At 35.7% G+C, this 60948-nt stretch overlaps 1 long non-coding RNA gene across 1 annotated transcript; it reads left to right on the forward strand.

Moving 5' to 3' along the window:
• The first annotated feature begins 38126 nt into the window (after positions 1 to 38126).
• On the forward strand, positions 38127 to 60557 carry LOC118144434 (uncharacterized). The gene is made up of 3 exons (XR_004729248.3): positions 38127 to 38249; positions 40754 to 40885; positions 57826 to 60557. It is a non-coding gene; the product is annotated as an uncharacterized LOC118144434 (long non-coding RNA).
• The last annotated feature ends 391 nt before the right edge of the window (positions 60558 to 60948 follow it).

A 60948-nucleotide genomic window follows, 5' to 3' on the forward strand; every position in this document is an offset into this window, starting at 1 on the left:
TACTCTAAAATTGACAGCATAATTGGAGGTAAATCACTCCTCAGCAAATGCAAAAGAACAGGAATCATAACAGTCTCTCAGACCACAGTGCAATCAACTTAGAACCCAGGATTAAGAAACTCACTCAAAACCTCACAACTACGTGCAAACGAAACAACCTGCTCCTGAATGACTGCTGGATAAATAATGAAATGGAGTCAGAAGTAAAGATGTTCTTCCAAACCAATGAGAATGAAGAAACAACATAACAGAATCTCTGGGACACATTTAAAGCAGCGTCTAGAGGGAAATTTATAGCACCAAATGCTCACATGAGCAGTGAGGAAAGATCTAAAATCAACAGTCTAACATCACAATGGAAATAAATAGAGAAACAAGATCAAACAAACTCAAAATCTAGCAGAAGACAGGAAATAACTAAGATCAGAGCAGAACTGAGGAGATAGAGACACAAAAAAACACTTCAAAAAATCAATAAATCCAGGAACTTGTTTTTTGAAGAGATCAACAAAATAGACAGACCACTAGCCAGATTAATAAAAAAGAAAAGGAAGAAGAATCAAACAGATGTAATAAAAAATGATAAAGGGGACATCACCACCAATCCTACAGAAATACAGACTACCATCAGAGATTACTACAAACACCTCTATACACATAAACCAGTAAATTGATAAATTCCTGGACACTTACACCCTCTCAAGACTAAACCAGGAAGATGTTGAATTCCTGAATAGACCAATGACAAGGTCTGAAGTTGAGGCAGCTATTAATAGCCTACCGACCAAAAAAAGTTCAGGATCAGACGGGTTCACAGCTGAATTCTACCAGAGGTACAAAGAGGAACTGGTATCATTCCTTTTGAAACTATTCCAAACAATATAAAAAGAGGGAATCCTCCCTATCTCATTTTATGAGACCAACATCATCCTGATACCAAAACCTGACAGAGGCACAACTAAAAAACAAAAATTTCAGGCCAATATCCATGATGAACACTCATGCAAAAATCTTCAATAAAATACTGGCAAACCAAATCCAACAGCACATCAAAAAGTTTATCCATCATGATCAACTTGGCTTCATCCCTGGGATGCAAGGCTGGTTCCACATACACAAATCTATAAATGTAATTCATCACATAAAGAGAACCAAAAACAAAAACAATAGATGCAGAGAAGGCCTTCGACAAAATTCAACAGGATTTTAAGCTAAAGACTCTCAATAGGTGGGTGATGAAAAATGAGAACACATGGACACAGAAAGGGGAGTACTAAACACTGGGGTCTATTGGGGGGAAAAGGGGAGGGCCAGTGGGAGGGGGAGGTGGGGAGGGATAGCCTGGGGAGAAATGCCAAATGTGGGTGAAGGGGAGAAAGGAAGCAAAGCACACTGCCATGTGTGTACCTACGCAACTGTCTTGCATGCTCTGCTCATGTACCCCAAAACCTAAAATCCAATAAAAAATTAAAAAAAAAACCTCTCAATAAACTAAGTATTGGTGGAACATATTTCAAAATCATAAAAGCTATTTATGGCAAACCCACAGCCAATATCATAATAAATGGGCAAAAACTGGAAGCATTGCCTTTAAAAACTGGCACAAGACAAGGATGCCCTCTCTCACCACTTCTATTCAACATAGTATTGGGAGTTCTGGCCAGGGTAATCAGGCAAGAAAAAGAAATAAAGGGTATTGGTTCGGAAAAGAGGAAGTCAAATTGCTTCTATTGGCAGTCAATATAATTCCATATTTAGAAGACCCCATCATATCAGCCCAAAATCTCCCTAAGCTAATAAGCAACTTCAGCAAAGTCTCAGGATGCAAAATCCATGTGCAAAAATCACAAAGATTCCTATACACCAATAATAGACAAACAGAGAGCCAAATTATGAGTGAAGTGCCATTCACATTTGCTACAAAGACAATAAAATATCTAGGAATACAACGAACAGGGGATGTGGCAGACTAATAATTCTTATAAATATAGGTATGAAATATTTAATTAGACAATAGTAAACCAAATCTGGGAACACATAAACAGGTAAAAGTAAGTATATACCAGGACCAAGTAAGATTTATGCCAGGAATGCAAGGTTGATTTAAAACCTGAACAAAGCCTTGAGAAATGTTATGTAAAGTGTCCAAGGCTAGGCATTATGGGAATTCCAGAATGAGAAGGAAAAGAAGTAAAATTTTTTTAAAAAAAATCTGTTTGAAGAAATAATTCATGAAATCTTCCCTGGTCTTTCTAGCGAGCTAGACATCCAGATACAGAAAACCTGGAGACGTCCCAGGAGACACAATGCAAGAAGAACCTCATCAGGCATGTAGTCACCAGAATATTAAAAGTCAACTTGAAGAAAATAAAAATTTAAAAGCAACAAGACAGAGGTGTCTAATCACCTATAAAGGAAATCTCATCAGATTTACAGTAAACTTCTCTTCAGAAACCTTACAAGCCAAAAGATGTTGGTGTCCTATTATCAGTCTTCTTTAAGGAAAAATATGCCAGCTTTGAATGTTGCATACTGCTCAACCAAGCTCAATAAATAAAAGAGATATGAAGTCTTTTGTAGACAAGAAAATGCTGATAAAAAAAAAATCCATCACCACTAGACCAGTCTTGTAAGAAATGCTCAAAGGAGTTCTAAACATGGAAACAAAAGGGCTATACATATACTCACAAAAACACATGAAAATATAAAACTCACAAGTCTTGAAGAGGAATTAAATAATTGAGACTACAATGCAATTAGGTGATAATAAACATTACTACAGGAACAAACCCTTACATACCAATGGTAACCTTAAACAAAAATTGAGTACATGTGCCATTTAAAAGATTTAGACTATTGAAATCTATTTAAAAAGCAAAAAACAAACAACAACAAAAAACCAAGATTGAGCCACATACTACACATGAGAAAATCATCTAAGTGGTAAAGATATTTGCAGTCTCAAAGTAAAGTAATGGTAAAACATAATCCATGAGGGCCAGGCATGGTGACCAATGTCTGTAATCCCAGCACTTTGTGGGGCTGGGATGTGCTGATCATGAGACCAAGAACTTAAGACCAGCCTGACCAACATTGTGAAATCCTGTCTCTACTAAAAACACAAAAATTAGCCAGGTGTGGTGGCATGTGCCTGAATCCCAGATACTCAGGAGACTGAGGCAGGAGGATCACTTGAACCCAGGAGACAGGTTGGAGTGAGTCAAGATCATGCCACTGCACTCCATTCTGGGTGACACAGTACCATATAAGTGAGCTTTTGGAAATCCAACTCTTGATCAAGAGTTTAGTGCCCCAGGAGAAGAGCAAGAAGGAGCAGAATAAACTCCATGTGAAATAGCCACAGTCTGTGTGTTTCAGGGGTGGACTCCACCCTAGTGACTAAGGATAGGGCCAAGTTTTCTTCCATGTGAAAGTAATAGGAGGTGACCAGAGGCCACATATGGAGCTCACTATATACTGGAATCCAAACAATAAGCAGAGAACCTTAGCTTTACTGTGCATCTATGCAGAATGATCCTTAATTTATGGAAACCCAGAGAGACTATCCAAGTGAAATAAACTCCTCTCCTCCTTGGTGTTGGGTGAAGTCCCCCTGCTTACTATACTGTCTTTATCTCACCTATTCCAGAAAGCATCTTGGGGATGGGTGTCCTGTTAGAATTCACATTACAAATATCTGGGGAGAATTTCTCCTGTGAGTTCAGGAGAGTGAAAGCTATTTTAAGAGGGAACCTGTACACCTTCCTTCCCCATGACATATTGCTCACGTGAAACAACACCATCTTTCTGGTGAAACAGAAGAAATCCCAACCACTATGCAGGAGCCAACCAAAGTTAATATTATCCAGCTAGCCTGGAGTCTCTTCAGCAGTCCCTTACAGCCAGTAAGAAAACCAGATGGCGTCTGGTAATGACAGTAAACTGCCAGGAACTAAATAATATGGTTCCTGAGATACATGCTTGCTATGCCTAACATCACCCCAATGATGGAGCAAGTAAATACGAAATATGGACACTTGCCATGCTCTGCTAGATTTCTTTAATTACTTCTCTGGCATCCCTTTGCATCCTGATTCATACAACCAGTTTGCTTTTACTTGGAATGGCCAATGGTGGGCATTTCAAGAGTTGTACTAGGGATCTACATAGCCCATTCTTTGTTATGGAATAATTAATAATTGGTAGAGATTTAATTTTATGTCCACTGTCATTTGCTGTTACACAGATTCATTACATTAATGAAATTATGTGAACTTCTGAAGACTTGTTATTGCTACAGCAATGCCTTGATGCCTTCTGCATGCTTCTTCAATCCAAAGGGTAGGCCAGCAGCCCACAAAAGATAGAAGGACCAGGACCAGCTGCAATGTTCCTAAAGGTTAGTTGGCTGTGTAAGACATGTCTTATATCAGAGGTGCAATTTTCCACGTCTAGAACAGTTTAGCAGTTACAAAGTTTCCTAGGTCTTTTTGGAATAGTAATTGGCTTTTATTCCATAGTTAGTGCAATGTTTGAGTCTCCTGGATAAACGAATAAAGAAGGTATTTAGGTAATGCTGGAATAAAGAACAAGAGGAAGCATTTGAGAAGACTAAACTATTAGAGGCTCAGGTACAACCTTAGGTTTCACCCTGGTCAAGAACTGACAGGACCAGCTGGGCCAACATTAGAAAGTCAAGCATGGGAAAGCAGGATTCTGGTTACAAATATGGAAGGGTATTGAAACCTGTTATTCCCCAAATGAACAACAGGTCATAGGGGTCTAGAAGGCCCTACAGCAAGTTCAATTCCTAACTGCTGCTTTGCCAGTAAAGGTGAGAACAGGTCTTCCTAAAGAGGACTGGAAAGAAGGGTTGTTTGCCGGGCTTGCCTCAGCTATTGCTCAGGCCTTCACTTTAAAAAACTGGCATGCGTATCTGCAATAATGTAGCAGCCTCTCCATGAGTCCCTTGGGAGAGGAACTACATGCTGTCTTAGAACCAGTACACTATGAGACTAGTGCGGTCTCTATTGTGGGGCCCCCAAAAAGCATGTCTCTCAGGATGCATGAAGGCATGGCTCTCATTCCTGAAAATATTGGGTACTCAGATAGGTTGGCTGAAGAAACCCTTCTGTATAAATGGGAGTAGCTGTACAACTGCAGACGGATACCATTTGCTTTGAGATTGGAAGGCAGCAAAAAGCCAATAAACAGAACTACAGGATGCCTGCTTAGTTTGTATCCATGAGCCATGGCCTATATTTCTCTGAATAGATAGTTGGGCAGTATTTAAAGGTATTTACAACTTGGTTTGCCGAGCGAGCCTGGGATGACTGGCATGTACTAACATACCCCTCTGTGGGGAGCTGCCATTTGGAAAGACATCTGGGAAAAGCTGTAAGGACCAACTGCAAGCCTAATTATGTAGCATGTTTTAGCACACAGGTCAGTTTAATCCCATGGTAACAGAGAATATGGCTCTATGTTACCCTGGCTCCCTCTCATCATCTAAGCTACACCAAAACACAGTGAGCATCCCAGTGCAAAAGTGGTCTGCAAGTTAGCTAAGGGAGTAGAATTGCACCTGTGCTATGCAGATGTAGCAGCAGCAGTAACGAACTGCTTAGTTTACTTCTGCCTGCACTCCTGTCTCAATCTACAGGCACCAGGCCACATACATAATAAGGCAGCTCACCCTCTATCAGACAACTTGGGACAAAAATATGCACTAAAGTGTGTAGACACAACCACAGGTTTATTGCAGGCCTTACATTGTAAAAGGGCAAACCAACAGCCACCATTAAGGGCTTGGATCAACTTCACATTATGTGTGAATATCTGATGCAGTGATAGCAATCAGAGCACACATTTCACTAGGCATGATGTCCATGTCGGGCACATGAAAAGAATATAAATTAGAGATTTTGCCTGCCACAGAATCCCCATGGATCAGGGCTAATTGAAAGGAAAAATAGTAATTTGAAAGCACAACTGCAAACAGTTCTAATTCCACAATCCTGCACTTGGAAAGGTGAAAGTTTTGCCGCAGGCTATTAGAAACCTTAACTGGGCTGGAACCATACCCATATCATGGAAATCTACCTGTTTTGCAGCCACCCAACACCATGCTTCTGTCTGCAAGTTCCCTCAACAAATCATCCAACACTAACAAGCTGGATTTGTGTGCCTCCTTTTTTTTTTATTTGGTTTCTTGGCTCCTTTGGCATTTGGGGATGCTTTGCCTACATCTTTCCATGGAAAACTATTTCAGATTAGAGATTACAACACATGGGTAGAGCACAGAAAAGAGAAAGATATATCAGAGTATAGGAATGACAGTATTACACTGCTCAGTCACCCCTCCCTCAAGCCCATACAGTGCTGAGAGGGATATCCTCTGTGTATGGAAAGGAGGTTTTGGTGAGCACTCAAGTTTTTCCCAGACCTCAGCAGTTTAACCCTAGTGAACCCCATGGCTAGGCTGTCCCAGGTTGATTCAGACTCCAAGCCAGCATCTACAGACCCAGTTTTCAGGCTTGCCTCAGTAGATCCTGTCACCAAACTGGCTCTTGCAAACCTAGGCTCTGGCCCTGCCCCAGTGACAGGCTGAACCCCATGAACACATTCTCCGAGCCCATCATAGTAGATTCTGGTTCCAAGCCTGCTGCAGAAGCACACTTGTCACCATGGCTCCAGGATCTAGGTCCACCTCTGTGACCACAGGCTTTAAGGTTTTCCCTCTTAACATAGGCTCTAAGCTGGTCCCTGTAGATCCAGGCTCTAGGACTGCCCCAGTACTCTCTATTAAATTTTTCAGTGCAGTCATTGTATTCTTTAGCTTTAGGATTTTTTAAAATGTGGTTTTAATTTCATTGTTAAATCTCTCATTTTGTTTGTGTATTGTTTGTGTATAGTTTAGTTGTCTACTTGTGTTCTCTTGTAGCACACTGAGCTTTTTAAAGATTATTTTGAATTCTTTGTTAGGCAACTTGTAGATCTCCATTTCTTTAGGGTTAGTTACTGAAGTTTTGATATTTTTCTTTGATGGTATCCTTTTCCCTTAAAGATGATTCTTTTGAATTCTTTGTTAGGCAACTTGTAGATCTCCATTTCTTTAGGCATGGTTTCTGAAGTTTGGTTATTTTCCCTTCTTAAATATAATTGTTTTGAATTCTTTGGCAACTTGTAGATCTTTATTTCTTTAGATGTGGTTTCTAGAGCTTTGATATTTTCCTTTGATGGAGTCATTTTCCTCTGATTCTTTGTGAGCCTTGTATTCTTCTACTGGTGTTCACACATTTGAGAACTCAGTCATTTCCTCTCATTTTTATAGATTGGCTTTGGTAGGGAAACAGCTCCACCTGCCAGCCTAGCACAGAATTCTGGGAGGGCCAGTTGGAGCATCTGTGATTTGGTCAGGCCTCCAAATTGAGGCAAAGCCAGCTGGCAGAGATTTGCAGTGATACAGAGCAGTGTGTTTAGGTGGCACCTGATGCTACTCCTCTGTGTTTGGGGAACCAGCAGGGTCACTGTAATTGAGGTGGGTGGGTAGATAGGGCTTTGTTTTCCAGCTAATCTTCTAGAGTGACTCTATGATAGTGTGAGGGTTCTCACAGGCTTCCTTAATTAGGCAGAAAAGCTCAGGGACCTCCATAGTGAAGCAAGACTTTTGCCAGGCTCTGCAGTTAGGCGGACAACAGGCTGCTGGGGGTCATTAAGGGCTTTCCACTGAAATTCATGTGTGCCAGTGACTGCAACACCTCTCTCCTATTACTTTTTCTTACTGTTTCAAGGTCATCTAGACATATCAGTTACTTCAGTGCTTTGTATGAGTTGAGACAGAAGTGAGGCTTTCAGGCTATGTTCTGAGATGCCAGGGAAATTGGGCATTCACCTTGGTCTCTCTGTACCTTATGGAAAAAATTACAAGTCAAGAGGATTCCTCTTGGTGCTGCACTTTGACAACTTAGAGGTGGGATTATACAGATGAAGTGAGAGTGTTCATCTAATTCTTTTTAGTGTGTTTTTTCTCCTTTTTTTCTCTATAGTTGTGCAGCAAACTTTCCCGATTTTTAGAATTCTCACATAGAGGCATCCTACTTCATGGATACTTGCTTAATCATTGTTTCTCTTGGAATAAACCAAATTTTGGTACCTCCTATTCTGCCATCTTGCTGACGTCTCCAGTTATATTTATTTTGTTTCTTTTGATTAATTCCTTGTTACTCCATAATTCTTTCTAATGTCAATGAAATTATTTTTGTCATTATGATTGAAAATGATTATTCTTAGTACAAAAAGTTATTTAATTTTGCATATTATATTTTATCTAGATACTTTTTAAATTTAGATTTTCATTTACTAAAATATTGTTACAATTTTAAATTGTCAAATATAATATATGCCACTAATCATGATTATTAATCTTTTTTCTCACTATTTATAATCACACATTTTTTCTATATTGCAAGATTAGCTATAATATTAAGAACAGTGTTGAGAATTAATTGTTTTTTAAGCACACTTTACAGTTTTCTATTTGAATGTAATTAAAATATATTATTTTTATTAGCTATAGTGTTTGCTTTGGTTTGGGGTATATTTATTTATAAAATATTTAGAATATTTTATATAACCTTATGTGGCATTTTAGTAACATAAAAATTGTGAAGCATATCTAAGTACTCATATATTTTCTACTTTAATTTGTTGCTAATTTTTTAATTTGACATGTTATCTAGCATTTTAAAAATAAATTCTATTTGTTCATATTATATATTATTATTATTATTATGTTAGTGACATAGTTTCAAACTGTCACCCAGGCTGGAGTGAGTACAGGCTAACTACAACCTCAAACTCCTGGGCTCATGTGATCCTACTGCCTCAGCCTCCCTAGTAGCTAGGACTACAAGTGTACAGCATCATATTTAGCTATATATTTTTTTCATTTTTTAGTAAAGACTAGGTGTTGCTATGTTGCCCAGGCTGGTCTTGAACTCCTGGCCCTCAGCCATTCCTCCCACTTTGATCTCCCAAAAGTAGTGAGATTACAGTGTTGAAGTATATTGCCAGAATATTTTGTAAATATTTAATGTAGGATATTGCCAACTATATTTATGTGAGGGTTTGGGTGATTTTATTGGCCTGTTACACACAAGTTGTTCAGATTTTCTTATGTTTATACTATGTTTATAAAATGAGTTACTCAATATGTATATTTTACTATGCACTGAAATATTTGAGTGATAATGTAATGCATAATTCACTCTTTAGAGTGTGTTTTTTTTATAAATATATGTTGGATTTGTTCCATTAATCTTATTTAATACTGGATCAAAGAACAAAATATTAGTATAAAGAAGGGAATATAGAGTAAAAAAATACAATCTTTTATGTATCCAGCTCTCAGCTAAAGAACAATAGCATTAGAAATAACCGAGAAGTTTTATTGAACTGGGATTCTCCTTCACCTTTCCTTTTTTGTTGCTGTTATAGAAGGTAACGAAAATCGATGAGTCCTTCAAATATATTTTTCTATGCCAACTGGCCCTTTGTCCTGTTAAGCTCCGTCAGTAAAGAGCACTGGAGAGACATCACAAGACTAACAGGCCCTTCTTAGCAGCTGGCTAAGCAGGTTCCTGCAGTGCAGACAGCCTCTCCAGGGCATAGCTCCTACAGTAGACACAACCAGCAGCATCCAGAAGCCAGAGGCTTCCCCAGGCTCATTACTCGGGTGATTTTATAGCAGAGAACCTATGATAAGGCTCATCCTCATTAATAAGTTTACCAGATGAGCTTTAGGGTAGATATTTAGCAGCTCTACAAGAATGGGACAACCTAACTCCTCTGCCATTTAGAGGGACATGGTTGTGTCCTGTCCACTTGGATCTGGCTTCAGTTTATGATGGGGCGTGTGTGTGTGTGCGTGTGTGTGTGCACGCGTGCACGCATATGTACACATATATGTGTGGAGGGATCTCCTTGCACTCTCAATTTCAGCCTGAGTGATACAGACTGCTCTTTATAGCTGCTATTCCTATAATGTTTAGGGTTTTATTTGCTTCTTCCTACCCATTATTTTCTTTCTTAAATCTCCCTTATGGTTAGTAAAGCTTTACATTTACCTTCACTGTTCAAATACTGTGTAAATTTTATTTCCTGACTGGATTCTAACAATATGTATAATAGCAATTCATTCAACTTTACCACTGTAGGAGTTCATACGACTATTTCATAATTTATTTATTCATTCTACTGTTGATGGACATTTAGGTTACAATTTTTTTCTATCTTAAACAATGCAGTTTGTATGTATTTTTGCTACAAATATAAGTATTTCTCTGAAGTATGGAAGTATTTCTGGGTTGTAACATGCAGGTTATCAAAAAGGCAAACTGTTTATCAATATGATGTGCACTTCCACTAGCAACATATGAATTTCTATTGCTTCATATTTTGCCAATAGATAGTATTGTCAAACATTTAAAAATTGTCAATTAAATTGCTGCAAAATATATTTTATTTATTTATTTATTTTTTGAGATGGAGTTTTGCTCTTTTGCCCAGGCCAAAGTGATGTGGCACAATCTCGGCTCACTACAACCTTTGCTCCACTGGGTTAAAGCGATTCTCCTGCCTCCACCTCCCTAGTAGCTTGGATTATAGGTACCTGCCACAAGGCTTGGCTAATTTTTGTATTTTTAGTCGTGACGGGGTTTTGCCATGTTGTCCAGGCTGGTCTTGAACTGCTGGCCTCAGGTGATCCACCCACCTTGGCTTCCCAAAGTGCTGGTATTACTGGTGCGAGCCACCACACCTGGCCTTCACTGAAATTTTAATTTCAATTTTCCTAATAAATGATGGCTATAGTTATTTGTGTTTTCTCTTATAGACAACCTATTTCTGTGTTTTACATTTTTTCCCATTGGTTTATTTGCTTGTTATTATTGAAAAAATTATTTTTATATTCTGGAATCAATTTCTTTTAAGGTAAATATGTAATTAATATCTTTTTAATCTGTGACTTTTACTTTCCTCATAGTAAATTTTAATTAACAAAAAGCTTAATTTAAAAAATACTATATTTTTGTTTTAATAATGTTAGAGAGATTTTTATGTTGTCTTTTAAATGTTTTATCTTTTGTGTTTTAAGCCACATAGACTTCTTTTCTCTATGTTGATTGCTTTTAGCTATTGGCATAAAATGGGAACAATATTTTATTTTATTTTCATCTTGACAATAATTGTCCCAGCACCAGATAGATACTGGTATTCTTTAATATTTCAAGTGGAAGTACAATGAAAGTCCTATCACAAATAAGGTTTTTGTAGATATGGATATGCTCCTGGTTTCTCTCCTTTGTTCTCTGATTAAATCTTTTGTTAACTTACATTAAAAAACTCTACTGAAATTTTGATTCAAATTATAATAATTCCATATAAACAAATCATTGTTTTTTATAGCATACTGGATATTTTCAAGTAAATTTTTTGCTGTGTACATCTTTCGTACGTGGAGACTTACAGTTATTTAAACTTTTTTATTCCTTGGTTTCACCAGTATCTTTTAAAGATTATTTATCATGAAGTTTTTCTCTCATAATTTGACTCTACTGTTAACATAGACAAGTTTTTTTTTAATCTCCCCAAGAGTCTTCTCTTAAAACATAGCTTTAGCCAAAATAATATCATGTCTATTTTTTACATGCTTGTCCTTGAGGACTTAAACAACATTCTCTTCATAAGTTAAAATAATGAAAACACTTACTGTACCCTATTTGCTCTAACACTCCTACTAGCAGAAGTGTAACAAAAGATCTCTTGGGGAATTTTAGAAAGTTAAAAAGCAGACATTGACGTGTTCTGTGAGGATTTGTTCTAAAATTCTTTTCACCAAAATTGGCCTGGGATCTCACTTGAGTATTCATTGCAGTCCCAGTGGGATAATTATTCTCTGTATAATTCTCCACTGACTGAGCTGATTTCATCCTTCGTATACCAGGTGAGAGGTGAATCTTACATTTGGAGAAAACTCATAATTAGAGAATATTAATTAGACAATTAAAATTAGATGCTGAAAAACATTAGGAAAAGAATCTGGAACTACTTTTAAAAAGTAAATTAAACTATTATATAAATTGTTTGGAGGAAATGTAATATCCTGAAAGACCATAGACTAATATAAAATTTAAATACAGTAAAGTAGACAGTAGACTTATAAATATAAATAAATACCAAAAAACACCCTTTCTTGTCCTAGGAAAATAAAAATCAAGAATTTCAAACACATACTGCACCTTTTTGCAAGTTAAATGTAATTTAATATCTATGTATCTATCTGTCTATCTATCATCTATGCTATAGATAGAGAACTATATTCAAATAATTTTAGTAGTTTTATTAAAGTATTACAATTTAAGCAATATATTACAATCACTCATGAGTAAAACTATATGCATTTTCCCTTAGGTTATGGAGAATTTAAATAGTCTATCAAAAGGTGAATGCTATATGGAGTGAACTATTTTCTTTTTATGTAATAGTGAGTGGCTAGAAGTAATACAGCATCAAAAATTGACATCCTCATTTGATATAGTTTGGGTGTGTTCCCACCCAAGTCTCATCTTGAATTATAGCTCCCATAATTACCACGTGTCATGGGAGGGCCTGGGCAGGAGGTAATTGAATCATGGGGGCAGGTCTTTCCTATGGTGTTCTCATGTTAGTGAATAAGTCTCACAAGATCTGATGGTTTTATAAAGGAGTGTTTTCCTGCACACGCTGTCTTTGCCTGTAAGACTTGACGTTGCTCCTCCTTCATCTTCCACCATGATTATGAGGCCACGCCCCAGCCATGCGGAACTGTGAGTTAATCAAACCTCTTTCCTTTATAAATTACCTAGTCTTAGATTTGTCTTTATTAGCAGCATGAGAATGAACTGATACATCATTTATTTTAAATAGTTATAAAAACATACTCTTTTTTACCCAAGACGTGTAAGAGTTCAATAACACTGTAAAGCCAATTACAGTAACAAAAATTATTATTGACCAAAATTTAAATACATTATTTTTCTAGTTTAAATATTGATGTACAAGAGCTGTATTACACAGTGCATCAAATTTATTTAAAAAAAGCAGGTACCCAACAAGTAATTTGGGGCCATCTGAAATACTTCCTTAATGAAAAATAGAACATTTAGTTATTAGTGGAATCAAAGTTGCTCTTTCTTTTAGTCCATTCATTTTGAGTGACCCCTCCCTGCCGCTCTGTAGGATTTTAATATTCTGCATTCTATTAGTTTTCTGATAATGAAAGCTTCATTTAAAACTTAGTCTGGAGATAGATAATCGTACCGTGGTTTATGTGAACTATTTAAATCATGTTGATTTGTATGTCCAGTATAAATTATTCCAAGACTTGAATGTACTATGTTACCTTACAATAAACTGGAAAAAGTGAAGATAAAGTGCAAAGGAGAAAAAATATTGTAAGAGAGAAGCTAATTTAGTTAATCTAATTGCATTGTAGCTTCAAAACATTAAAAAGTGTAATTCTAATCAGTTGCAGAGGTAAGTAAAACCATAGGAACAAAACCAGACTTATGTCAGTCTAGGGACTTAGGAAATATTACATGATGTTTACCTTGTGAAAGCATATATTAAACTAGGTGGATAGAAATTAAGGCTGTAATTTCATTAGAAAATTTCTTTAGCCACTTGTTATTTTAAACTTAATCTACAATCTCCAAAATATACTACAAGAGTATTCAAATTAATTTGACTTTATATAATACTAAAGCAGAATTTTTTTTACACAAGCTAATATGTAACTCAGTTTATTTCATTTGTTATTAGTATTATAAGGAAAGAAGTAATTGCACTTGGTATTACAGGCCAATTTCTTAATTTTTTTAACTTTACCAATTACCCTGAAAACAATAGCTATCTTTTTTGTGTGTCAACTTTGATATAAATGACGGTTAATATTTCAATAGCTTATTTGTAGATTTCATTGGGGATGTAACTGAAAGATATAACTATTAATATCAGGGGCAATAGGTTCCAGTTCTAATGGGTTTTTTTTACATGCATATTTATTTTTCTGGGTTTATGTGTTTTTATTTTGTTTACAAAAATACTTGAAAAAATGACTTTTTAGTTTTTCAATGCTGAAAACTTGGCCATCACAAATTTTCTCTGTAAAAAATACCCTAAAAACTGAATAAAGTTGATTATATTCAATAAAAACATTAATCATATTTTTTTTGAGATGGAGTCTCACTCTGTTGCACAGGCTGGAGTGCAGTGGCACAATCTTGGCTCACTGCAACCTCTGCCTCCATGTTCAAGCGATTCTCCTGCCTCAGTCTCCTGAGTAGCAGGAATTACTATCATGCACTACCAAACCTGGCTAATTTTTGTATTTTTAGTAAAGGCAGGGTTTCACCATGTTAGTCAGGCTGGTCTTGATCTCCTGACCTCATGATCCACTCGCCTAGGCCTCCCAAAGTGCTGGGATTACAGGCATGAGCCACTGTGCCTGGCCAGTGATTATAATTTTTATACACATTCCAGAAAACTATAATGTTCATATCACTTCCAGGAATGTTTTAGTTTTATAATTTGGTCAAAATTTTTGCCATAGAAAATATTACTAAATTAAAATGTTCTCTGAAATGAATGCTTGAAAATACAAACATCTTTATATAAATAGGGCAATAGTGGTGGTTCTTTAGCTTTCTGATGAGTAACTAGGATGTTGGTTAAACTACCTTCTATTTTTTAATTTTTTATTTTTTTTATTGCATTTTAGGTTTTGGGGTACATGTGAAGAACATGCAAGATTGCTGCATAGGTACACACATGGCAGCATAATTTGCTGCCTTCCTCCCCTTCACGTATATCTGGCATTTCTCCCCATGCTATATCTCCCCAACTCCCCACATGCTGTTGTCCCTCTCGCATTTCCCCCAACAGACCCCAGTGTGTGATGCTCCCCTCCCTGTGTCCATGTGTTCTCATTGTTCAACACCCACCTATAAGTGAGAACATGCGGTGTTTGCTTTTCTGTTCTTGGGTCAGTTTGCTGAGAGCGATGGTTTTCAGGTTCATCCATGTCCCTACAAAAAACACTACCTTCTATTTTTGTACATTAACTCTGTGTTTCCTTTTTAACTTTGTAGGGAGTCAGCCCCCACACACCACCTGTGGGTACCCTAAGTTCGGTGGCAACAAAGGAAAGAGAAAAAGACAGGTTAAGAATGTATAAAGTGGGACCGGGGGCCAGTGCAAAGCTGGAGGCTGCAAAGGCCCCAAGCGCTGATCTTCCACAGTATTTATTGGTTACAATCACTTTGATCTATAGGGTAGGTGGTGGAGTGATGGTGCAGAGAGGGTGACATGATGATGAGGTCAATCAGTGAGTCGGAACTGATGTGTCATTCTAAAGACTGACAACAGTGGTGGTTTCGAGAGTTTCAAAAAACAAGAACATATGGTTATCTTTAGCCTTTTTTTGATGTGCAGCTGGTGAAATGTGGGCCTCACAAGGAGCCTACAAGTCTGGTTACATTTTAGAGCTATGGAAGGGTTTTACATCCTTGAGAACAATGTTTATGGTAACAGAGCCCAGATCACCCTGCACCTGGAACATGAGGCATGGAGAAGTTTGTCTTCCCAGAGGCCTCCAGCAGTTTGCCAAGTTTGTTGTTCCCAGTTTACATGTTCCTTATAACCAATTTATGTAGGCACTCTCTAAGTCCTTTCTCCTTTGCTGCTTCCACCAACAAGCTTCTAATTAATGACAGTCCTACAAAAGTCATTACATATTATTCCATTCAACACACTCATCAGTCTAGTCATAAATCAATTAAATCACATGCAATGATTTAATAAAATTTTTATATAAAATTTGATTAAGTGGCATTTTCTGAGTTTGAGTAAACAAAATGTAGTTGAATTATTTTTTAGCACAACTTAAATATTAGTTATCTGGCTAGAACTTTCAGTTTCATATTGAATAAAAGTGGTGAAAGTGAACATTCTTATCTTATTTCCAATCTTAGAAGGGAGGCTTTTAATATTTCCCTGTTCCATATGACATTGACTGTGGGTTTGTAATATACATGACCTTTATCTTTTGAAGTATGTTTCTTATAAAACTATTTTGTTGATAGTTTTTATCATGAAAGGATGTTTAATTTTGTCAATGACTTTTAAAGTATTTGTGAATACGATTATAAGGTTTTGCCCTCAATTCCATTAATGTGATGTATCATGGTTATTAACGTGTGTATTTTGAACCATCTTTGCATTCCTGGAATAAATCTCACTTGGTCATGGTGGGTGATCTCTTCTATTGTCTGCATCTTTTTTGTTATTTTTGTTTTTCTCTTGTATGATTTGGCTATCAGAGTAATACTGGCCTGATAAAGTGAGTTGGAGGCATTTTATCCTCTTCAATTTTTTGAAATAGTTTCAGTATAAATGGTACTAGTTCTTTAAATGTTTGCCAGAATTCAGCAATGAAGACGTCAGTTTCTCAACCTTTTTTTTTTTTTAATGGAAGACCGGTTAATAACTGCTATGATCTTTTAACTCAATATTGGTCTGTTCAGGTTTTCTATCTATTCGTGGTTGAATCTTGGTATAAATCAAATTGGAGTTTTTTTGAGGCTTGTCTTGTGACCTAACTTATAGTCTATTCTGGAGAATGTTCTGTGTGTTGATGAGAACCATGTGCATTTTGCAGCAGTTGGGTGAAATGTTTTATAAATGTCAGTTAGGTCTATCTGATCTAGAGTATAGTTTAACTCTGATGTTTCTTGGTGGGTTTTCTGTCTAACTGATCTTTCCATTCATAAAAGTGGGACATTGAAGTTCTCTACTCATCTCTCTCTTTAGACTCATTGACGTGCTCCATACATTTGGTTGTTCCAGTGTTGAATGGATATATATTTGCAATTGGTATATTCTTGTGCCAGACTGACCTGTTTTCCATTATACAATAACCATATTTGCACATTTTTCTTAAGTTTTTGAGTTGAAATCTGTTTTATCTAATATCGATATAGCTACTCTTTCTCTATTTGTTTCCATTGCATCGAATTTCCTTTTTAATCCCTACACTTTAAGTCTATGTTTGTTGTTATAGGTAAAGTGAATTTTTGTTACATAGCATACTATGTTCTTTTAAAATAAACTTGACACATGTAAAACACAAGAATTCAGAAGGCTGAAGGTAACAACAGAAATAGGATGTATTAGGCAAACACCAATATATCGTGTCAAAGTGAAAGAAAATAAAGTTTATATTAAAAGACTTTACTAGAATTGAGCAGGGATATTTCATAATAATTTACTTGTAATTGACTGATTAAAAAAACCCTAGAATTATAGTGAGAAAGTTGAACATAACTTTATCAATAATTGATTGGTTAAGCAAACAAAAAAGAGTAAGCATAATTTTCATATTTAGAATACTAGAAGCCAAAACTACAGAGTTTATAAGTATAAACTATTTAAAAATAATCTATCATCATACATAAGTCAAATATCAATAAATTTTAAAGAAATCCTTTCTGACCACATAAAATGCAACCAGAAATAAGTTAAAAAAAAAAAACTAAAAAAGCCCATATGTTATTGGCAATTGTGAGGTACTTTGTCATATAAACCATTGATTAAAAAATACAAGTAATAATGAAAATTATTTTGAGCTGAATGATAGGAAATCTTGTGGGATGTGGCTAAAATGGGGTTTAAAGGGGAATATATAACCTAAAATATAAGAATTAGAAAAAATAAATATTAATGATAAGTTTCAAGAAGTTAAAGAATATGATATTATTCCAGAAATGTAAGATGAAAAATTAAAAACAAATATACGAAGTGAAGAGAAAATAGGCTTCCTGGGGGAAGTAATCTACGATTGACTCATAGATATTTTCCTTAATGCTAGTAAAGCAGAGCTTTGTTCATAGAAAATTCACAATGAGATCTTCCTAAGTTCATGAGATAAGTTGCCTTGTTGATATCTTTTCAACGATTAGAGACATTATATGTAATCCTTTAGATTTAAACACTGGACTTAATTCCTTCCATGCTAATAATTATCAGCTCTTCTTGGTTTTGGGAAAATAACAATTTTTATTTCTTAGTTTTCTCATTAAATAAAGAGACAATATCTATCTTTTATAGCTCTTAAGGATACGTCATGTGCTTAGCACAATACCTACAGTCCAATGAGCTCTTAAAAGACATTATTTTTACTTGTGTCTTTATGTAATTTAAAACACTTCCATGACATTTGAAAACTCTGCGATTTGACTGTATCTACTTTGGGGTAATACAAAGAGAAACTCTATGGAGCAACTTGTTATCTTCCAAATATAAATCTATTTTAAATTCCTAAGATTTTGCTAGTGCTGTTCTTTTTTCCTTAAATGTCTATAATACAATTGACTGTCATCTGCTGCTACACTATTAAGGCTCAAAAACTATCTTTTGTATGAACTATTTCTGGCCAGATTTTCTAGTTTTATAAATAGGTTTTCAATGTACATCTAATGAATGTAAAATTGATAAAATTCTGATTAAAAAATATAATAATAAATACAATCACTAAAACATTACCATTGGTTATTCTCTTTATATAACTGTATGTTCTTATGTTTCATATACTTTCTGCCTTTTGAAATTCAAATAAACATCTTGTTTAGCTACTGTTAAATATTAAGTTGACATCTTGATTGAGCTGTTCACAGTGACACCGCTATTTTTTCCTTAGAAATTAAAACAAATTCATAACCCATCAGTGTCTGGCAGAGGTTTAATTTGTTTCTCTAGCATTCATTAGCTCAATCTTTTCTAGGTTGAATTATATCTCCTGATTTAATTCCCACTAGGACGCAACTAAATACATAGTCAAATTAAGAAAATAAAACTGTTTCTTGCTTTAATTCATTTTCATGTCTTACAAATATATGTTATATTGAGGACTGTGCCTAATAGCCACCTTACCATGAATGTGGGGTCATATTTAATATTTACCATATAGTCTGTTAAGCAGCGGTTGTCCCTAACCATTTTGGCACCAGGCATTGTTTTCATGGAAGACAATTTTTCACATGTAGCTTAGGGGTGGTGGCTGCTGGGGATGATGGTTTTGGGATGAAAATTTTGCATCTCAGATCATTAGGGATTACTTAGATTCTCAAAAAGAGAGCACTACCTGTGACCCAGAGGTTGGGGACCCCTGCTCTAAAGAATAACCAGATTATTTAAGGAATTGAGAAATGCATTAAAAATTTGATTGATGGCTGGACATGGTGGCTCTCACCTGTAATCCCAGCATTTTGGGAGGCCTAGATGGGCAGATCACGAGGTCAGGAGTTCAAGACCAGACTGGCCAACATGGTGAAACTCCAACTCTATTAAAAAAAATTGATTGATGTTTTTATCTAATTAAAATATGTTATAATAATATATGTGACTATTATGACATTGAGAAAACATTAATGACATCTCATAAATGTACATGTTAAAATCCCTTTGCTTCACCATTGAAAAAATATTTAATTCAATAAAAATGAGAAAAAGGGATGGATCCGAGATGGCCAAATAGGAAGAGCTCTGGAATGCTGTCCTCAGCGAGAACAATGCAGAGGGTGAGTGATCAGTGTATTTCCAAATGAGTTATTACTGCCCATAGTCCAGGAGGTTCCTGGGCTGAAAAGTGCTATGATTTTCCACCAGAGCTGTTTCAGCTGACACAGTGGGTCTCTGCACAAAAGCTCACACAAATCTGGGTGGCCTTTTCAACTGGTGCTTACAACACCTGGAAGACAGAGCTGCCCATTCAACTGAAAAAAAGGGGGTTGAAACAGGAAGCCAGGTGATCTGACTTGGTGGGTCCCAACCCCACAAAGACCAGCAATCTGAAATGCTCTGGATTGAGAGTTTTGCAGCAAGCTCAGCTAGACCCTGAATGGTCCAGCTCTGTTTGGGGGAAGGACCTCTGCCATTACCGAGGCAGCCCACCATTACCAGGCAGTTTGCCATTACCGAGGCAGTCTGCCATTACAGAGGCAATCCACCATTACGGAGGCAGTCTGCCATTATAGAGGCAGTCTGCCATTACTGAGGAAAACCATCATTCCCAAGGTAGTTCTAACTATATTTCTATAAACAAAACTGCAAGGAAGTTCACACAGCTCTGCTGTGGCAGAGCCCATAGCAGCTCAGCAATGCCTCTGCTGGCAGACTGTGACTAGGCTACCTCCTTGCTGGGCAGGGCAGCTCTGAAAAAAGGCAGCAGCATGTCAGGAACTTATAAATAAAGTCCCACCTTCCCAGGACAGAGCACCTGGGAAAAAAGGAGGTTATGAGTTTTGCTGCAACAGATTTAAACATACCTGCACAGAAGCTTCGAATGGAACAATGAAGCTCACAGCTCAGCACTTGAGCTCCTATGAGGGACAGACTGTCTCCTCAAGGAGCTCCCTGACCCTCCTATATCCAAGGGACCCCTCATAAAAGAGAGCTCAGGCTGACCTCTGGTGGGTATCCTTCTGGGAAGAAGATAATTGAAGAAGAAACTGGCAGAAACTCTTACTGTTCCCCAGCCACAGCAGATAATCCCCAGGCAATCAGGGTCTGGAGTGGAACTCCAAGAGTCCTGCAGTAGAGGGGCCTGACTGTTAGAAAGAAAACTAGAAAACATAAAGGAATAACTTCATTAGCAATAAAAAAGATGTTCACTGAGACTCCACCTGAAAGTCACCAACTACAAGGACCATAGTTAGATAAAACCACTAAGATGGGAAGAAACCAGTGCAAAAAGGAGGAAAAGACCAAAGACCAGAAGAAAGGATATTAGAGATTGAAGATCAACTCAATGACATAAAACGAGAAGGCAAGATTAGAGAAAAAAAGAGTACAAAGTAATGAACAAATACTGCAAGAAATATGGGATTATGTGAAAAGACCTAATCTACGTTTGATAGATGTACCTGGTTGTGATGGAGAGAATAAATCTGAGCTGGAAAACACTCTTCAGGATATTATCAAGGAGAACTCTCCAACCTAGCAAGGCAGGCCAATATTCAAGTCAAGGAAATACAGAGAACAATACAAAGATATTCCTCAAAAAGATCAACCCTAAGGCACATAATCACCAGACTCATCAAGGTTGAAATGAAGGAAAAAATGCTAAGGGCAGCCAGAGAAAAACGTCGGTTGCTCACAAAGGAAAGCCCATCAAACACATAGTTGATCTCTAAGCAGAAACCCTACAAGCCAGAAGAGAGTGGGGGGCCAATATTCAACATCCTTAAAGAAAGGAATTTTCAACCAAAAATTTTATATCCAGTCAAGCTAAGCTTCATAAAAGAAGGAGAAATAAAACCATTTACAAACAAGCAATTGCTGAGAGATTTCATCACCCCCAGGCCTGCCTTACAAGAGCTCCTGAAAGTAGCACTAAACATAGAAAGGAAAACCTGTACCGGCCACTCCAAAAAGTACCAAATGGTAAAGACCATCGACAAAATGAAGAAAATGTGTCAAATAATGGGAAAAACAACCAGCTAGCACCAAAATGGCAGGATCAAACTCACACATAACAATATTAACCTTAAATGTAAATGGGCTAAATGCCCCAATCAAAAGACACAGACTGGCAAATTGGATAAAAAGTCAAAACCGATCAGTGTGCTCTATTCAGGAAACCCATCTCACATGTAAGGAGACACATAGGCTCAAAATAAAGGAATGGAGGAATTTCCAAAGCAAATGGAGAGCAAACAAAAGCAGGAGTTGCAATCCTAGTCCCTGATAAAATGGACTTTAAACCAATAAAGATCAAAAGAGACAAAGAAGGGCATTACATAATGGTAAAAGGATTAATGCAAAGAAAAGAGCTAACTAGCCTAAATATATTGTCACCCAATACAGGAGCACTTAGATATATAAAGCAAGTTCTTAATGACCTACAAAGAGACTTAGGCTCTCACATAATAATAGTGGGAGACTTTAACACTCCACTGTCATTATTAGACAGATCAATGAGACAGAAAACAAGGATATCTAGGACTTGAACTCAGATTAGACCACGCAAACCTAATAAACATCTACAGAACTCTCCACCCCAAATCCACAGAATATACATTCCACTCAGCACCACATCACACCCACTCTAAAATTGATCACATAATTGGAGGTATATCACTCCTCAGCAAATGCTAAAGAATGGAAATTGTAACAAACAATCTCTCAGACCACAGTGCAATCAAATTAGAACTCAGGACTAAGAAACTAACTCAGAACCACAAAAATTCATGGAAACTAAACAACTGGCTCTTGAATGTTGACTGGATAAACAATGAAATGAAGGCAGAAATAAAGATGTTCTTTGAAATCAATGAGAATGAAGACACAATGTACCAGAATCTCTGGGACACATTTAAAGCAGTGCCTAGAGGGAAATGTATAGCAATAAACGCCCACAAGAGAAGCCAGGAAGATCTAAAATTGACACCCTATCATCAAAATTGAAAGAGCTAAAGAAGCAAGATCAAGAAAACTCAAAAGCTAGATGAAGAGAAGAAATAACCAAGATCAGAGCAGAACTGAAGGAGATAGAGACACAAAAAACCCTTCAAAAGATCAATAAATCCAGGAGATGTTTTTTTGAAAAGATCATCAAATTAGACAGACCACTAGTCAGATTAATAAAAAAGAGAAGAGAAAATAATTGAATAGATGCAATACAAAATGATAAACAGGATATCATTACTGATTCCACAGAAATACAAACTACCATCAGAGATTACTACAGACAACTCTATGACAAAAACCAGTAAACCTGGAAGAAATGGATAAATTCCTGGACGCTTGCATCCTCCAAAGCCTAAAGCAGGAAGAAGCTGAAACCCTGAATAGACCAATAACAAGGTCTGAAGTTGAGGCAGCAATTAATAGCCTATCAAGCAAAAAAAAAAAAAAAAAGCCCAGGTCAGATGGGTTCATAGCCATATTCTACCAGACAATGCAAAGAGGAATTGGTACCACTCTTTCTGCAACTATTTCAAGCAATCTAAAAGAGAGAATCCTTCCCAATTCATTTTATGAGACCAAAATCATCTTGATTATCAAAACTCAGCAGAGACTCAACAAAAAAAAGAAAAGAAAAGAAAAAAACTTCAGGCCAATATCCAGGATGAACACAGATGCAAAAATCTTCAATAAAATACTGGGAAACCAATACCAATGGCAACAGCACATCAAAAAGCTTATTCATCACGACCAAGTAGGCTTCATCCCAGGGATGCAAGGCTGGTTCAACAAACACAAGTCTATAAATGTAATCCACCATATAAACAGAACCAAAGATAGAAACCATATGACTATCTCAATAGATGCAGAGAAGGCCTTCAACAAAATTCAGCAGCCCTTTAAGCTAAAAACTCTCAATAAAGTAGATATCCATTGGACATATCTCAAAATAAGAAAAGCTGTTTATGACAAACTCACAGCCAATATCATACTGAATGGACACAGACTGGAAGCATTCCCTTTGAAATCTGGCACTAGACAAGGATGCCCTCTCTCACCACTCCTATTCAATATAGTACTGGAAGTTCTAACCAGAGCAATCAGGCAAGAAAAAGAAATAAAGGGTATTCAATTAAGAAAGGAGGAAGTCAAATTGTCTCTGTTTGCAGATGACATGATTGCATATTTAGAAGAACCCATCATCTCAGCCCAAAATCTCCTTAAACTGATAAGCAACTTCAGGAAAATCTCAGGGTACAAAATCAATGTGCAAAAATCACAAGTATTCCTATACACCAATAACAGATTTAAAGAAAGCCAAAGCAAGAACGAACTGCCATTCACAATTGCTACAAAAAGAATAAAATACCTTGGAATACAACTAACAAGGAACGTAAGGGACCTCTTCAAGGAGAACTACAAACCACTGCTCAACGAAATAAGAGAGGACACAAACAGATGGAGAAACATTCCATGTTCATGGTTAGGAAGAATCAACATTGTGAAAATGGCCATACTGCCCAAAGTAATTTATAGATTCAATGCTATCCCCATCAAGCTACCTATGACCCTCATCACAGAACTGGAAAAAAAAAAAACCACCTTAAACTTCACATGGAACTAAAAAAGAGCCCACATAGCCAAGACAGTTATAAGCAAAAAGAACAAAGCTGGAGGTATCATGCTACCTGACTTCAAACTATACTATAAGGCTACAGTAATCAAAAAAGCATGGTACTCACACCAAACAGAGATATAGAGGAATGGAACAGAACAGAGGCTTTGGAGGCAATGCCACATGTCTACAACCATATGATTTTTGACAAACCTGACAAAAACAAGCAATGGGGAAAGGATTTTCTGTTTAATAAATGATGTTGGGAAAACTGGCTAGCCATATGCAGGAAGCTGAAACTGGACCCCTCCTTACACCTTGCACTAAAATTAACTCCAGAAGGATTAAAGACTTAAACATAAGACCTGACACCATAAAAATCCTAGAAGAAAACCTAGGCAAAACCATTCAGGACATAGGCATAGGCAAGGACTTCATATCTAAAACACCAAAAGCTTTGAAAACAAAAGCCTAAATAGACAAATGGGATCGAATTAAACTCCGGAGCTTCTTCCCAGCAAAAGAAACAATCATTAGAGTGAACCAGCAACCAACAAAATGGGGAAAAGAATTTTGCAATCTACCCATCTGACAAAGGGCTAATATCCAGAATCTACAAAGAACTAAAACAGATTTACAAAAAAAAAATAAACCTATTCAAAAGAGGGTGAAGGATATAAACAGACATTTTTCAAAAGAAGACACATATGAGGCCAACAAACATATGAAAAAACGCTCATCATCACTGGTCATTAGAGACACGCAAATCAAAACCACATTGAAATATCTCACACCAGTTAGAATGGCGATCATTAAAAAATATGGAGATGACAGATGCTGGAGAGGATGTGGAAAAGTAGCAACACTTTTACACTGTTGGTGGGAGTGTAAATTAGTTCAACCATTGTTGAAGACAGTGTGGCTATTCCTCAAGGACCTAGAAATAGAAATTCCATTTGACCCAGCAATCCCATTACCTTGTATATATCCAAAGTATTATAAATCATTCTATTATAAAGACACATGCACACATATGTTCATTTTGGCACTTTTTACAATAGCAAAGACCTGGAACCAACACAAATGACCATCGATGATAGACTGGACAAGGAAAATATGGCACATATACACCATGGAATAGTATGCAGCCATAAAAAATAGTTGTTTTCCTTTGTAGGGACATGGATGAATCTAGAAACCATCATTCTCAGCAAACTGACACAAGAAGAGAAAATCAAACACACATGTTCTAACTCATAGGTGGGTTTTGAACAATGAGAACACATGGACACAGGGAGGGAAGCATCACACACTGGGGTCTGTTGGGAGGAATATGGGTTGGACAGTGGTGGGTAGGGAGGTTGGGGAGGGATAATATGGGGAGAAATGCCAGATGTAGGTGATGGGGATGGAGGCAGCAAACCACATTGCCATGTATGTACCTATGCAACAATCCTGCATGTTCTGCACATGTACCCCAGAACCTAAAGTGCAAAATAATATATACACACACACACATATAAATGAGAAAAAGTTACGTTTATATTTTTAAGCTTTTAATAGTGAATTAAAAATTGTAACTTTCATTAGTGGCAAAATTTTAATATGGATTTTATTTCTCTTTACATTTCAATAGTAAATAGAAGATTAAGTAATTTCTACTTTATCAAATATTTGAAAGAAGTTAGGGAGAAAATAGGAGGAGCAAGGCTTCTCACAATAATGGCTATTCGACAGGGTTTCTTTTTCTTGTTCTCTAATTGGGAAGATTTTCATAAATCAGGTTTACATCATAAATGTTTTAACTCTATTGCCTTTTTACAGAAAAAAATTACTTGATCAAACAGGTTAAAATGGTGAATTTCTGTAAGTGAATATTATTGTGCATAAAGTTCTGTCTCCACAGGCTTATGTTTGCGTAGTCTCTGAGGTGTTTTCTTAACTAAATTGCAAACATTTTAAAGACAGGATGCATATTATAATACATTCTAAAAATATTAATAGAGCAATTTTTAGAGTAATTTTAGAATTACAGAAAAGTTGAGCAGATGGTACCAATAGTTCTGATATATATCTTCCCTGCTTAAATGTTCCTCTATTACTAACATCTCATATTAATGTGGTACGTTTTTCACAAGTGTAGCATTGGTACATTGCAAATAGCAAGTCTATTGCTTACATTAGGGTTCTCTTTTTAGGTTATTCTGTTCTATGAGTTTTTGCAAATGCCTAATGTCATGCTTCCATCACTATAGTATCATATAGAATAGTTTCGCCTCTGTAAAATTCCCTGTGCTTCATCTATTCATCCTTTCCTCTACCTCGCATTTCCTCAAACACCTGCCAACCTCTAATCATTTCATTTTTTTTAATGGTTTTGCATTTTCATAATGGCCAATTTATTTTAGAAACAAGCCTTATGTATATGATAATTTCTCCTATTGTGACTTTCAGCGATGTATGGCTTTGAAGTTATTCAATTTTTAAGAATACATTTTTTCTTAATAGTCTTTTACCATACTTTTAATTCTCATAGAATCAGTAATGATAGCTTCTCTCTATTTTATGATATGAATAATAACGTTTTTGTCTTTTTCTTTCTTGCTTAGCTCGACTAGAGGTTAATTAATTTTCTTGATCTATTCAAAAACCTAGCTTTGTAAATGGATTATTTCCCAATCAAAAAGCTTAGAGTGGCTGATGGAGTAAATACACAAACAAAGAAATAAACAAACAAAAAGCAAAAACCAAACAAACAAACAAATACCAATAAGAACAAGTAATTTGCTGTCTACAAAAGAAGTACTTAAGATTTAAGGACATAAACTGAAAGCATAGATATGGAGAAATATATTTTACTCAAATGGTACCCAAAAGAAAGCAGTTAGAAAAACTTATATCAAACAAAATAGACTTTGAGTTAAAAAAATCTACATTTAGCAATGAAGAAAGTCATTATATAATAACAAAAATGTTAATTCATGAATAAGATATAACAAATAGAAATATACAATCACTCGAAATAGACATAGAATGTACAGAACATCTATATAGAAAATCAATATGGAAACCGTAAGTTTTAGCAATGATGTAGATAAAATGGCCCTAACAGAAATATTTAGAAATTATCAGCCACAAGCAGAAGAATGTACTATTCTTCTGCACATGCATTATCTAGGATAGATCACACCCTGGTTCACAAAACAAATCTTAACAAATAATTGTAAAAGATTACAATTATTTCAAGTATCTTTTCAAACCACAATGAATGAAATGACAATTCAAAAGCAGCTGGAAATGGGACAATTCACCAGTACATGGAAACTAAATAACGCTTTCTTAAACAACTACGGGGTCAAAGAGGAAATCAAGAGGAAATTTTTAAAAAAATGTATAGAGAAAAATAGAAACAAAAATACAACACATCAATAGTTATTTAATATATTAGTAGCAACATTAAGAGAAAATTTTTTAGCAATAAATGCTTTCATTTAAATTTTAAAAATTCTCAAATAGACAATCTGAATTTACACTTCAAGAAGTTAGAAAAGAATAAGCCCAGAGGTAGCAGACAGAAGAAAATAATAAACATTAAGACACAAATAAATCAAATAGAATATAGACAAACAATAAAAAAATAAACAAAACTGAGTTGAATTTTTTTGAAGAAAACAAACAAACAAACAAAAAACAAAAACAAAAAGTGGAATTGACAAATCCTAGACTAAGGAAATAGAGGACTCAAATAACAAAATAATAAATAAATAAGAAGAAATTATGAAAATGCCTCCGATATAAAAATAAAAATAAAACACTTTTATGAACAACTCTATGCTAACAAATTGGATAATCCAGAAGAAATGAACAGATTCTTAGAAATATGTAACCTGTCATTGGCAAATAAGGATATTGGATTAGTAATCCAAACGTTCCCAACAAGTAAAAGCCCAAGATCAGTTGCCTTTATCTGGTGAGTTTCACCAAACATTAAAAAGGAATTAATAACAATCATTACTCAATTCTTCCAAAAAAGAAAAGAAAAGAGAGCATTTCCAAACCCATGTGGTGTGATCAGAACCACTCTGTTGCTAAGGATGGAAAAATACACCACCAAGAAAATCACTACAGAATAATACCTCTGGTAAACAATAATGCAAAAATACTTAATACAATACTAGAATGCTGAATTCAACAGGCATAAAAAAAGGCTATACACTATGATCAAGTGGAATTTATAGGTGAGAGGTGAGATATAAAGTTGGCTAAACACATGCAAATTAATAAAAGTTATTACCACATTAACAAAATCAAAGATTGGAAAACACATTTTCTTCTTAGCAGATGCATAAAAATCCTGAATAAATTAAACAATCATTAATTATTAAAACTTTCAACAAAAGAGATATAGAAGGAAATTATCTCAGGAGAGTAAAGGCCATTTATAAAAAGCTCAGAGACAACGTCATAATCAATGATGAAACACTGAAAGCTTTTCCTCCAAGATCCAGTACAAGAATGCTTACTCCGATCACTTCTATTTAAAACAGTACTGGAAGTCCTAGACAAATAAATTAGACAAGAAAATGAGACAAATGCATCCAAATTGAAAAGGAAGAAATGAAACTATATGTGTTTGCAGATAGCGTGATCCTGTATATAAATAATTCTGGAGATGTCGCTTAAAAAAATTAAAACTATTAGAATGCACAAACAAATTTATTAAATTACAGGATATAAAATTAACATACAAAATCAAGGGCATTGTTTTACAACAACAATGAACTATGCAAGAAGAAAATCAAGAAAAGATAATAAAAAAGATAAAATACTTCGAAATAAATTGAAACAGAGGTGAAAATTAGGTACATTTGTGACATGGTAATAGCCCCATAAACTGCTTACCTTGACCATACCTCGGCTTTCCGTTGAAACTGCTCTCTGTAACCCTGATGTGACGGGCAAGCAGTCCAAACACCGTTTTGGCCCCTGTGCTGTTTTAAGAAACTAAGACTTGTAATAAGTAACTAATGTCTGTAATTTTCCACCTTGCCCAGACAATGTGTAAACTAACACTTATCTTGACTTCTGTGAACCACTAAAATAACAATCAGAATGTTCAAAGCCCCTCGCCCTCACCCCCAGCCAGGAGGTGGTTTATGGGCATAAAAGGTCTTGGCACCCTCCTTTCAGGGTGGCAGGTTAGAGAGATGCAAGTCCTCCATGGCCACCGGCAATAAAGACCATATAATTTGGCCTAGTCTTTGTCTCAGTGGTGATTTTTCGCTCTCTCAGTTACAACACATGGTATAAAATAAAACATGAGAAAGAAATGAAGAAGACCAAAGCAATCTTCAAGATATCTCATGCTCATGAAGTGGAATAATTCATATTATATAATTATAACTATAAAAATATTTATAAAAAATACAATATATAAAAATTATTCCACTTCATGAGCATGAGATATTATATATCTTATATACAATATGTTGTATTATTAATATTATATATATCCCAAAGTGATCTAAAGATTCAACAAAATAACTAACAAAATTCTAATGAGGTTTTCCACAGGAAAAGAGAAAAAAATCCTAAAATTTGTATGAAACAGCAAGACTCTAAATAGCCAAAGCTATCTGGAGAAGGAAGAACAGAGCTGGAGACATCACACTTTCTGATTTTAAATTACATGATTTCCTTACATGTTTCTATTGATCTTCTGATTTCCCTTTCATTGATTTTTGCCGTATTATTCCTAATTTCTTTCTCCTTGCTTGAGTGTATTATTGCTCTTTCTCTTGTATCATAAAGTGGAAGCTTAGATAATTGATTTTAGGTCTTCCTTTTTTTCTTAGTACTTGCATTTAGTGATTTAAATTTTCCTTTAAAAGCTGCTTTTGCTGCATTCCACAAATTTTAATAAGTTGTATTTTAATTTTTTTAGCTCAAAATATTTTAAATGTATTTTGGGACTTCTTTGACTCATGTGTTATTTCAAAGTATGTTATTTAATCTCTATGAACTTAAAGTTTTTCAGCTATCTCTAATATGAGGATGTGTTCTGAGAAAAGTGTCATTAGGGGATTTCATCGTAGTGCAAACATCATAGAATGTACAAACTTAAATGGTATAAAGCCAAGTACACACCTAGGGTATATAACATAGCCTTTTGCTCCTAGGCTACAGATTTGTGCACATTGTTTGTATTCTGAATACTCTAGGCAACTGTAACACAATCACAGACATTTGTGTACCTAAACATATCGAAACATTGAAATGGTACAGTAAACACACTGTATTATAACATGTAGGGCCACATAGTATATGCAGATCATCATTGATGAAAACATCATTATCAGTGCATGACTCTTTATTCTTACTGATTGTTTTCCTGCTAATCATGTCCATTACTGATAGAGGTGTGTTTTATTTCCAACTTATAATAATCACTTATCTGTTTCTGTTTGCAGTTCTATCAGTTTTGGGTTCACATGTTTTGATGCTCTCTTGCTAGGTACATGCATTTTAATAATTGTTATGTCTTCTTGGAGAATAGATCTTTTTTTCATTATATAATGTCCTGCTGTGTTTCTGATAAGCTTCTTATTTTTTGTCTTCTTTTTCTGAAGTTGGTGTAGTTATTCTGGCTTTCTTTGGATTACCATGAACATCATCTACCTTTCTCCATTTTTCACGTTAAATCTATGTTTTTATTTTGTTTTTATATTAAAGTGAGTTTCACACAGACAACATATGGTTGGGTTTTGTTTTTTATTTACTCTGTCAGTCTATGTCTTTTAAATGGTGTATTTATACCATTTCTATTTAAAGTGGCTATTTATGAAGGTAGAGAAATATTTACTATGTTTGATATTGTTTTCTATTTGTTAATTTAGTTGTTCGCTTTCTCTTAAATCTTTTCTGTTATTTTTCCCTTCGTGGTTTTAATTCGCTATTTTACCTGATTCTATTTTCTCTCTTTTAGCATATCAATTTTATATATACTCTTTAAAATTTAGGGTGTGGGTAAGATTTGCAACACATATTTACAACTGATGAAATTCCATTTAAATAATACTAAACTGATTCCGTAATCACTCAAATACCTCACAACAGAATATTACTAATTCTCCTATCCCTTATGACATTGCTGTACTTAATTTCACTTATCTGTAAATTGTCATTACCAAATACAATGTTTATATTATTATATCAAACTATTGTCTGTTAGATCAATTAAAATGCAAAGATAAATATTTTCTTTCACTTGTATTCTTTCTGTAGATTCAGGTTTCTGCCTGAGATCATTTTTATTCTCAAAAGAACTTTTCTCTTTTCTTTAAGGAAGGTCTGTTGGTGTCAAGTTTCCATAGTTTTGCTTTGTAAAGTCTCTAGTTTCACCTATGAAGGATAATTTATTGACTGCAGAGTTCTAGGTAACAGAGATTCCTTTTCCCAACGCTTGAAATATTTCAGTCTATCTTCTTGTTTGCATGATTTCTGAAGAGAAGTCTTACATAATTATTTTCCTTCTTCCTCTGTAGGTAGGTTTTTTTCCCTCTTTCTTTTTTTTTTTTCAGTTTATATATGATATACCTAAGAAGTTTTAAAAAATGTATTCTGTATTGTATCACCTGAGCTTCCTGAATGTGTGGTTCGATTTCCTACACTAAATATGAAAATGCTCAGGCCATATTCTCTCTTCATTCTTTCTCCTTCTGTTGTTCCCATTATACTTACATTACACGTTTTGCAATTGGTACACAGTTTCAAATGATCTTAATTTTTTAAGCTCTTTTTTTCTTTGCATTTCAGTTTTTGCAGTTTCCGTTGACAAATTTTCTGTCACTGGTTCTTTCCTTTGCTGTATTCAGTGAATTTAAGAGCCATGAGAAGCATTTTTTTATTTTGTTGCCATGTTTTTGATTTCCAGTGCTTCTATTTGATTCTTACTTTTTATTCCCATGTCTTTGCTCTGTTTATCCATCTGTTCCTCAATGTTGATGACTTCTTTTCCTACTAGAGCTTTTCATATATCAATGATAGTTCAGTTTCTCTAATTCCAAAATTTCTACCATATTTGAGTTTGATTTGTTTCTTCATACTGTGCTTTTTCTGGACTTTGAGCAAGTTTTGCACTTTTTAAAATTAAAGTCAGACATGTGTCAGATAGTATCAACTGCATTAGACAGGCATTTGAGGTGAGATTTTATGTTTATCTGTCCAAAATTCGGCTGTTTCAAATGTTTGCTATTGCTATATATGTCACAGGCTTAAAATTCTTCTAGCATCCTTGTTTTGTCTTCTCTGTTTTCTCTAAGGTTCTCTAGAAGCTCCTTAAACACAATCTGTGTCTTGTAGCTCTCTCAGTTGTAACCCAGTGTCATTTTACTGATGCTCAATTTATGTGGTAATAAATTGGGAAGGAGATATGTTCTACAATCTTATGAGTTAATCGCCCTGTTTCTGGTGTATTAGAGGCCCTGGGCTGTAAGTTCCAAAAAAAATTCTTAGCCTTCTGATTTTTTTCTTCCCTATGAGAAAACAGAAGTCTACAGGGGTAGCATTGTCTAATTGTCCTTGCTGTATGTATACTAATGTTCTAGAAAAGTAGTTTCCCTGCAGGGCAGACCTTTGTTATGGAGAACACAATACTTTGGGCATATTTCAAAATAGTTGCTTTTCTCCTGGTGTATTACAGTTATTTTTCCCCTCCCTCTGCCTGAAAACCAACATTATTTTTTTCTGTGTGTTCTTCACTGTGAAAACTTGGTAGAGCCTCTGACGGTAAAACCCATGAGAGTTTCAGGTATTTACCTGTAGCAGCACTACAGACATTTTTTTAAAATTTTTTATTGCATTTTAGGTTTTGGGGTACATGTGCAGAACATGCAGGACAGTTGCATAGGTACACACATGGCAGTGTGTTTTGCTTCCTACAGACTTTTTAACTCTCCAACACTTCACACTCACCTCCAGCAATTTTTCAATGACCTCTAAATATTTCTACTAGTTTTGCTAGCAGAGATGTATCACAGAGATATTGTGGGTTGAGATCGAGTCCACCACAATAAAAGAAATATTTCAAAAACGTAGTCACACAAAATTTTCGGTTTCCCAGTGCATATAAGTTATGTTTATACTACTGTCTATTAAGTTTGCAATAACAATGTCTAAAACATAATGTATGTACTTTAGTTAAACAATACTTCATTGCTAAAAATGCTGAGAATCAACAGAGCCTCCAGCAAATCATAGTTTGTTTTTGGTAGTGGATAGTTTTGTTTTGATGTTGATGGTTGCTGATGAACAGAGTGGTGGTCGCTGAACATTTCGGTAGCTGTGAAAATTTCTTAAAATGAGACAAGGAAGTTTGCTGTGATGGTATCTCTTACTTTATTTCTCTGTGGCGTGCAACGCTGTTTGTAATCTTTCACCCACAGCAGGACTGCTTTCCAAATGGAAGTCGATCTTCTTCAATCCTGCCGCTACTTTATCAACTAAGTTTATGGACCATTCTAAATTATTTCTTGTCATTTCAACAATTTTCTTTTTTCTTTTGAGACGGAGTTTCGCTCTTGTTACCCAGGCTGGAGTGCAATGGCGCGATCTCAGCTCACCGCAACCTCCGCCTCCTGGGTCCAGACAATTCTCCTGCCTCAGCCTCCTGAGTAGCTGGGATTACAGGCACGCGCCACCATGCCCAGCTAATTTTTTGTATTTTTAGTAGAGACGGGGTTTCACCATGTTGACCAGGATGGTCTCGATCTCTTGACCTCGTGATCCACCCGCCTCGGCCTCCCAAAGTGCTGGGATTACAGGCGTGAGCCACCACCGCCGGCCCATTTCAACAATTTTCACAGCATCTTCATCAGGAGTAGATTCTGTCTCAATGAACCACTTGCTTTGTTCATCTGTAAGAAGCAATTGCTCATCCATTAAAATTTTCTTGTGTGATTTCAGCAATTTAGTGATATCTTCAGGCTCCAATTTTTATTCTAGTTCTCTTGCTATTTTTACTGCATCTGTAGTTCTTTAATCCACTGAAGAATTGCAGCCATCGGAGTCATTCCAAGAGGCTGGATTTAGCTTCTTCCAAACCCCTTTTAACGTTGTTGACATTTCTACTTTGTTTCATGAATCACGGATGCTCTTAATCCATCTAGACTGAGGCATCCTTTCCGGAAGGCATTACGTTTACTTTGCCTAGAACCATTAGAAGAATTGCTATTTATGACAGCTAAAGCCTTACAAACATATTTCTTAAATAATAAGACTTGAAAGTCAAAGTCATTTCTTGATCCATGGGCTACCAAATAGATGTTGTGTTAGCAGGTATAGAAACAACATAGATCTTCTCGTACATTTCCATCAGAGCACTTGAGTGATTATGTGCTTTGTTAATGAGCAGAAATATTTTGAAAGCAATATTTTTCTGAGCAATATGTCTCAATTATGAGCTTAAACATTCAATTAACCATGCTAAACATATATGCTCATATTCATGCTTTATTGTTTCATTTATTTATAGAGTACAAGCAAAAAAATTAGCATAATTTTTAAGGATCCTAGGAATTTTGGAATGGCAAAGGGTCATTGGTTTCAACTTAAAGTCACCAGCTACATTAGCCACTAACAAGAGAGTCAGCCTGATTTTTAAAGCCTTCTCTTCCTTAGCTGTAAAAGTCCTAGATTGCATCTTTTCCCAATATTATGCTACTTCCTTTACATGTAATACCTTTTATTTGGTATAGCCATCTTTATCAGTAGTCAGCTAGGTCTTCTGGATAACCTGCTGTGTCTTCTACATCAGCACTTGCAGCTTCACCTTGTACTTTTATGGTACAGAGATGGCTGTAAAGGACTTACTTACCTAGCTTTAGGCCTACAGTAAGGGAAAGGTCCCTGGAGAATCTCCCACTTGCCAGACAAGTGCTTACACCAGACGTTTTGTACATAAGGGAACTTGCACAGGAGGCGTGCCTAAAATTGCCCATAGTAAAACATTTTATTTCTTGTTATTTTAATATTTTAAGTTCTGGGGTACATGTGCAGAATGTGCAGGTTTGTTACATAGGTACACGTGGGCCATGGTGGTTTGCTGCATCTATCACCTCATCAGCTACATTAGGTATTTCCCCTATTGCTGTCCTTCCCCTAGCCCCCACCTCCTGCTATCCTTCCCCTATCTCCCAAGCCCCTCACAGGTCCCAGTGTGTGATGTTCCCCTTCCTGTGTCCATGTGTTCTCATTGTTTAACATCCACTTATGAGTGAGAACATGCGGTGTTTGGTTTTCTGTTCTTGTGTCAGTTTGCTAAGAATGATGGTTTCCAGCTTTACCCATGTCCCTGCAAAGGACATGAACTCATCCTTTTTTATGGCTCTATAGTAGCCCATGCTATATATGTGCCACATTTTCTTTATTCAGTCTATCATTGATGGGCATTTGGGTTGTGAACAGTGCCACATTAAATGTATGTGTTCATGTGTCTTCATAATAGAATGATTTATATTCCTTGAGATTTATTTCCTTTGCTATGTGTACATTAACAAACATTTTGGAGCAGCTCAGTCTAAGGGCCCACATGCGCCCTGGAAAGATGGGGTGGAGTCACCAGGTGCCTTAAGCCTTGGCATTCAACTGTGAAGGGGAAAACCAGAAACCTACTTTGAGGACCATCTCTTTGCTGAAAATTTACCTTTTTGCTTAATAAATTCTACTCCACTCACTCTCTTGTGTCCACATCCCTAATTTTTCCTGGCCATGAGACAAGAACTTAGACCTAGCTGAGCTTCTTTCTTTAAACCTAATGAACCTCCCTCGGATAGATCCCAACTTTCCTTCCGCAGATGCCTCACCTCTCTCAGGCTTTTATAATTAAAGAGAGTTGGAGCGTTTCTCTGGATTAGGCTTTGATTTATAGGAATGCTGTGGTTGGTTTGACCTTCTATCCAGGCCACTCAATCTTTTCTCCACCTCAGCAATAGGACTGTTTGCTTTCTTGTCATTCGTGTGCCCACTGGAATCTCACTTTTAATTTCCTTCAATAACTTTTCCTTTGCGTTTCCAACTTGGCTAGCCATCTGCCACAAGAGGCCTAGCTTTTGGCCAAAACTATCCGATTACACGTGTTTAGTTATTTTTAAATGGATAATTAAACTGTTACTAACGACAGTCACCTGTTGTGCCATCAGATACTAGTTCTTATTCTTTTTTTCTAACTATTTCTGTACCCATTAATATCCCCACTTCTCTCACGGCTCCCCTCAACTACCCTTGTCATCCTGGGGTAACCTTGTTTCTATTTCCATGAGTTCAATTGCTTTAATTTTTAGTTTCCACAAATAAATAAGTTGCATGCTAAGTTTATCTTTCTGTGCCTGGCTTATTTCACTAAACATAATGATCTCCAGCTCCATTCATGTTGTTGCAGATAACAGGACCTCATTCTTTTTTATAGCCAAATAGAACTTAATTGGGTATAGGTTCTACATTCTCTTGTTCATGAACATTCATTCGTTCATGGGCAGATAGGTTGCTTCCAAATCTTCACTATTGTGAATAGTGCTGCAATAACCATGTGAGTCCAGATATCTATTTGATATACTGATACCTGTTCTTTTGGGTATATACTCAGCAGTGGGATTCCTGAGTCACATAGTAGCTCTATTTTTCGTTTTTTGAGAACCTTCCAAACTGTTCTCCACAGTGGTTGTACTAATTGACATTTCCACCAGCAGTGTATGAGGATTCCCTTTCATCCTCATCCTCATTAACATTTCTTATTTCCTGTCTTTTGAATAAAAGTGAATTGACCTATTTTAATATTGTTGTGTCTCAGGGACTAGGGATGCCCAATGAGAAGCAGAGAGATGGAAATGGCCAATTGGTGGAGCAATCAGAACAAAATATTTATCAGTTATAGTATTTGTCTTATATTGGTGATTATAACTGAAATATTAACATCAAAAATCACTGATTCCAGGTCACCACAACAGATTTAATAATAGTGATGATAATGATAATAATAATAATAGTTCTAAATACTGTGAGAGTTACCAAAATGTGACAAAGAGACACCAAGTGAGCACATGTTGGAAAAATTGCATGAATAGACTTGCTTGACCCAGGCAGAATAGCCACAAGAGTTTAATTTGTAAAAACACAACGTCTGCAACACACAATAATGTAAAGTGCAATACAATGAGTTATGCCTGTAGTTACTGTCTCTAGGAGCTTCTGCTCTTGGTAATTTGTAATTCTGTTTTTTGCCTATCTGCAGTTTTTCAAAATTGGTTTGCCCAAACCTTGATGATTTGATGTATCTAAGAATTGCTTATGTTGAATTTCTTCAGCCTTTTTTCTTGTTGTAGGTTGAGAGTGATGGCTTCCAAGCTCTCTAGCTGTCAAAGAGGAAACTGGGCATTTTTATAACACAAAAGTAAATAACTACCCTTTCAAATTCTATAAAATATGGGGAGAATGATATTTCAATATCAAAAAATAGAAAAGTTAGAAATAGCATTATGCTAAAAGGTATATTCTTGTTTCAAGATGCTTATATAGCATGTTAGATACATGTTAAAAAACTAGGATAAATTCAACCAGTGAACAACATATCGACTTGAACCCAGAGTTTACAACTTTTCAAATATACGGCAGTAGGACATCAAAATAAGCACAGTGGTTTCAATTGCCTACATAGTCATTACCAATCGATAGCATGCTCAGCTTCTTAGACAGCAAAATTTGCTAAATTTTACGTTAGTCAGATAATACGTGCAATAGCCTGATCAGTGTTTCTTTTCTCAAAATTTACATGTTGAAATCTTCACTCTCAAGGTGATGGCATTAGGAAGTGAACTCTTTGGGAGGTGATTAGATGCTAAAAGTAGACCCATTAGTAATGGGATTAGCGCCTTTATTAAGAGGGCTGAGGAAACATGTTAACCTCATTCACCATCTGAGGACATAGGAAGACAGTGCAATCTAGGAGAAAGCAGGCTCTTACCAGACACCAAATCTGTCAGCACCTCAAACGGGAATTTTCCAGCCTCTAAAACTGTGAAATGTAAGTGTTGTTTATAGGCTATCTACTTTATGCTATTATTCTTATAGTAGCCCAAATGGACTAAGATGATATAGAAAACATTCATTTAAATTTAAGCATTTTATTCTGCAGTCACATTGAAAAACACCTTTACTGATCTGATAAGCATAAGAAATTCAATTGCCTTTTCTGAAGATGGCCATTATTAATCCACATATCATATTTCCATCAAAATAGATGCTATATATTATTTGTAATATAAAGAAAAGGATTGTGGTGTCAGTTAAGGAGGACTCGTCTGAATCTCAGTTTGGTTATTTACCTGTGAGGTCTTAGGCAAATCCCTTAACTTTTGGGATTTTCAGTTTCTGTACTGTAACATAATGTGTGTTGTACTAAAGAGGCTAGGTTAGACGACAGCTAAGTTTATTTCTAATGTCAGTAATTCATAATATTAACATCCTTTTATTTAAGCCTTTTAAATCAAGAAATTGAACATTTATGTCTGAGATTATCAGCTGGCAAAGTGCTAAGTGAACATGCACTGGAGCAAGGAAGCTTACGTTATTGTGTTGAGCACTTACTGAACAATTTAAGTTTAAGATTTAAATACAAATAATATGTTATCAACAGTGACTAAATATCTATTTCTTAACGTAATGTCTACTTTAAATTATGAAAATACAGATTTACCAAGAAAGACGCTAATTTTGGAAGAAAGATTAATTCCTTAAAACATCCTCTATCATCCAGAGAATAAAGTAATTTATAACTGAATAATTTTTCATTTAGCATTTTGTCAAGTTATAAACATACTGATCCAAAGATGTGGGTCAAAATCATTTGCAAGCATTTATGAAGAAAAGGAGATACTTGTGCTCACAGTTAAAACAAAAAACAAAACTATTTTAAAGCTAATAGGAAATTTTACAAATTTTATGTTGAAATATATAATTAAAGCAATGATGAAAGTGGGATTTTATAGAGTAAGTATTTTGCCCAGGGTCAGATCTCATTTAGTATGAGTATAACTCCTAGACAACTTTTAAAACAGCAAAGAAGGGAAATGGAGCTCAGAGAAAAACAATGTCCCTGGGTGGAAAGACAGAGAATGAGACTGAGGCTGCTAGGATGGCTAAAATTTGTGAAGCGGGGCACAAGGAAAAAAGAAGGCAAATAATCCCCATATAGCTGCACAGGAGTTTACCCAGTCCTTGGCTAAACTCCAAACTGAACATATCCAGGACATCATTGCGTGAGGGATATCATGAGCATTTCGTGGCAATCTGAAAGTTGAATAGAGAATTCCAAGGGAGATCATGGAACTCCATCCTATCCGAGATAGACTGAACTTCAAGAAAAACGTTTAGTGAGATGCCAGAAAGGCCCGGAGTTATGCATTAGGGATAAAGAGTATACCCTAAGACAAAGAGAAAAATGAGATCGACACAGCCATGAAAACTCTAAAATAAAGTCTGGTAAGATAAATGCAAACTTTCAGTAAATGAACTGCCTGTCAGATCAAAACTCAAAGCTATTTAAAAGAAAATATTATCCAGAATCTTGAAAATTTATTACCCATAACGCATAGTATATAAACAAATAACAAAACATGCAAAGGAGTGGTCATGGAAACAGAAAATATGATAAAAGCACACTGTCACATGATTCTAATGTTAGAATTAGTAGGACTTTAAAATAATTATTTTATATAAAAAGCTATGTTAAATAATTTAGGTGACGTTATGGACAAAATGAATAAACAAATATAAAATTTCAAAAGAAAAATGAGTACTGATAGAGGATATAATCTGAATTCCAGATTATAATAATAGTAATAGGCACACAAAAATTTTATTCAACGTTCTTAGTAACAGACAAAACACAGCAGAAGGGTTTAGTAAGGTTGAGGCCTGATCTATGGAAATTCGCACTAAAGAGAAAAATATTGAAAAAAGAGAAAGACTCTTGAAACCTGTAGGGCAATATCACACATCTAACATTCTTATAATTTAATTACCAGAAAGGCAGAAAAGAGAAAATAAGACACAAAAAATATTTAAGAGATAATGGAGAATTTTCTTCTAAAATTAGTGAAAATGTTACTTACATATTCAAATGGGCAGGGAAACATTTTGATTGGTGACTGATAGAACTCTCTTATACCTTAATTATGTTGGTAGTTGCAAGACCAGAGAATAAAGTAATTTATAACTGAATAATTATATCATTAGATATAATTAGATATAATGCAAATTAGAATGCATTTGTCTAAACTTTAAGAACTGTGCAACAAAGATGGTCAGTTTGATCGCACCAAAGGTAACCTTAATTGAAAAAAGTGAGAAACTTACTTTTCTGTTGATTGTGGAATAACTGAGATCATAATGACCAATTTAATGTCATCAAATGAAACTTTATTCTAATTTAAGTGAAAGTAATTTTCTGAACAGATAAAGGTATTATTGGACACTATGCATTTTTCTTCAAGTAAGTTGACTTTTTGATACTGAAATCTTTTGCAGCTTGTGTCGGATCACCATGCACCTCTTCAGGATAGCGGAGAAGAACACATAATCTCCGTAGAGAGCGTGGATTCCAGAAGAAAGGGCAGAGCTGCACAATCCCCAGTGCTTCATGCTAATCTCACCAATCAAGTATGACTTTTTTTTCTTTTGTCCAAGTATAGACTAAATGAGGCTGCAAAAAAAAAAAAAAAAAAAAAAAGTAAATCATTGACTTCCCTCTGCTAAGTGGTGGGAAATAATTGTTCACCCCTAAAATACCAAATTATTATTTTTTTGTTTTTTTTTTACTATATTATGTTTCTGAATTTACTGTTTTAGAAGTCTGTATCTTCTAGACTGTGAGATTATAAAGAAAAGATTACATGTATAATTTGTAACTTCAACATCTAACAGAACATTTTCCAGTCGATAAATAAATAAATATATACACATCTGATTTTGAGATAGGTACTGATGAACTTAACAGTGACTTACTGTTTCTTTTCTGATATTTTGGTACCTGTGTTGACCACTGGTAAGTATATTTTTTATGTAAATGGTGAATGTAAACTCTTAAGAACTAGCCTACTAAGAGTCTGACAGTTTTACCTTTTCCAGAATATAAAAGAAAAATAAAATTTAAAAAGTATAATTAATATTAAATATTATTTTATTTGCCTTGACTCAATTTACACAGGAAAAAATAATCTAAGTATTCCATGGCCTTTAATGCAAATTGTGTTAAGAATAATAGAGTAAGCGTGTTTTTAAAATTTACCATTGTCCCAATCAACAGCTAAATATTAGAAAGAACATAGCATGAATCTAAGGATTAGAGAGGAAATACAGAGAATTTGGTCCAAATCCTGTTCTAAGTCCATTCATCCGTTCTACAACAGGGATGAAGATCTCGTGACTTTAGTAGGCTGATCATTCCATAAATGATGCACTCTATCATACAGTTTTATATTTAAGTAGAGGGTAGCTTCTTTACACTATTAAAGATGGACTCTTGTTTTGTGTTTTGTAGTAAAACAGGCAAAAAATCTACTTTGCTAGCAAATATTCTCTCTAGAGCTGTTTGGAGATAATTGTCGTACTTCCCCTCTCTTCCCTGTCTTCTTATCTGTAGGCTAAATACTTCTGTTTCTTCAACATTGCCACATGCAGCATAGCCACTTGAATTTCTCATAATTTTATTTCTGGAGATGCTAAATGCAAATTCAGTTCAAAAAAAAAAAGGAAAATATGAACGCTTAGATTCCTCATGCTCTGCTCCCTTTTCTTCGCTCATAGTTTCAGAAATTTAAGCTCTCAAGTACAAAAAGGAACAGGTTTTACTTTTACCAGTTTTTGAGGCAACAAGACTAAAATTCACTTATTATCTTAGCAATTTCTCTTACTCAGAAAGTTATAAACTACAAAATTCCGAAGACAAATTCTAATTGCAAAAGTAGAGGCCAAATGAGCTGAACCATGTTCTCAAAAGTTCGGAAATAACCTGTAAAATAATCAGAAGACGGGTTGAGCCACGGTAGCAATATATGCAGTACATACTGTCTCGTGTGGAAATTTTGCTGTTTACTATATTAGATACTTGAAAAATGGGAGAGAACTAATCAATAAGTTGCAAGAACACAGATGCTTACGTAAATATGTATATATAGATTTGTATTCGTTATGTATTGCTAAGTACTTTGTTACCTTAAAATATAACCGTTTATAACAATATAAATTTATTATTATGCATATTTCTGGGTGGGTCAGGAATCCTGTAATAGCTTTTCTGGGTGGTTTTTAGCTCAAGGTTTCTAATAGATGATAGTAGATATATTGATTTAAGTTGAGCTTATCTGGTAGCTCAACTGCGGTTGGAGTATCTGATTTAAACTTGGATCACTCGTTTGACTATTAGGAAGAGATTTTGTATCCTCATCACATGGATCTCTCCACAGGCTATCTTCATTTCTTTTATCTGGCTTCTTCCATTAAAGATTTTCAAAAGGGAAAAAGGTAGAAATAGCAATTTTTAATGACATAGCCTTGGAAGTCGCATGCAGTAATTATAAGAAAACTACATTGGCTGTGTAGGTCAGTACTATTCAGTTTGAGAGGTAAACACATCGGGTGTGAGTACAGGAAGGAAAGGATCATGGCCGGCCATTTTTGATGATAGCTTCCACATAGCACTATTTTGTCTCAATTCAGTGTCTAAAAACAACTGCCTCACATAATTTATCAAGTTTTTAGTTGTTTATTACAGGAGGGTAAATCCCACAGGATTGGTGGAAGGGAAATGATGGTGCTATTTATTGCTATTTATTATAGAAAGTAGAACATGTGAACTCATACGTTTGAAATACTGTACAGACTTTCAAGTGAACCTTTTTAACTGTTTTTAAAATTTCAGATCTATAGTTCATATAAGGAGTTTGAAGGAAATATAAAAGTCTTAGACCCATCAACATACTAATCATTATTCCTAGCGTTCCGTTATTGGAACACTAAGCATGTGGGAGTTATTTATATCCTACTGTTCAAGGTCTTCACCAAGATCTGATTTTTCACTCAAGCAAAAATTCAAAAAAATTGCAACCTCTGGCATAAAGGAGTTAATGGCCTTAAAGCCATGGATCTAAATGAGGTTATTTTGGAAAGCAAAGAGATGTGAAGATTGAGCTCTGAGGAATTCCAAAATTTACAACTGATGAGGAAAAGAAAGTTCTAGAAAGGATACCGAAGAGTAGCAACCAGGAAGGTAGGAAGAAAATAATCTTCATGTGTAGTCCATGTAAATGTGAAGAAATTTTCTTTCAAAAAGAATAATATGTAAATGCTGACAAGTAGGATGAGGTCTGAGAATCGACTGTTGGATTTGGGAAGCAAGCTTATCAAAGTCTTTTTATCCCAAACCCAGGATCTGAAAAACGCATTATAAATACCTGCTGAATGGTTGAAATTTACTGTTAAGTTGCATAATTTAATAGGTTACTTTCCTTTTTTCCTTCTTCATAATTTCTCATTAAGAAATTGCACTTACCACCATGGTCCTCTAAACACCTTTCCATTCCAAGTGCTAACTTGGGGAGTCCATCTGCTGTCGCAGCTCGATGGTGCTAAAGTAAAGCTGGCAGGAGAAATGACAACCAGAGAGGCATATTCTGTATAATGTGCTTTTCTTCTGCTTTGGCAAAAATAGAATCTAAACTTTGGCAGGAAATTAAAGAAAGTTTGCATTTTGGTTAACATTTGTGCTTATTACCTCAAAATATAAAGTGGGACATCTCCAGGTGTAGGTTGGAGGATCCAGTACTTTGCAATACAGCCAATATTTTAAACTCTGTAATCAGAAATAAGATAAGAATGAATTTGAAATTATTCCTTGTAATGTCTTTAACAGTAAAGCCAGAGGCATCCCCTTGTGTGAAAATTATGTGTACAGATGATTATCATACTAATTCAAAAAATACTTAGGCTCATATAAATGTAGAATTGTGGAGAATGTGAAATAATATCTAAAAGGACATACATTAATTTTCATACCTAAATCTTTGTTATTCCAAGCAAATTTTCTAAACAACTATTCCATACTTCTACGTGCCATTAAAATAATTTTCAGAAATCCTAGGGTAAAATGTCATACAACTGGAATCCCCCAATATAGCATTCTAAACTTTGGCTAAAACTATGTATGAAGCAAAACGAAGAAGGACAGAAGCTCACAGTTATATCTGATGTGAGACAATATAGCACCAAAATGTAGTTAGGAAACTCTAACAAACAAAAGTGGAGCCAAATGGAGAAAATTGACCTTTGACTTCTAAAGGTTGTGATTTTCTGGATTCTTCTCATAAAACAAAATCATATAGAAAAAAAGAATATACGGTACTAATTTCTTCACTGGGACTTAGAGGATAAGGTTCTTATACCAATTAAAAAATGAGATAGCTCTCATTTTTTATATAGTTCTTTTTTTTTTTTTTTGAGATGGAATTTCACTCTTGTTACCCAGGCTGGAGTGCAATGGCGTGATCTCTGCTCACCGCAACCTCCTCCTCCTGGGTTCAGGCAATTCTCCTGCCTCAGCCTCCTGAGTAGCTGGGATTAACAGGCATGCGCCACCATGCCCAGTTAATTTTTTGTATTTTTAGTAGAGACGGGGTTTCACCATGTTGACCAGGATAGTCTCGATCTCTTGACCTCGTGATCCACCCACCTCGGTCTCCCAAAGTGCTGGGATTACAGGCTTGAGCCACCGTGCCCGGCCTACTATAAAGAGTTAGAATCAATATCTTTGAGAGGAGGAATTAAAAATATACTTTTCTGCTCTTCCCTTGAAAGTTTCAATTAATATATCTGGAATTGAATTATGCATATAATTAAGGGAAAGTAAAAACAAGTCAACTTCAATTGGAATTATCCTATGTATATCTAGTTTAAATCTTCTCTCTTTAAAATGGCAAGAGATAAAAGAACTTTTACATTTTGTGTAGCATTTGTGCTTCTTACCTCAAAATATAAAGTAAAGGGTAGTCAGAATACTGATCCATATCACCAAATGCTATATTCTGGCAGAGATTGAAAATTATAAAAAATTTGTTTGTAAGAAATGTTATTGTACCATAATAGATTCTGGAATTTGTAGGTCAAGTGAAGCAGAGTGAAAAACAAATAATTTCTAGAGGCAGTTTCAGCTTTTTCAGTATTCTGTCAAATCAGATTAGAACAGAAACAGATACAGGGGACAGCAAAAAGATGACCCACATTCTACCAGAGGTGTTCTATGTGAAAGTCTTCTACCAGACCAGAAGTGATCTGAGATCGGTGTCATCAACCTGCTCTCCACGGGATGATTTGAGAAGAGAATTAGATCTGCACAAAAATCTGAACAGCCAACAAGGAAAACCATGTATCAGGCATGTTGACTAACACTGGCCAATAGAGAAACTTGCCACCAACAAACAAAAATGCAGGCTCAGTGAAGCCTTGTCACAGTTCCAAGCATCCAGAATAATGAGAGAAAGAAAATTGTTTTGAAAAATATCTAATGCATTATCTAGAAGAGAATGTTATAAAAGTGTTTGAATCCTTAAAGTGTGTCATATATAAAATATAACTATAGATTCTTTTACAGCATCAAAGTTTTCAAAGATCAAATAGGGAAGGGATGAGATGAAATGGAATTTTCATAGATAAAGACATTTGAAAGGAAAATAAAGACACAACAGCAAAATTAAAATTAAAATTTTGCTACTAAATTAGGAGTTGCATATGAAAATGACCAAAAGAAATAATGAGAGGGAAAGTATTATTTATACTGAAAGAGAATATGGTGATTATACGAGATTACTGGTGTTCCAAAGAGGCCAGAACACATAGAAGAAATGTTTAAGTGTCTCTTCATTTAGCAATACTAGGAAGAATCACAGCAAGAGGGCAGAATAGAATCATCCAATGATGACACCCACAAAAGAACACCACATTGAGCAACTATCTATGCAGGAAGTCACCTTAGAAATCCTTTCCCACCCCCAACATCAAGTGAGCAGTGATACCTGTTTTTAACCTAATAGCAAAAGAAGAAGCTCTGAAGAGGGTACAAGGAAAAATCTTGTATTCCCTACACCACCTCTCCCCCAACTACAGGCAGTGCAGCTCAAAGAGAGCATTTGTGCATCTTGGGATGTGATATGATTTGGCTGTGTCCCCACCAAAATCTCAACTTGAATTGTATCTCCCACATGTTGTGAGAGGGACCCAGGAGGAGGTAACTGAATCATGGGAGCCAGTCTTTCTCATACTATTTTCCTGATAGTGAGTAAGTCTCCTGAGAGCTGATGGGTTAATTAGGGGTTTCTGCTTTCGTTTTTTTCCCTCATTTTCTCTTGTCACCACCAAGTGGGAGGTACGTTTTGCCTCTCACTATGATTCTTAGGCCCCACCAGCCATATGGAACTGTAGATCCAAACAAACCTCGTTTTCTTCCTAGTCTCAGGTATTTTTATCAGCTATTGGAAAACAGAATAATACAGTAAATCGGTACCAGTAAAGTGGGGCATTGCTGAAAAGATACCTGAAAATGTGGAAGCAACTTTGAAACTGGGTAATAGGCAGAGATTGGAACAGTTTGAAAGACTCAGAAGAAGACAAAAAATGTGGGAAAGTTTGGAACTTCCTAGAGACTTGTTGAATGACTTTTCCCAAAATGCTAATAGTGATATGGACTATGAAGTGTAGTCTGAGATAGTCTCAGATAGAGATGAGAAACTTCTTGGGAACTGGAGCAAAGGTTTTAGCAAAGAGACTGGCAGCATTTTACCCATGCCCTAGAGATTTGTGAAATTTTTATTGAGAGAGATAATTTATGGTATTTGGTGGAAAAAAATTTCAAAGCAGCAAAGCATTCAAGATATGACTTCAGTGCAGTTAAATGCATTCTGCTTTATAAAAGAAGCAAAGCATAAAAATTTGGAAAATTTGCATCCTTACTATGCAATAGCAAAGAAAAACTCATTTTCAGGGGATAAATTTAAGCTGGCTGGAGAAATTAGCATACATAGAAAGGAGCCTAATATCAATCCCCATGACCATGGGACAAATGTCACCAGGACATATCAGAGACCTTCATGGCAGCCCTTCCCATCATGGGGACCTGGAGCCCAGGAGGGAAAAAGTTGTTTTATGGGCTGGGCCCAGCATCCCTGTGCTGTGTGTAGCCTAGGGACTTGGTGTCCTGTGTCCCAGCTGCTCTAGCTGTGGCTGAAAGGGGCTAATATACAGCTAGGCTGTGACTTCAGAAGGTCCAAGCCCCAAGCCTTGGCAGCTTCCGTGTGGTATTGAGCTTGTAGGTGCACAGAAGTCAAGAATTGAGGTTTGGGAACCTCCACCTAGATTTCAGAAGATATATAGAAATGTCTGGATGTCCAGGCAGAAGTTTGCAGCAGGGGTGGGGCCCTCATAGAGAATCTCTGCTAGGACAGTGCAGAAGGAAAAAATCCTTCTGCCTAGTGGAGCTGTGTGAAGAGGGCCCCCATCCTCCAGACTTCAGAATGGTAGACCCACCAACATCATGCACTGTGTGTCTAGAAAAGCCACAGACACTCAACACCAGACCATGAAATCAGCCAGGAGAAAAGCTGTACCCTGCGAATCCACAGGGATGGTGCTGCCCAACACCATGGGAACCTACCTTTTACATCAGTGTGACCTGGATATGAGACCTGGAGTCAAAGGAGATCATTCTGGAGCTTTGAAATTTGACTGCCTTGCTGTATTTTAGACTTCTATGGGTGCTGTAACTTGTTAGCTTTGGCCAATTTCTCCCATTTGGAACAGCTGTATTTACCCAATACCTGTACCCCTGTTGTAACTAGGAAGTAACTAGCTTGCTTTTGATTTCACAGGCTCATTGGTGGAATGGGCATTCCTTGTCTCAAATGGGTATTTGGACTGTGGACTCTTGGGTTAATGCCGAAATGACGTAAGGCTTTAGGGGACAGTTGGGAAGGCAAAATTAGTTTTGAAATGTCAGGACATGTGATTTAGAGGGGCCTGGGTTGGAATGATATGGTTTGGCTGTGTCCCAACCAAAATCTCAACTTGAATTATGTCTCCTAGAATCCCCACATGTTGTGGGAGGGACCCAGTGAGAGGTAATTGAATTTTGGGGCTAGTCTTTTCTGTGCTATTCTCGTTATAGTGAATAAGTCTCATGACATCTGATGGGTTTTCATTTTCTCTTGCTGCTGTTATATAAGAAGTGACTTTTGCCTCCCACCATGATTTTGAGGCCTTTTCAGCCATGTGGAACTGTAAGCCTAATTAAACCTCTTTTCCTTCTCAGTTTGGGTATGTCTTTATCAGGAAGAGAGAGTAAAGTGTGTGAAACTTTGCATTACAATTTACTATGCTCTGTCAAAATGAAACAAGATACTAGGCAGAATTCTGTCAGTGCTTGTGGAAGGAGAATTTTGTCTAGCCCTAGTCTAGAAGGAAATCCTCTGTCCACTGTTAGGAAGCCTAGTCCCAACCCACTTCATAACCAGCTGACTACAGTGGCCTGGGGGCCCAAATAAACTTGAGGGCCAATCAGGCGATAATTACTTCCTTCTGTCCTTGGGCAAGCATCAGTACTGCACTGGGCTCAGAGACTGTGGGTCTATAGTGAAAGTTACACCGAAAACAGCAAGTAATTTGGAAATGGAGGGAATGGAGTAAAAGTGTCAAGTTTTGTAGTTTTAGTTTTGCTCAGATTTTAATTCTTACTTGTTATCAGGGTAGAAAGTTTATTCAAAGAAATAATGAGAGATAATTTGCCAAACCTAGAGAAACATATGAATATCCAGGTACAAGAAGATCAAAGAATACCAAGCAGATTTTACCCTAATAAGCCTACCTCAAGGCACATAATAAGCAAACTCTCAAAGGTCAAGGATAAAGAAGGCAATTTAAAAGTTGTAATTCATTTAAATAATTAGCTATAAAATGTTTTTTGGAAGCCTCATGGTAACCACAATGAAAAACCTATAAGAGATATACAGAAAATAAAGCCTACTACCAGAAAAAAATCACACTCACACACACACATACACACACACACAAACACACACAAACACACACATGAATAGACCATATGCTACACCACAAAACAAGTCAAAAATTTTTAAATGGAAATTATATCAAGCATCGTTTTGGACCACAATGAAATAAAACTATAAATCAATAACAAAAGCTACTTTAGTAACTGCAAAAATATGTGGATATTAAAAAAAATGCTCCTGAATGACCACTGGATCAAAAAAATTGAGAAAGAAATTTTAAAATTTATATAAAACAAATAAAAATGGAAATACAACATACCAAGACCTCTGGGAAATTTACAGCAATAAATGGCTAGATCAAAAAAACAGAAAAATTTTAAATAAACAACTTTATGATTCATTTAAAAAAACAAAAAGTGAGAGCAAACTATACCCATAGTTAATAGAAGGAAATAGATAATAAACACAGAAGGAAACTAAATAAAATTGAAACTAAAAACATAGAAAAAATCAACAAAATAAACAGTGAAAAGATACAATGGTAAAATTTTAGCAGGTCTAAGAAAAAAAAAGAAAACATGCAAATAAATAAAATCAGAGGAAAAAAGAGAAACATTTAAAACTGATACAATGAAAATTCCAAGTACTATTCACTAGAGACTGTTATGAGTAACTACACATCAATAAATTCAAAAATCTAGAAGAAATTAGTAAATTTCAAGATAATACCACCTACCAAGTTTAAACGATCAAGAAATCCAAAACCTGAATAGATCGATAACAAATAATAAGATAGAAACAATTATAAAAAGCTTCCCATTAAAGAAAAACCCAGGGTGGAACTGATGGCTTTGCCACAGTATTCTACCAAATATTTAAAGAAAAATTAATACCAATATTAACCTATTCCAATAAATTGAAAAGGTGAGAATACTTTAAAAATTCATCCTAGGAACTGGATTTGGTAGCTTGAGCCTGTAATCTGAGCATTTTGAGGGCTAGGTGGGTGTATCACAAAGCCAGGAGTTCAAGAGCAGCCTCACCAATATGGTGAATCCCCATCTCTACTAAAAACACAAAAATTAGCTGGGCATGGTGGCATATGCCTATAGTCCCAGCTACTCTAGAGACTGAGATAGGAAAGGCACTTGAACCCGGGAGGTGGAGGTTGCAGTGAGCCAAGATTGTGCCACTGCTCTCCAGCCTGGGCAACAGAGTGAGGCTCTGCCTCACGAAAAACAAACAAAAATGTAATCCCAGCACTTTGGGAGGCCGAGGTGGGTGGATAACGAGGTCAAGAGATCGAGACCATCCTGGTCAACATGGTGAAACCCCGTCTCTACTAAAAATATTTAAAAAATTAGCTGGGCATGGTGGCACGTGCCTGTAATCCCAGCTACTCGGAGGCTGAGGCAGGAGAATTGCCTGAACCCAGGAGGCGGAGGTTGCGGTGAGCCAAGATCGCACCATTGCACTCCAGCCTGGGTAACAAGAGTGAAACTCCATCTCAAAAAACAAACAAACAAAAAAAACATTTATTTGCAGATGTCAGCATTATCCTAACACCAAAACCAGACAAACACAGCAACAACATTAACAAAAACAACATGGTAAAATCTCTGATGAATATTGTTTCTAAAATTCTTTAAAAAATTCATAGCAGATGGTCAAACTGAATTCAATAAAATGTTTAAAAGATCATTTGTCATGGCCAAGTGTGGTTTATCCCTGGGATGCAAGGATAGTCCAAAATATACAAATCAATAAGTGTGATACATCACATCAGCACACTAAAGGACAAAAACCATAAGATAATTTTAATAAACAAAAAAATAGTGAATTTGATTTTTTCATTATAAAAACTGTCAACACACTGGGTATGAAGGAACATATCTTAACACAATAGAGGCCATGTGAAAGAAACCCAAGCTAGTATTCCCCTGAATAGGGAAAAACTGAAAGTCTTTCCTTTGAGATCAGGAAGAGGACAAGGATGCTCACTTTCACCACTTTATCCAACATAGTAGTAGAAGTAGTAGCCAGAGCAATTAGACAAGAGAAAGAAACAAACAATATCCAAATTGGAAGTAGAGGAGTTTAATTATCCTTTATTGTTGATGATATGATGTTATATCTAGAAAAATCAAATGATTCTCCCCAAAATTATTAGAACTGATAAACAAATTCTCAGTAAGGTCAGAGATAGAATATCAACATATAAAGATCAGTGCCATTTCTTTTATTAAAAAAGTTTACTAAGTTCTGGGACACATGTACTGAATGTGCAGATTTGTTACATAGGTTTACATGTGCCATGGTGGTTTGCTGTACCTATCAACCCATTATCTAGCTTTTAAGCTCTGCCTGCATTAGGCATTTGCCCCAATGCCCTCCCTCCCCTTTTCCCCATCCCTTGACAGGTCTCAGTGTGAGACAGTCCCCTCCTTGCATTCTGATTTCTCAGCTCCCACTTGTGAGTGAGAAAATGCAGTGTTTGATTTTCTGTTTCTGGGTTAGTTTGCTGAGAATGATGGCTTCCAGCTTCATCCATGTACATGCAAAGGACATGAGCTTATTCTTTTTGTGGCTGCATAGTATTCCACAGTGTATATGCTCCACATTCTCTTTGCTCAGTCTATCGTTGGAAAGCATTTAGGATGGTTCCAAGTCTTTGCTACTGTAAATAGCGCTGCAATAAACATATGCATGCATGTGTCCTTACAGCAGAAAAATTTATAATCCTTTAGGTACATACCCAGTAATGAACTGCTGGGTCAAATGGTATTTCTGGTTCTAGATCCTTGAGGAAGTGTCACACTGTCTTCCACAATAGTTGAACGAATTTACATTCCCACTAACAATGTAAAAGTGTTCCTATTTCTTCATATTTTTGCCAGTATCTGTTGTTTCCTGACATTTTAATGATTACCATTCTAACTGGCATGAGATGGTATCTCATTGTGTTTTTTTTTATTTTTCTAATGACCAGTGATGATGAGCTTCTGTCATATGTTTTTGGGCCACATAAATGAGATATCTGTATTCCCACATATATTGCAGTGCTATTCATTATAGATAAGACACAAAATAAAACTGTGTCAACCAATAATGACTGAATAAAGAGAATATGGTACATAAATGAACAATGGAATATTCTGACTTTATTAGAATGAAATTGTATTATTTGCAACAACATGAGGTTATTGCCTTACACAATGTAAGCCAGGCATAGAAAAACAAGTATCATTTGTTCTCATTCATGGGAGGTAGGTAGAAAAATTGATCTTGTAATAGCACATAGCAGAATGGTGGTGACTAGTGGCACAGAAGGAAAATGGGGAGGAAGGGATGAAGAAAGAGGGTTTGATTAATGGGTACAAAACAAGAACTAGTAGGAACAAGACCTTATGCTCAATAGATCAATAGGTAGATGATAGTTAAATTAATCAATCTTACATTTCAAAATAGCTAGAGGAGTGAATTTAGAATGTTTATCACATAAAGAAATTCTAAACATATGAGGTGATGGCTATCCCAGTTACTCTGACTTGACCGTTACACCTTTTATGCTTGTCTCTAAATATCACATGGATTCCATAAGTATAAACAGCTATTATGTACCTTTATAAATAAAATATTTAAAAATTCAATAAATATGTTTTTAATATTTCTGACCTAAATTTTGTGTTTGCTTTCAGCTCTTTCTGTAATAATTTTCTAGAGGCCAGGTTATTTTTCTTTCTTCTAATAGTAAGTGTAAACTTTCCCAATGTTTTTGTCTAAATTATTTAGTAGATACTTTACTAGGCTTCCTTAATTTCTAAATCTTCAATATTGATGACATTTTAATTCAATTTCTAAATAATTTTTCCATAGACATTATGTTTTTGCCTATCTATCCTTTATTTTGCAATGTATAAATTTCTTTTTATTTTTTATGAAAGAAAGAAAGAAAGAGAAAGAAAAATGGGGAGAGAGAACAGGAGTCTTGCTCTATTGCCCAGGAAGGAATGCAATCTAAAAATAGGTATTAAAAACCTCTTTTATGCCGATAGTTGTGCTTAACAGTGGAGACGGGAAGGAATAAGGGAGGAAAATAACAAACAGCCAACCAATATTTCATTTAAGTCTGTGAAATGCTATGAAAATGCTGAAGAGTGATTTACTTCCAATTATGTGGTCACTTTGAAAATAGGTGTAATGTGATACTGAGAAAATTGTATGTTCTGTGGACCTGGGGTGAAGAATTCTATAAATATTCACTGAGTTTACTTGTTCCAGGTCTGAGTTCTAATCATAGATGTCCCTGTTAATTTTCTATCTCATTGATCCATCGAATATTAACAATGTGGTCTCAGAGTCTCCTGCTATTATTGTGCGGGAGTCCAAGTCTCTTTATAAGTCATTAAGAACTTGTCTTATGTATCTGGGTGCTCCCATATTGGGTGCATATATATTTATGATCATTGACTCCTGTTTTTGCATTGATCCTTTTACCATTATGTAATGTCCTTCTTTGTTTCTTTTAGTCTTTGTTACTATTAAAGTCTATTTTGTCAGAGACGAAAGTTACAACTTCTGTTTTTTCTTTTCTCTCCATTTGATTGGTAAGTCTTCCTCCAATCCTTTATTTTGAGTCTTTGTGTGTCCTTGCTTATGAGATGGATCTGGATACAGCGTACTGATGGGTTTTGACTTTTTATTCAATTTGCCTGTCTGTGTTGTTGATTGGGGCATTTAATCCATTTAAATTTAGGATTAATATTGATATTTGTGAGTTTAATATTGTCATTTAATGCTATCTGGCTATTTTGCCCATTAGTTGATATAGATTCTTCATTGTGGAGATACTCTTTACCTTTTGGTAAGTTTTTGGGATGACTGATACTGGTTGTTCCTTTCTGTGTGTGATGCTTCTTTCAGAAGCTCTTGTAAAGCAGACCTGGTGGTGATAAAATCTCTGAGTGCTTGCTTGTTCGTGAAAAATTTTATTTTTCCTTCATTTATAAAGCTTAGTTTGGCTGGATATGAGATTCTGGGCTGAAAATTCTTTTCTTCGAGGATATTGAATATTGACCCCCACTCTCTTCTAGTTTGTAGGGTTTCTGCTGAGAGATCTGCTGTGACTCTGATAGGCTTCCCTTTATGGGTAACCTGACCTTTCTCTCTGGCTGCCCTTAGAATTTTCTTCTTTATTTCAACCCTGGTGAATCTAACGATTATGTGTCTTGGGGTTGCTCTACTTGAGGAATATCTTTGTGGTGATCTCTGCCTTACCTGGAGTTGAGTATCATCCAGCCTTACTAGGTTAGGAAAGTTTTCCTGAATAATATCCTGAAGAATATTTTCCAGCTTGGATTCATTCTTTTCATGACATTCAGGTACACCTATCAAATGTAAATTAGGTCTTTTCACATAGTCCCATATTTCTTGGAGACTTTGCTCATTCCTTTTTACTCTTTCTTCTCTAATCTTGTCTTCTCATTTCATTTCATTAAATTGGTCTTCGACCTCTGATATCTTTTCTTCTGCTTTATCAATTCAACTGTTAAAACCTGTGCATACTTCATGGAGTTCTCGTATTGTATTCTTCAGTTCCATTAATTCACTTATATTCCTCTGTAAATTGTCTATTCTTGTTAGGATTTCATCAAACCTTTTTTTCAAGGTCTTAGTTTCTTTACGTTTTTTTCAAGGTCTTAGTTTCTAGAACATTCTTTTAACTCACTGAAGTTTCTTATTATACACCTTCTGAAGCCAGATTCTGTTAATGGAATGCACTCATTCTCCATCAGGCCTTGTTCCCATGTTGATGAGGAACTGTGATCCCCTGTAGAGGGAGAGGCATTCTGATCTTGGGTATTCTCAGCCTTTTTACACTGGTTTCTTTCCATCATTGTAAATTTATCCACCTGTCATCTTTGTAATTACCAACTTTCCCAAATTAGGTCTCTGAGTGGACGTCAAACTTGTTGATTCCCAGTGCCAGAATCTGAGCAACCCACTGCCCCAGCTAAAACAGCAGCATTAAGATTTATGGTGCTTTTGGGACCAGGAATCTCCGGTATGGCTTCCCTCTTGAGTCCCTTTTGCAATCAGCTGAACGGGCAACTCTGCCTTCCCGGAACTCCAAATGACCAGAAGGGGACCCAGTCCCATTTACTCTGTACTGAGAACCACAGCTCCAAGGCGCTGGCAAAACCACGGCGCCTGCCACAAGAGTCTCACTGGTGACCCATGGGGCTCCTCCACTGGGAATCTCCTGGTCTATGAGCAACAAAAATTTGTCTGAAAGTGTGGCATTATCTTGTTCTCTGTGCTTTCACTGGGAGCTACAGTCCTGAGCTGCTAGTAATTGGCCATCTTGGATCGCAATGTATAAACTTCTACTAAGAACCAATTAACTGACAGAAAATAAGTTCCCATATCTTGCCTCCAAACTTCCCAGTGTACACATTGAGTGCCTGTGTGCATGCGTTTTTGTGTATATGCATATATAATACCTTTTTATATCTACCTAATGAACATTTTACTTGGGAATAATTTATTTTTTATAAACAACATTTTACATATTTATGGGGTGCACGTGACAATCTGATACAAGCATACAGTATGTAATAATAAGGTAGTTGGGTATTGATCACCTTTAATATTGACAAATATCTTTGTATTGGCAGCATTCCAATTTAACCTCTTAGTTATTTTGAAATACACAGTATTGTTAACTCGAGTTGCCCTATTTTCCTGTTTAACACTAGATCTTATTTCTTCTAACTATATTTTTGTTCTCATTAACCAAGCCCTCTCTATTCCTCTCTCCACATTACAGGAAGAATACATTTTATGAAACAATTTTTGGCATCTATAAAAATAATCAGATATGGATTCTTTATTCAGCTTATTAAAATGATAAAGCATATATCCACATGCTAATTCACTCTTCCATTCAAATTTATTGTCATGTGTTTTTTTCTTCATTCATACTGCAAGCTTGATTTCGTAGTTGTGTATTTGAATGCTTTAGTAGATATCTTTATTTATTTTATTGCCTATAATACTTTTTTTTAACCTTGTTTGCATTCTTACAAAGAAGGTATTAGCATATACCATCTATTTCTGATACACCTCTTCATAGTTCACCAACTTTTCACACCCAGGAAATTAGTATGGCTTAGGTATATTTGAATTTTTGAAAAGAGGGAGGTGATTTGTGTACCTATCATAGATGTTCCTCTTTAATCCAGACAAATGTAGTGCATTTATCTGAAATTCCTTTAAATTATAGGTTTTTAATAGTTTCTTTCCTTAATATATAAGGTGGATACAAATTTTCTGTACTTGTAAATGTCTTTGGTTATTACTTTCATCAGAAAGAAATATGTATATGCATATGTATACAATGAGACGAAAAATAGGCAAAGTGCTGGATATCAAATTAATGTCTTTCATCAGCTTTTATTTCAGAAAAATCTTTGTTCATTTGTATCGCAATGGAATTTTTACTCTTTTACTTAGTAAATTATATCCATTAAACATATCTCATATCTATTACTTAAAAATATGTTAGTTTTATTATAATTCTAGTCTTATGTCTTAGTGTTTCAAAAATCCAGAACTGAGTACCAGAAACATTTTGAAAGTTTCCTCATTTCAATTGTTTAATATCTGGGTAAGATTATCCAATAGTATTGTACCTATGGTCAAACATTGTAGAGAATCATCTGACAAAAATATCCTTCTTAGGTTGACAAAATGCTTGTATCTTTCCTTTTAATTCACACTTTTTACTATCTGAGTTGAAATCATAGCCTCACAGTTACATGACCTTTGACAAGTTATTTAGCCTTTCATTATCTTTGTTTGCTTTTTTCCATTTTAAAAGTGTCATAAGAATTGTTTCTATGGTGTAGGATTTCTATTAAAAATAAATGAGATGAAAACTCTAAAATTCTCAGAAAATGTGGCACATAGTAAGCTATTAGATAATATCAGTTGTTTATTATTAGAGTTTTTAGTTAGAGTATTACAATCTCAACCTCATGAGTTAGCACAGTAATAATGAGGGACTTTTTTGTAGTAAATGTTTTTGAGACTGTGTGTCTGTAACTGCACCCACTTCTCCCAAATTCTTTGTAAATTAAATTTCTTTATCCATATAGAAAATGTTTTTCTATGCTCCCACATGCCAATTTCCCTTCCATGGATTTTAAGAGTGGGGCCAAGTGAGGTGACACAATCTTTTTTCCTGATATCAAAGTTGTAAGAGGTAAAGATTGGAAGACTTTAATGGCATGTTTTTTTAAACCATGTCTAGAATCTAAAAGATAATCATTGTACAGTGAAAAAGCAAATTCTAAAGAATGTGTTCTCAATGGAGGTTGCCCCTCTAGTCCATGTGCTCCTGAGGGTTAGCACACTCCTGTTCTTTTTGCAACTTGGTGATTCCATAAAATATTAAGTCATTCTTCAACTTAGGTTTATTGTAACTAACAAAAGTTGTCCATTTTTTTTTTTCTGCTATACTTAAGTAATCGTGGTATTGTTTTCTAGTTTTGCACTGCTGTTGAATTTGTCTTCATTCATCTTGGGAACCAATGATCGATACAGCCTCTTCTACAAGTGACTGCTTAAGCAAAAAGAGGAAGATTCATGGGAGCTTTAAGAACAGAGTGGTATCTCTGGATAATTTCAGCCAATTTCAGTTGGTTGTCTATCTTCTCTTTTATCTTCTGTAGGTTTTTTAGTAAACTAAACTTGACTTATTTGCTTTGTGAAGAAACATGTTCCTTCAGCTTCATTCCAGTGCAGCTCTTCTCAACTGTCTCGAACAATGACATTTAACTGGCTTTCATTCCTTCAGTTTGAGACAGACCTCTAACCACTAAAACTGAATTTTCAAAATAAACTTCTGATTTTATCTGCCTTCACCTAAGTGCCCTGGCTCTTTTAGTACCATTCCCTTCCTCACACATCATGGAACGTCCAAACTAAATTGCCTTGAGGACTATGAATTTGTCAAGTTTGCTTTCCCTATTTGTTGAAAATAATGTCAATATTTATGTGATTAATATATTTTAGTTATTTATATGCTTGGTGTGAGTATCTTGGTTAGCAAATGTTTCAATTACTTATGTGCTTGGCATTAGTATGGATAGCATTCCATATTTTGACTTAAGTATTTTTACAAACTTCACCTATTTCTTGTTCCATATGCATTTTACCTGGTGTATTGGCCAAAGATCAGTACATAGCTCTCATTGGGAAATTTTCTTTTAGCTTTTTTCCACCAAAGGAAAATTCTGAAGAAAGTTGAGACTAGATCTGTGTACTTCCTTCTAACATGCTTAGGCACTTTTAAGGGAAACTCAAAGCTAAAAATTCTCTTTAATAATTTTTTTCTTATAAGTAAACGAGTAGTAATTTTGTTGTACTCCACAACTTTCTAACACTTATTTCATTTTTTTTGAGTTTTTAATTTTGTAATCTCCTTGGGCTTACTAGTAACCTATGGAAAGTTTCTCATTATTTCCTTTTGATAAATGGAGAATATATTGAACTCGTTTTATAGTTTATATAATAAAAATTGTATAATTTTCTTTCTAATGTTTTTCATGATTGCCTTAAACCTACTAATATTTAGATATAAGATATTTCTATGGACTTTGTTTTTTTCCAGTAATAATTGACAGGATTATTTGAATCAAACTGCCAATAGAAAAAAAGAAAAATTCTAGATAAAATATTAAAAACAGATCTAAACAGCATGGGGTGGCTAAACTGATGATAGAAAGAGGCTGGGCCAAAACATGAGGGTAAACTTTAGCTAGAGAGATACATTTTAAACCAAAAAAAACAAAGCATTTTGTCTTGAGGGCATTTACCCATAGTTTACAACGAGGTTCAAAGTGGGATGAAAATTCAGCATTTTAGGAAACCTCTTGACAATAACTTGGAAATAAAATAACCACTCTCTTTTAAAGATGAGCAAGAATTAGATACTCTTATCTTATTCTCCCAAACCTAAAGTTATAGAAGCTGAGCAAAGCAGGTGAAATGAAGATAAACCAAGAACCTATGGCACTACATATGAATGTTCTAAATGCCCCAATTTAATGACAACCAGTCTCTTATTGGAAAAAAACAATACCAACAACATGGTACTTAGAAGAGACAAATATAAAATACAAGAGTAAAAGCAATGGATTAAAAATGATATATTATGCAAACTGTATTTTCAAGCACTCACAGAAAATCTACCACAAATTGAATATGCATATAAGGAAAAAGAATGGAACCCACATACCATTCTGGTGAATAGCGCCAGTCAATTTTGCCACTTTGGAAAATCGATTGGTATGTTAAATATATTTGAAGTTGCACATACCCTATGGCCTAATAATTATGTTTGTAATATTCATAAGTATACAGGCTTTTAAAATTCACTCATATGTGCATTTGGATGTTTATATGAGAAAATTAACAGGAGCACTAAAGTAACCAGAAACTTTAAACAACTCAAACATTCATCAACAGTACAATGAGAAAAACAAATTGCCCGGGCGCAGTGGCTCACGCCTGTAATCCCAGCACTTTGGGAGGCCGAGACGGGTGGATCACGAGGTCGAGAGATCGAGACCATCCTGGTCAACATGGTGAAACCCTGTCTCTACTAAAAATACAAAAAATTAGCTGGGCATGGTGGCGCGTGCCTGTAATCCCACCTAATGGGGAGGCTGAGGCAGGAGAATTGCCTGAACCCAGGAGGCAGAGGTTGCGGTGAGCCGAGATTGCGCCATTGCACTCTAGCCTGGGTAACAAGAGCAAAACTCCGTCTCAAAAAAAAAAAAAAAAAAAAAGAAAGCAAATTATGGAATATTCATGTAATGAAATATTAAGACAATGAAGATGAACAAACTGCAAGTTAAGTGATCACATTTTGCAAACAAAAGTGAGAAAAACAAAAGCTAAAAACCCAAAATAATAAGATTTATTTATGTTTATATAAAATTGAAAAGCAGAGAAAATCAAAGTAGGAGTCAGAAACCATGGCCCCTGGGTGATTACAGATACATTCACACTTTTGCCTATCATTCTATGGCTATTTTTCTACTATAATAGCAGTGACACAGTAACTGTGACAGAGACCCTATGACCTGCAAAGACTAAAATCTTTCATATCTGACGTTTGTGGAAAATGTTTGTCAGTCTTGAAATTAAATTACCATTTAGGAATGGAAATGTAAGTGCTAATATTTAAAATAAAACAAAGAACATGGAAATAATGATGAGTAAGTTTAATTTTTCCCTCTGGCATTTTGTAAAAAGGGTTGGGGTCACAAAAGGCACTTTGGGAGGCTGAGGTGGGCTGATCACTTGAGGCCAGGAGTTGGAGACTAGCCTGGTGAATGTGATGACACCCTGTCTCTACCAAAAATACAAAAAAAAAAGAAAAGAAAAAGAAAAATTAGCCGGGCATGGTGGTGCATGCCTGTAGTTCCAGCTATTTGGGAGGCTGAGGCAGGAGAATTGCTTGATACCAGAAAACGGAAGTTTTAGTGAGCCAGGATCATGCCACTGCACTCCAGCCTGGCGACAGAGAGACACTTCTTCACACACACACACAAAACTTGGTGGTGCGTGGTGGTGGCATACACCTCTAATCCCAGCTACTTG

The sequence above is a fragment of the Callithrix jacchus genome, chromosome 9 (assembly GCF_049354715.1).
Source record: "Callithrix jacchus isolate 240 chromosome 9, calJac240_pri, whole genome shotgun sequence".
NCBI lineage: Eukaryota > Metazoa > Chordata > Mammalia > Primates > Cebidae > Callithrix > Callithrix jacchus.